The following is a 61,505-nucleotide window of genomic DNA, read 5'->3' on the forward strand; positions in this document are numbered from 1 at the left end:
AGGTTGTAATCCTAAAATAAACTATCACGGGGACTAACTTATGGGCTAGACTAGTGATTAAGCTATGAAAGAGGTTCAAGTCTTTGTCAACGAGAGGGAAAATTATTCTAGAACTCATTGATAGCCCTTAAACTAATTGACAAATCTATATTAGAAAATGGGGTTTTATTACGAAAATAAACAAAAATTGATAAGAAAAGTCTACGAATATCTATCGAAGAAGTTATGAGTAGAAACATAAGAAATGAACAAATAATGTGTCAAAAAGAATTAGACGTTTATTTATAATCTTGCTTTTAAGTTAAAGAGTCTTCCAGAAAATAGATCAAGTAAGGTTTTAAAAAGAGGAATCGGGACTTGAAGGTTTGCCCTCCGTGCCCAAAGGTGTAAGCCTCGAGGGAGTCCGAGGTACAGGCCTCAAGGCGGAAAACAAATAAAACTCATAATATTAATAATAAGCAAAACATAATTCCATACCAAATTTTAAACGTCACAAATTAGTAAAATTACTAGTTACAAGTCTAAAAACATATCAATCTACAAGTTACAGTGAGAGGCACACACTATCTTGTAGAGGAAAGCGTGAAACGGTGAGAGAGGCCGAGAGGAAGAATGAGAAGGAAAAAGAAAATAAGAGGTGTTGGTTCAGTGGTTCTTGAGAGAGGAAAGAGTGAAATCGTGAGATAGGCTGAGAGGGTCCGGAAAAATTGGTTGCTCGGAGGGAAAGAAAGGGTCAAACCACAATTTTAATTTAGGAGAAAGTACTAGCATTTTAGGTTTTAAAATATTAAAAGTACACATCGGGACCATGGAGCTTCGACTTTTAGTTCTTTAAAATAAAAGACTCATACTATAAAGAGAAGTACTACTACTGCCATAAAGCTTATAAAAAAAGCCTAAAGAAGCATTTATGTGCCTTGTCATGGGTCCAAGAGGTGCAGCGCGCAGCCTCGGGTGCGGATTTGGGCCGCCTCGAGGAGCGCCTCAAACGACTTTTAAAATCATAATATCAAGATTACATCTAATAAAGCCTAGCCCATAGTAATTTTACGTCTTTGTAATATGTGGCAATGCTTGGCCCATCTTGTGACCAACATGTATTTGTCTCTCATCAATAACACCATTATACTATCTCAACCTATTCTGCATCAGTAGGACAGTCATAGTGAGAATGTCGTGTCGCATATAACTTGATCATCCTCCCCAACCCTTCATAACAATGAAGAAATAAAAGAAGAGGCCATCTCAAAATGCAAGTTGGATTGTACAAATTTCAAACGAAAAATGTTTTTTCATTAGTCATCTTGTGAGAAAAGATTTATGGATATCCTACATATGATATGTTTGTGTTCCTGCCACGTATGACAATACTTATAAAAAATATGTAGATATGGTGAGGTTGGTAAAGGAAGATAAGAGGGACCAAGGAAATTAAGAGATTTGTAATTGCAAGAATGATCTTTGGATTCCTTAACCAACAATAATTAAATAGTTAAATAGTTATGAATGGTACAAGAATTGTTACTGAGCCACACACGGTCACACCACAACTCAATGAGAGGGCACCAACATAACTGCTTCTACACTAAATATCAATATCTCTAAAAGATTTTAAGACGTCTAAAGAACAGAAGCCACCAATAAAGAAAACCACTCACCCAACCATGTTGCAGCTAAAACCCGACTGTAGAGCAGTCATGCGATATAGATTATTCAGAACGATGGATGGATCAGATCCTCTCTTAAGCTGCAAAGTTTGAATGGACACAATTCAAGTCGATATAAATTTTAGAAACCCCTTCATGAATCTGCATAGTAACAACTCCCTTACCAATGAGAATTGATGGTAAAAATTTCAGAATATTACCTCAATGACTATCCGCATTCCAGACCGGTCACTCTCATCACGAATATCACTTATGCCTTCCAAAGTCTTAACAAAAAAGACGTGAATTTCAAGTTATGATGGGGCATAAAATTGTTAAGGAGAATACATGGGGATTGGAAGTCTCATAATAAATTCAGTTGGTTCAAATAAAGAGAAAGCATTTGTGTTAATTCTACCATGTGTTTATCTTTTATGTGTTTGTGTAAGACCCATGTAATAAAAATATATATATACAAATAGAAGACATTTAACATTCAACACTAGAACATGCTCAATTGGAATAATATGAATTTAAACTATACACCAGATCTGCACATCGGACTACAGCTTTACAAGTCACCAGCATTTAGTTGAGCGTTGAGCAAATATGTGATCACGTATAAGGCCCATTTACAAACTCATAACTTCATGCAGGCTCAACTTTGATATCTTGTAGGCTTAAAAACGTTGGTGGCAAGCTGCTCGTGAGCATACAATTTTGAAGTTTAGATCAAACCCATTTAACAAGCTTACACTTATGAATGCAGAACTCTATTGGGTTCAACAGTTTAAGCCCATACCCACGCTCTGTGTTCAATATCTTGCCTTGATAATCAACAAAGTTTATCTTCCCCATAAATTCCCAACACTAAGATCCTCCCTTTGTTGGGCGTCGCAATGCATTTTAAGTTATCAAGAATCTTCAACCATATTGAAGAAGTAACACATACCATGTTTCACAGTACAATGTTTCACATGCTGGTGACTTGTAAAGCTGTAGTCCGATGTGCAGATCTGGTGTATAGTTTAAATTCATATTACAGACTCAGATGGCGATGGTCGGCAAGAGGAATAGGACCAAAAGGCCTGTTAGATCTACCAGATTTGGTCAAATTGCATTTTCCTCTCTTTTATTGATTTTCCCAGAGGTTCTCTCTCTTGGTGGTCATTCAATCTGACATTGTATACATAACTCCTTGTATATAAAAGAAACTTAAGGTGGCGTTTGGTTAGCAGAATGTTTTTGGATGGAATGGAATATGTTAAGAAATTGGAATCTGTCTATTTGGTTCACCGAATGTAGCTTTGGAATTAGAACGAAATGTAGGTAAATGACCAAAATGTCCTTTTTTGAAAAAAAAAAATTAAAACTAAAAATACTTTAATAAAATAATTATTTAATATGTAAAACAACATAAAATACACAACCCAAATATAACCATAAGGCAATCAACGTTACTAAATCAACGATGGTCTACGGTGGTTCAGGTCGAGGGTAGTCCACGGTGGTTCAGATCGGTGGTGGTCCGTTGTGGTTTAGATGGCGGTGGTCGCCAGTGGTTCAGATCGATGGTGGTTCAGTTGAAGGTGGCCAGCGGTGGTTCAGATCGACGGTGGCGGTGGTGGTTCTAATCGGTGGTTGTTCAAATCGTTGGTGGTCGACGGTGTCCGACGGTAATTCTGATCGGTGGTGTGGTCCACGGTGGTTCAGATCGACGATGGCGGCGATGGTTCAGATTGGTGGTTGTTCAAATCAGTGGTTGTTCATATCGGTGATGGTCGGCGGTGGTTCAGATTGACAGTGGCCAGTGGTGATTCGGATCGGGAGTTGTTAGCGGTGGTTCAGATGGCGATGGTCGACAGTGGTTCAGATCAGTAGTGGTCCATGGTGGTTCAAATGGCAATGATCGGCGGTGGATCAGACCGGTGGTGGTTTAGATCGGCAGTTGTTGGCGGTGGTTCAGATCGGTGGTGGTTGGCGGTGGTTCAGATGGCGATGGTCGACAGTGGTTAAAAATGGCGGTGGTAGGCGGTGATTCAGATTGACAATGGTTGAAGGTGGTCAACGATGGTCATATTGGGTTTTATGAGATTAGGGTATATTGGGTTAAGGGCATATTTGATATTGTTGAGAAATTAGAGAAAGCTATGTAGAGAGAATTGCAAGAATCTTATTTACGAATTGAGACTAGACTATACAAAATGAGGATACCCAACTATTTATAGGTAACAGTCAAGATACGCCAAACAGAAAAATAAAACTAACTAATTCAATTAAAACCACATCTAACAAATCTCCACCTTGGCTTTGATTCTAGTACAAAAAATTTACTTCCAACTATCAATGTTTAGGAGATCAAAACAATGCCTAAATTTACTCAAAGAAATTGGTTTCGTCAGTGCATCAGTCTGATTGTCATCAGTCTTCACTTTCATCACTTTAATTCTCCTTTCCGAACGTATAAATTGATAACGAACATCTATATGTTTCGTTCTCTCAGGATGCACCTGGTCTTTTGCAAGACAAAGAGCACTCAGGCTGTCACAAAAAACTACAGTCTGATCTTGATGAATCTCTAATCAAACCTTTCAGCCAAATGCCTTCTTTTGCAGCCTCCATAAGAGCCATATATTCAACCTTTGTTGTAGACAAAGCAACAAATGGCTCTAACGCCGCTTTCCAGCTAAGGTATCGCCAACAGTGAACACATCCCGTTAATGACCTCCATGTGTCAAGATCAGCTACGTAATCAGAATCTGAAAATCCATCCACAATACAATCTGTTTTTACTCCATAAATGAGACCTACATCAGTTGTGCCTTTGAGGTAACAAAAAACACGTTTCACGGCAACCCAATGTTCTTTCCCCGGATTAGCCATGTAACATGAAACAACACTAACAACATAAGCTATGTCAGGTCTAGTGCAGACCATGACATACACAAGACTTCCTACAACATTAGAATAAGGAACTTTCCTCATATACTCCACCTCAGCCTCGGTTTGAGGTGCCAAAGCCACTGATAATCTGAAATTTGTCAATGAAGGTGTGCTCACAGGCTTTGCAGAAGCCATACCAAATCGAGAAAGTATCTTCAAAATGTAACTTTTCTGTGACGGAGTTCCGCCTGAAGAAGCAGGGGCCGCAGTAGCTGCCGACTCCATATTGTAGGGTGGATCTCGAAAGATATGAAAGCCGTACATACGACTTTCATCGAATACGAAAAGTTTACGTCTAGATTTATCTCGAATAATCTCCATACCGAGAATCTTTCGAGCAGCCCCCAAATCTTTCATGTCAAACTCAGAATAAGGGAGTCATTTAACTTCTTAATTTCAACCATATCATGAGCCGCTACTAACATATCGTCCACATAAAGTAGCAGATACACGTGATCCACCAGCACTTTTCTTATGATATATACAGCAATCATAAGGGCTTCTACTAAATCCATGACTCACCATAAAGTTGTCAAAACGTTTATATCACTGTCTCAGAGATTGCTTTAACCCATAAAGAGATTTGTTAGATTTCTTTACCTTGAGCTACAAAACCCTCCGGTTGACTCATATAGGTTTCCTCTTCAAACTCACCATGTAAGAAAGCCGTTTTGACGTCCAATTGTTCCAACTTCAAATTTGCCTTTGCTACTAGTGTCAACAACGCCCGAATGAATGTATAACGCACCAGCGGCGAGAAAATTTCATTACAATCAACCCCTTGCTCCTGGCTATAACCTCTAGCCACCAAACGTGCCTTGTATCTCACACTTTCAGCTCCTGGCAGCCCCGTTGTTTGCTTAAAAATCCACTTACAGGTCACAACTTTTCTGCCTTGAGGTAACTTTACCAAATTCCAAGTTCTATTCTTGTGAAGGGATTTCATCTCTTCACTCATGGCTGCTATTCACACATCAGCCTCCTTCGTAGTGATTGCTTCTTTGTAAGTAGATGGCTCAAAGAACTCTAATTCTTCAGCAACTTGCAAAGCATAGGCCACCATGTCATCGAAACCATATTGAATTGGCCTACCAACTTGTCTTCGGGGCTTACCTAATGCTATAGATCGAAATTTCTGCAGGTTGGTGCTGATTTTCAGGCACAACAGGTTTTGGTTGAGGCGAGTTACTGCACTGTCCAGCAGTATTCTCACCTTCATCGGGACCATTTAACTCGTACTCCACTTGTTCGGACATACTCTCGTCTTGAACACTTGGAGTAAATGAACACCTCACGTCAAGTAACATACTCTCCTCATCAAACACTATGTCACGACTGAGAATCACCTTTCTTTTATCAAGAGACCAAATTTTGTAGCCCTTTACTCCAATTTCGTATACCATAAACAGCCCCTCTTTGATCTTGGTTCCAATTTTCCTTCACTAACATGGTAGTATGAAGGACCACCAAATATTCTTAAGCCCATGTAATCAGTCGGCTTACCGAACCACACCTCAATAGGAGTTTTACAATCAATTGTCATTGTCGGGGATCTATTCAACAAGTAGCAAACCATGTTTAACACTCCTGCCCAAAAACTTCTACTCAACCCATCATTTGACAGCACACATCTCACTCTTTCCAGCAGCGTTTTATTCATCCTTTCAGTTACTCCATTCTGCTGTGGAGTGTGCCTAACCGTTCGATGCCTTGCAATTCCTTCATCTTTACAAAACCAATCAAACTCACTTGAACAAAACTCCAATCCGTTGTCTGCTCGCAGCCGCTTTATCTTCTTCCGAACTTGATTTACAATGAGAACTTTCCAATCTTTTAACTTCTCAAATGACTCACTCTTATGCTTCATGACAAATACCCAAGTCATCCTAGAGTAGTCGTCAATAATTGAGAGGAAGTAACGACCACCACCAAGTGAAGGAACTTGCAAGGGACCCCAACAATTAGTGTGTAGGTGATTTAAAGTCGACTTGGTTGTATGGACAACTTTTGAGAAACTCACTCTCCTTTGTTTTCCAAAGATGCAATGCTCACAAAAACCCAATTCAGCAACTCTATGACCTCCAAGAAGTCTTTTTTTGCTAAAATTTACCATGCCTTTCTCACTAATATGGCTAGCCTCATGTGCCACAGACGTGTCAAATCTGACTCATTCTCTACAGAATTAATGGTTGGCGTTGCTGATCCAACAATCGTGCTACCTTCCAGCACATACAAGGTACCTCTCTTGACTCCTTTCATCACTATTAATGCACCCTTAGTGACCCGAATTACTCCGCCCTCACCGGTGTACTTGAAGCCTTTTGAGTCGAACACTCCCAAAGAGATTAAATTTTTCTTCAATCCGGGTACATGACGAACATCTTTTGAGTTCTCACTGTCCCATCATGCAATTTAATGCTCACGGAGCCAATTCCAACAACATTGCAAGACATGTCATTTCCCATCAGACATTTCCGGTTGCAATCTAATTACAAATGTTAAACCAATCCTTATGTGGTGTCATGTGAAATGAACATGCGGAATCAAGAATCCATACCTCTAACAGACTTTTGCAATCAACCACCGAGAGCACCAAATCAGCCTCCGAAGCCGGATCATCTTTTGCTACAACAGTGGATCCTTTTGACATCAATTTTGGATACTCATTTTTCCAATGACCCGGTTCTTTACAATATGGCAGCTATCCCTTGGGTTTCCACTTGGACCTCTAGTCTTCGATCTTGATGGACCTCTAATTTTCCACTTCCCTTTTCCTTTCTCTCGGCTTTTATCTCTACCTCTGTCTTTATCGCCATTTACCACCGACAAGCCAACTGTTTGAATTTCGGAACTACTTCCTGAAGCTTTATGTCGCAACTCTCGTGAGTGCAAACTTGAACGAACTTCTTCCATCGTAATTGTGTCTCTACCAACAATGAACGAGTTGACAAAATTTTCATATGAAGTTCAACGAAACCTATAAGATGAGGGTGGCATCCTCATCTTCAATCTTGACTTCAACATTCTTCAAATCCATAATGGAGTTTAACTCGTCAAGATGTTCCTTCAAAGGCATTCCCTCCTTCATTCGCAATGAGAATAACCTTTGCTTTAACAACTTGTTCGTTAAAGACTTGGTCATGTAGAGACTCTCTAGTTTCAGCCATAAAGACGCAACAGTCTCCTCATCGGCAACTTCATAGATCACCTCATCTGCCAAGTACAACAAGATGGTAGAGTGAACCTTCTCATCTTGTTGTGCAAACTCAAATTCAACCATCCCTTCAGGCCTTTTTCACCAGCCAAGAGAATCCAGATGCCTTGTTGTTTTAGGAGAGCTCTCATCTTTACTCTCCATAAGCTGAAGTTGTTCTTTCCCGTGAACTTGTCTATCTTGATCATTTGTGGAGGCATTTTCTGAAAAACTTGAAAGAACTATGGTACAAGATTCAATGCTGAGCAATCAAGGACAAAGACCCAAACTAATCTTCAAAAGAGTCGACAATTTCTTAATTGGTTGTTAAAAATCGGCAATCCAAAAATTGATCACCAAGAAACGACCATTCAAGAAATCAAAAACATCAAGGTTGGCTGCTGGACACAAGTTAATGCCACCAATTGGAACATTTCAATGACGAAATTGATTGAAGAACCGATAAACTGTTGCAATTTAACTGTTAATGCCGATTTTCCTCAAATTGACAGATGAAATCGTCAATTCACACCATCAATTTCAAAATCGGGAAAACTCCACCTTGAAGCGAACACCAAAATAGACCCAATTGATTGCCCACAAAAAGAAGATCAACGAAAACAATGAAGCGATTCTAAGAAAAAAGGCGATTGAGGGGTTTAGTGATCAGCAATTAAAAGGAACCCTAGGCTCTAATACCAGTTCGTTGAGAAATTAGAGAAAGATATGTAGAGAGAATTGCAAGAATCTTATTTACGAATCGAGACTAGACTACACAAAATGAGGATACCCAAATATTTATAGGTAACAATCAAGATACGCCAAACAGAAAAATAAAACTAAATAATTCAATTGAAGCCACATCTAATGGATATTATGATAAAAGAGAATTTCATTCCATCAAAATACCATGTAATTGCTAAGGAATGTTAAATTCCTTTATTTGTGGAATTTGTAGGATTTTGAAGATTCCTTTTGTGAAAAAGAATGAACCAAACGAGGGAATGGAATTTGATCAATGGAATTCAACATTCCAATTCCATCATATTCCTTCAGAATCTGCAAACCAGACGCCCCCTAAGACATGAAACTCAAACTTGCTTGACACTCCAATGTTTGCATGAATGAATTCTAGGCTTCTAGCATTTGTGAAAAAATTTACTACATTTCAGCAACTATATTATCAATGTAGTAATTTACAATATCAATTTCATCACAGGTTAGAACGTTGATTTTCTTATTACATGTTGCAAGCATAACTGTAATTTATTTGTCTCGAAGAATGGCAGCTATATCCTTTCGCAGGGGTGTTCAAATCAAGAGCAGTTGACATGAAATATTACGAGTGGTGTAGGATGATCATTTGTACATAATAATGACTGTCGTGTTCTTCCCACATTTAACCTTAAATGTAGAAGATATGTAGCATTAATAGGCATAAAAATAAGTTTAAAGATATAAGAAACAGAGAGAAGAAGCTAGTTGCAGCTACATACAGAAAAGTTGAAGAATTTTACATAACGATCTTAGCCTAACAAAAAATGAAATAACTAACACCATCAGCGTACCGCGTACCTTGTTCTGAATTAGATCAGCAATTTTCATAACAAGAGAGGCTTTGTTGGTCTGATAAGGAATCTGTTTCATATATGAAATACTAATTAATAGCAATTTTAATACACTTCACTTACATGACATTAATTTCCATCATGTACAATCTGATAGAGTCATAGAGAGTGACCTCTTTTACTACAATTGCTGCACTCTTTGTTCTGGAATCAGATAACTCAATCTCTGTCTTTCCTCTGACTATAACACGTCCTCTTCCAGTTCGATAGGCCTCCAAGATGCTGAAGCAATAAGAATGTAAGATACTTATGGAGCAAGTTGAGTTCTGCAAATTCCTTATGGTGAGACACCAGTGGCATTCATGCATCTTGCAGACCAACATTTCTTACATGTCCGCTTAGGCGATAATACAGCTCATCAGAAAACATAAAAAAAAATCTGCTCATTTGTATAATGATAAATCATAATACATGCAATTCCTTAAGCACAAAAAAGAAGAGGTACCCAAGATTTCCCATTATGATTCCTCCTGTTGGAAAGTCAGGTCCAGGCATGTATTCCATCAATTCTTGCAGCTGTAACAAAATCAAGTAGTTCATAGAGTAAGGGTTAAGTGTTTGATACCTCGTAATAGATAAAATTGCTATTCATGTTTGAACACTACAAGAAGAAATTAATGGATTATATTGTAGAACGTTCCCTCGGTTTCAGGCTATCAGCATGCCAAAATCAGAAAATAACTAAGAAACCATAGAACCTGCTATTCATTCTCACTGAAGCCTTCACATATTTTCCTACCTTCTATTGATTTTCTTAAATCATCTTTCTCTACTATGTTACCTTAAGAAAAACGTTAAAAACAAAAATATAAACCATAGTCAATCATTTCTAGGGCAAAGGGTTGGGTAGAATAAACAGAATTTCCATAAGGATAATTCATAGGAGCTCATATAGGAGTTAGTCATGCTTATTCAATTCCCAAAAGAAGGTTACAGGAGACAGAAAGTATGAACAAAATAAATTATGCACATCCGGCAACATAATAACAAGGAACATTGAGAAAAATAATTTAGTTTCAAAAATTGAACAAATACCGTGGCATCTGGATTATGAATTAACACACAAAGAGCATCAACCAACTCCCCAAGATTATGTGGAGGAATATTGGTTGCCATCCCAACCTAGGAAAGGAAACACCAAAGTATGAATCAATAACTATTTGAACATATAACTTCATGTTAAAATGTAATATCTAGATATAATTCACCGCAATTCCTGAAGAACCATTAAGTAACAAGTTTGGGATCCGCGCAGGAAGCAATGATGGTTCTTTTAGAGAACTGTCAAAGTTCGGGACAAAATCAACCTGCCAAAAAATAACTTAGGAAATAAGACATGAAAGTACAATTATGTGCTTTTATAATATATAGTTATATTCAAGACTAGAAGATTGAATAATTCGTACCGTATCCTGATCCAAATCTGACAGAAGCATTGTTTCAGCAAGTGCCTGAAAAAGTGAAGCTAAAAGAATGAATACCTCTCTATTCTTATGACACATTAACATAAAAGCAAACAACACATATAGGCAGGTCTATAGCCCTAGGCATCAAATGGAAAATGAGATTTACCAATAGATAAGAAAGTAAAGGAAATCAATAACCAAATGCTCTAACCAAATATAAAAACAGAATATATTTATCACCATAACTTTTAAGTGCTGGTTCAGAACATAGACAGTTAAGCATCTAATATACACCATAAACAACTAAAATTAAAATCGGATACAAGATGACAAAGAAATAGGATGCATAAAACATACTTCCAATCTGCATTCTGTGTACCGCATCGCCGCAGGATTATCCCCATCCACTGAACCAAAATTACCATGACCACTAACTAGTGGACAACGCAACGAAAAATCCTGGAAAGAATGATGTGCTCAACAAGGTAGAAAGTAAACTACATATAAATATTTCTAGAGATGAAACTTCAAATCTGAAGTTGATAGAGGTTATAAAATGCCTTAACACACAGTTGCCAAAGGTGCTAAATTTCACTTGTGCCCATGGAGATATTTTTTATCAAGATTCATATATGATTACCTGTGCCATCCGGACCAGTGAATCATATACAGCAGTATCACCATGTGGGTGAAACTTGCCAAGCACCTGAGAGCGAGAGAGAGAGAGAGAGAGAGAGAGAGAGAGAGAGAGAGAGTAATCCAACTGTAAGTTGCATGATGAAAAGAGAAGAGAACAAGGCAGTAACAAAAAGAACAGGCTTTGAGCAATGAGTATAAAAAATGTAGTCGGGTCATAACCTCTCCAACAACTCTAGCACATTTCTTGTGAGGTTTACGTGATGAAAGACCCAATTCATGCAACGCGTATCTGCGATCACAGTAAAGATAAGACTACCCAGTTACACCAATAACAATATATACCACTTACAATGTTCCCAATATATTCAGTGAAGTAGAACCCAGATAGAGGTAAAAGGATCGTAGCAATTAGCACAACAGAACCACCATCCAATATAAAAGGCTAAGGAGTATAAAGCTGTTCATTACCAACCAATCAAATAAAATCGTAAAAAGATGCCTGGACTAATTCCTGTGAAGATTGATGTTTGCAAGTAGAACTAATAACCATATAACACAAAAGTTTCGGAACTCCATATCTTAGTCATTTAAAATTCGCTACAAAAGCTTGAAAGAGAACAACTTTTTGCATATTCCTTGTCCATTCGTAAAATGTATATCTAACAAAATCCAGGTGTCCTCGTCATTTTTCTCCTCATCTTCCTTCCCAACTTCATCAAACATCAACCATTGACACTTATCATATGGCACCCTCTCCAAAACTAAATGAATCTTCCTCTTTGCAATTTATAGAAAGAAACAGAAAAAATCATTATTTTCCAAAAGAATGCAAGTATTATCGCATTTCTTATCAGATACTAAGCAACCTTATTGTGTAAACGAATTCTTTTTTCCAAATAATTTTCTAATCATACGCAAACCATTTCACGTAAGTGAATGTATCAGCCAAACCCACATTCCCCAAGCATTCAAAAATGTTGACTAATAAATGGGGAATCCTAATTCAAAGCAAGAACTTCCTAAATCAGACCTTCGTTGTATATGATAAATCTAACTGCGAATCACTCACAATATACGGCGGTGAACAGGCTTCAGTCCATCACGAACATCTGGCAATGCTCGTCCAAGCAAAACCGACATAGCATAAGACATGTATGCTTCAGTAGCCTCTTTATGAAGCTCCGTGAGAACAATCCTTCCATTCCTTGCGTCACCATCACTGCTTGTAGCTACCGTCATTAAACCCCCATTTCCGCTTTCTCCCCCTTCCTCGACACCCTCGGTCGCAGAACTTTTGGAACTCACCGATGTCAGACGGGTAGGACGGTGAGTGGCCGAAAGAAACCGCAGGCCATCAACGCTGCATTTGTGCCTCGATAATCGGGCAGGATATATGGGTAAAGACAACTGGTTGTAACATCGGATAAATCGAAAGCCGGTGGCGAATGCCATTGAAGGATTGTTGGATATGGAGCAGGAAGGTTTCATGCCATCACAGAACGTATCCGCTCGTCGTCTCTATGGTACAGAGTTATCGCTATTTTTGTCTGTATACAGGTTTTGTGTTGGCATTTGGGAAAGAAAACCCTTAAACCCTAATAAAGGGTTCATGGCGCCAAGTTCTTGATTATGTTTGCTAAATTACACTTCTACCCCAAATGAATTGGCTTCATGACATTTAGGTCCCACCTTGTCCTAAAATTGACCCATAATCCGTTTTAGACGTTGTAAATTGTATCATTATAATTCTTGTTCCGAGACCTTTTCAACGATACCAAATTTACACTAACGCTTGGCTCCGGATAATAACTCAAAATTTCGTGGAAACCGTATGAACAAATCATTTCTTTCGAGCGAGAGCGTGCATGTTTTGATCCAAGGACGCATATCGTGTGGCCTTTTTTGAAAGAGGGTAATTTCGTCATTTCAGTTTCCAAATCTAGGCACATTGAGATCGATTAGGTTGACATATGTTAATACCTTCATGGCAGGTACGATATGTTAATATATATTAATTTATGTTAATGTTCGTTTTTCATGTTAAGGTATGTTGACGTTTATTGTTTTCCATGTTAAGGTATATTAAAGTTCTCATGTTAAAGTATGTAGATATGATGAGTCATGTTCATGGATAAGGTATGTCACGGTTCAGTACTTCCATGTTAGGTGTGTTAAGGTTGCTTGATGGATATTAAGATGCGTTAAGCTACATGTCTGCCTATATCGTTACTCTTGAAGTTTGGTTTAGTCGTTGAATATATCATTGTGTGATTTTTGGAGCGTTGATCAAGAGGGCGAACTCCTTTTATGGCAACCAGAGGGTTCATACAAAAAAGAGATCTATACAATCCCGATTATACTAAATTGTGTTTGGTTAGTCATAAACTTGTTTTTTGAATCGCTGCTTCAAGTAGTGATGGCAAAAAACCGGTCCCAAGATTTCTCATAACCGGCCATAACTGGTCCCAGAATAACCAGTCCCGTTCGAAAAAGTTGAGCCCGGTCAAGCTTTATTGTAACCGGTTATGGGTCGTTGATCCCGGTCCCGGTCATCAAAAATGATTTTTTTTATTTTTATCTTTTTAATGATATATATTTTTAATACATAATAAAATTTGTAATTTGGTCACTAAAATACACTTTGAAAATGCATTTTATTATAATTAAAATTATATTGTCTTACACAATATAGCGAGAAACTGATTATTGTGAACGTTTTTTTGCGTTTTTTGCAAATCGAGAACTTGATATATAAATCTCTCAAACCATACACTTATATATAGTGTTTATAAAGCAAAAATTACAAAATAAAAAAAGAGCCAAAAAAGGGCTAGTTTTTTTAAAAATAACGGCTACATTTAAAAAAATAACTACATTTTTTAAAAATCGGGCTGGGCCGAGCCATAACCGGTCCTGGTCCCACGAAACACCTCAAATCCATAATCGGTCCCAGATTTTGATCCTATAACTGGTCCTTACCGGTCCCGGGCCGGTTTGGCCATCACTAGCTTCAAGTAATGTTTCAATAAGTTTTGGCGATTATTTTCACGTTTTTATCGAATTATGCTCCTTGTATTGTTCCAATTAAACTATCAACATGTCATTTTAGGTCATTTTACAATATCAAATGACGTATCAACCAGTTTTTTTCAACATATGACTGGTTTATTAATTAACAGTTAACTTATCAATTAATCCGTCAAACATAACCTACAATAATATTAATATGGCCTGAAAACACGTGATAGAAAAGACATGGTTTTGACACCACTTGGAATTTAAAGTGTAATCTAGTCAAAATTGATGCATTTACATTGTTCTAACACCTGGTTAAACACAAAATATATTATCAGAAATATGCCTCATTCGTTTCATGCTTTGGCCACTTGTACACTTGGTTTGACTACTTGTACTATGACCAACATTCTATTGTTCTTATTCCCTCTTTTTAATGGCTTTGATTTGGCCGTTAAATATCGCGTCATCACGTTCTTTTTGGTCTTACAAACTAGTCATATATAACGCATCCTATTATTTATTCAATATTGATTCAATTTTTTTTATCAAATGCAGTCCTTCGACATATTATTATCTCTTTTTGTGATCCAAATCATCGTTTTATCACATGCTAACCGAGTAAGGGTTTATTGCGTCACTTATTTTGTTTGGATCATCTTATACCCGGTAAGTGAGGCCGTAGGGCTGTAAACGAACCAAACGTTCAGCGAACCGTTCGGCAGGAAGTTCGTTTTATTTTATAAATGAACGAAAATGAACAAATTTTTTTGTTCGTTTAGTTAAACGAACGAATATGAACAAGAGTCTCGTTTGTTTATTTATGTTCGTGAACGTTCGTTCATTTTACATTTGTTTATATTCGTTCGTTTATATATAATCTTTTATTTGTTTAGTTTGAATTCAAATAGTATTTATTTAAGTTTTAACTTTTTATGATTTATTTAAATTTAAATTTTATCATCATTTTGTCTTAATTGAAATTTTTACCTTTTCACTTTTCCCTCAAAACCCTAGCCTCCAGATGAAACCTTCAATAAATCGTGAAGGGTTGAAGAAGGTTGTGAACGTGAACCCTAAATCGGTCCATTTCTCCGCTCGTGTTCTCCCCAACAGGTACGGTTGTTTTGTTCTTTCCTGCGTTCGGTCTGCTCATTTTCCTCGTCCCATTAACTGGTTTCCTGATTTCCTGATTTCCTTTAACAAGGTCATAAAAAGTATATAATGTTTTACATACATTTAGTCTTTTGGTTTCTGTTTTATAAATTGCTTTTTTTTTTGTGGGCATTGCTTCTGGTTTCATTTTGATAAGGAAGACTCAATGAAGAACAATCTTCTCCCCTAACTCTTGTATTCTAGTATCTATTAGCATCAAATTTGTAGCAATTGCTCAAATTTATGTTAAAGAAGGTATGAACTAATGAAAAATCATTGATCATGTGTAATAAGAATTAGTGGTTCATGAGAAACAATATAATAACTCAAGGACTTTATGTTCGTTTAGGGTGCGTTTGGTGCGCAGACAGGACAGGACAGCTGTTCAGCGTTTGGTAAGACAGAACAGGATAGGATAGAACTGGTTAAAATGACCAATTTACCCTCAGTGAGCTGTTTAGTGTTTTTTCACCAAAATCAATCTTACTGCAKAATGTATTGTTTCCATATGATCTTGATCAGATATCCATATACACTACAAACAATCCCATTGCAATTTGAATTGCTAGAGCTTGATTAAACAACCGATTCATGCAAAGCAAACCCTAAATCGATTCAAACCTAGCAAACCCTAAATCGATTCAAACCTAACAAACCCTAAATCGATTCAAACATAGCGATGAGAAGGAGAAGGTTAGGGCAATCGTGTACCTGATGAAGGAGAAGGTATAGTGATGGAGGYCGTCGGACTGTGTGTATGGACTAGAACTCCCGTCGCCGATTGAGGGTCGGTGCGATGGAGGGTGTGCGATGGAGGCCGTCGGACTGTGTGTATGGACTAGAACTCCCGTCGCCGATTRAGGGTCGGTGCGATGGAGGATGTGCGATGGAGGCAGTCTAAGCATGGAGGGGAACCTAGAGTGCGATGGAGGGTGCGATGGAGGGTGCGACGGAGGGTGCGACGGAGGGTGCGATGGAGGGTGTCATCGCCGATTGAGGGTCGGTGCCATGGAGGCGATGGAGGCAGTATGAGCATGGAGGAGCGACAGGGAAGGACGCACAATGAGTGAGGAGGGTAGATTAGTAAAAAGAAGCTTGTTCCACTTAGTTCCATGGGGTAAGGGTGAACACCCGTGTCCCATCTGTGTCCAAGTTAGTTCTAGTTAGTTCCACTTAAAAACACACCAAACGTGGGACAAGTGTGTCCTGTCCTGTCCTGTCCCACCCTGTTTCACGTACCAAACACACCCTTAGGCATGTTCGTTTAGACCTATTCGTTTATGTTCGTTGGTTTACATTCGTTTAACATGTTAACAAAGAAACATAAACGAACACGAGCACATCTGATTTCTAAACGAACGAACACGAACACAAAGATTTTCGTTCGTTTACCGTTCGTGTTCGTTCGTTTGTCAATTAAGTTAAACGAACAAACATGAACAAACCTATGTTCGTGTTCGTTCGGTTTGTTTTACAATCCTAAGTGAGGGTGGTGTTAGCATCTACCGCGTATAATACACCTACCAATTATCTTTTATGTCATTTTGATGGTTAATAATCATCTGAGATAAATGAGGAAGATAACTCTTATCCGATAAACGTTTACCAATTAGTGTTGATAAACTACATCTAAAATTTTCATTAATACATCAAGTAGAGAATAATTTCTTTCTAAAGGTCAACATCTGAAATAATGACAATTTAAAATTTTACATCAACAATACATAAACTGAACCTTACACATAGTCTCGTTAGGGAAGGGTGTTACTAAGACCACATAACAATTGTGACATCCAAAGTACGGAAGATGTCTCAAAATAACTAAATCTGTTCTCTAACCAGCACTGAACTCTTCACAGTGTCATTAGTACTATTCCCCAACGACGACCTGTTGCACATGCCGACAAGAAAAAAAAAATGTTACACTTAACGTCTAGTGAATTCAAGCGATTTTATCATAATTATAAAACGGTAAAATTGAAAGACTGTTTATTTAAATCATAATTTTTCAAATAAAAGCGTCTTTTTCCATAAAAAAAAACATCATGTTTTTAAAACTCATCATTTTCGTGATGAAAACTCAATGATCCAAACACCCATTTTAACATGAAACCAAATCCAATACTCACACAAATAATAAATAAGGTTTAATATTCCAAATATTGAAAACAAGGATAAAACTCAATTATCAAAAATATCAAAACATGGATATGTTCCGGTATAACAAAATCATAAACCGTAGATACACTCCATACCTAAAACGACACCAAAAAATATAGATGATACACTATCTAAATGTAAGTATGTAACACCTTTCAGTGACGGGGGAGATCGTATCCATCGAATATGGTGAACACAAAATAAACCATACATCAACGTCACTGAGTTTCTCTCAAGGTCATTGAGCTCTGTATACTACTCCACTGAGTACCACTGCTAAACCCAAGTTTTGTATACGACTCCAATGAGTACCCTGGGCCTGAACATGATTCCTACTCGTCCTCTAGATAAGTTTCACCATAAAAGTCATTGGTCTCCATATACAGCTCTAACGAGCACCACCGCAAGACCTAGCTCCGCATATGACTCAACAGAGTACGATCACAAGCTACTGGTTCCATATACGACCCAATAGGGTACCACCACAAGCTCTAAAAAACATGTTTTGTTAACTCACTATAAATTATAGTGAGAACATCAAACCTTATCACGTAAAACAACAAACATCGACCCATTGGTCTTGGAGTCCGACTTTATGCAAGTTCACCTCCACAGTACAAAATGACATCGAAAACTCATAGGTCCCCGAGCCCGACTTTACATGAGTTTCTCTCTACAGTATCATGGTCCCGGATTCCAGCGGGTCATTCTCCGTAATATCGACACGACCACCATGCTTACTCGAGCACTAGTCTCAGTGTGAGAACATCAAAAACTTCTCATCCATCAAACGACTGACTCATACGCTTATGGATCCAAATGCATTACAATCTAATTACATAACTCCAACTGAATGACCAACTCACTCAAATATGTAATTCTCAAATAAATGTACAATATATGCAAATCGTGTCCAAAGCTCAACATTGAACAATTATCCCCAAAACTCATTTGAGCAAAAAATAAAGAATAAAATCCACACTTGCACTATTACTCAATAAAAGCCAACACAGGTCGATAAAAATGCATTTTTTAAAACAATTTATCAACTCAAATACACTGAAAGTGCATTACCATCAAATAAACCTCATTAATAAAATAAATTATCAAAAAAACACACTCATATGGTTTATTTTTTAAAATACTCAAATATACCAAATATATGCATTTTCAAGATTTATTGAACCAAATATGCAAATTTCATCAAATAATCAACACATTTGATAAATATCAAGGAAAACACTTTTTAAGACTCCAAATTTTACATTTTTTGGCATGTACAAAGTAGGTCTGTTCATCGGTTGACATCGATTGAATGTGAGGGGAACCGAACCGATTCAATCATCAATTGGATGTTGGATTTTGTCAACCGATCTGATCTGATTAACATTGGATAACCGATCCAATCCAATGGATGGTTGGATTGGTTCGGTTCCATCCATTGGATACTTTTATTGGATATCCATCGTATATCCAATAGATGGTCCGATGGAATTGGGTCCATCCAGTGTGTTAATTCAATCCAATTCTGTAACAACGATATAAATTAATTAATCACTTTTAATATGTGTTAAAACCAGCACAAGTGAAGTAAAAATTTCAAAGCCTCACATAAAACAAATTCCGATTTTAAGCAATTTGAAAATAAATTAATTAGATGAAAGTTAGATAATGATTGGATGGACAACTAGATCGTCATCGGATGATTAATTGGATGTTAATCGGTTCGGTTCAGTGCGATTTTGGTCAAGTCTAGATTGTCATCCGAGAATCGACCGATCCAAATTGCATGTTGAAATTTTCATTCCGATCCAATCCAATTACAATTGGATATCCAATTATGGTCGGTCGGATCTAACTGGATCTGAACCACCGCCGACCGCCGTTAATTTAGTAACGTCATGGTTATATTTGGGTTGTGTTTTTTATATTGTTTTGTATATTAAATAATTATCTTATTAAAGTATTCTTAGTTTTAAAAAAAATAAAATTTTCAAGAAAGGGCATTTTGATCATTTACCAATATTTTATTCCAATTCCAAGCTACATTATGTGAACCAAACAGACAGTTTCCTATTCCGTAACATGTTTCATTCCAATGTCTGTCAATCAAACATGTGGTCAAATCTGACAACATTATATTCCAATTCATTCAAAGTCAAATTCTTTCAACAGATTCCATTATATCCAAAAACATATGCGAACCAAACGTCACCTAAATGTCTTGTTAAAACAAGTCTACACCATTAAGCGATTAACAACAAAAACACGGGTGTTACAATATACATTTGAAAATTTAACTTCTAAATAACTTCCACCATGATGTTTAATAAAAAAAACAAAAGAAAACAACCCAAATAAATAATCTATAACATAAAAAACTGAAAATTAATAATCAATAAATAATATATTAATTATTTTTCTTTTGGTAAATGTTTATGTATACATAATATATATTTAAAATCATGTAACGAGAAAATGCCCGACTCCTCCATATTCATAACAGTTATCGGATCTCCTCTGTGTAGTTTGAACTGAGGTTTGATGATTCAAAACCACTAATCGCAACAACAAAATGTGGTTTGATAAAAATGCAAACCGCAAATTGCACTGCGAAAGTCTTAGCCACTTATTATGATGCAGTGTGAGCAGTTTGTGTGGCTTGGTCGTTTAGATGAATACCCTAAACGAGACATATGCATGCAAGAAAATTATTAGATGGATCCAATACACAAGATTATTAACTGGTGTGGTTATCTCGTACTGCATACATAGTGTTATTCTACAACTTTAACTAAACAAAAGAAATGGCCACTACTAGAAAATGAGTTTCAGCGACGCACCTTTAGAGACTACATGTTTTAGCAAGAAGTTATTATGACGACATGTCGTCGCTATAAACCGTTTGTGACGATAAATTTACTTTTAGCGACGACAAAACTCGTTATTAAAACCCTTGTTTCTTGTGGTGGGTTGCAAGATAGTAGGAATATAAATATGTACAGGAAGATGAAAATGTTTGCCAATTTTATGTCGCGATAAACAGTACATGAACTAGACTGGGGAGTTCTTCCCACGTTGGAGTGCATTATAGCACATTATGTCATGGTTAACGATTAAACATATATTTTAATATTTCATATAACCTGTTTGCAGATATTTTTATGATACTACGAAAAATTAATGATGAAATTCCCAATAGAAATTGTATGGCTGATACATATATTTCCAACATAATCCTAAATACGTAGTGACATACAAATACGAGGGAGATATTTTAATACGTTCTTTTACTTTGTAAAAGTTTGAACATTTCTAGAAAGTTCCATATGAACGTATACTATCATATTGATAACGGAATCACCTAAATCTTTGTGGTGTTATTTGTAATTTGTTTACTGTTTTCACAATGTTGTTTGTGATTATGTGTTTGTTAGGTATTTTGTTCAACAAATATTCAGATCCGAACTTGTTCCATGATTGGCTGTTGGGTTTGAGTTACATTCGCTTATATATGAGATCGTGACTTTTGTTTAATCACGCTCATGGATTGGTAGTGCTTGCTTGTTTACCGATTCATTTTTTTTTATAGAGATATGCATTATCTAGTATCAATTGTTCACAAAGTATGGCAAAAGAATATCTTTACTGCTAAATAATAACGTGAAGACGTAGGGAAGAAGAAAACGATGAAACACAATGGTCTCCTCAAGGCTATTTATGGTTAAGCTTCCGGAAGAAATTGCAAATCAGTTATTGTCAAAGTGCTTCAGATTAAGATTTGCACAAAGAATATAATGTTGAAAATCTTTCTCACTCTTGTATGGATATATAAAGTTGGTTAATTCAAAGCATAATCTTCCATTTAAACAACACTTAGGGGCCGTTTACTGAACACTTACTCGGGTAAGCATTTATCAAGTCACATTACCTTACCGGATGAATATGGTAAGGACTAAGAATCTTACCCGGTAAGAGCGAGACAAGGACCATGAGTCTTACCCGGTAAGTGAGGGCGACGACTTTTACCATGGTAAGTGCTTACCGGGTGAATTGTTGCATAGAAGGTCGTTTTGATGGACTAAAATCTTACCCGGTAAGTAAATATTAGTGTTAAATTTTACTGGTAAGCACTTACCGGGTAAGTGTCTGGTAAACGGACCCTTAATCATTAATTTTACAAAATAATGTTAGGAATAAACTACAAATTTGGTCCCTATGGTTTGTCAAAAGTAACACTTCCCGTCTTTGCAGTTTCAAAAGTACATAATGGTCATCATGGTTTGCAAAAACATTTGAATTTGGTCCCTCACTCTAATAGCTGCTAAAAGAGTTCGTTAAATGTGGGACATTTGTTTCTTTTATCGATTTATTTGTCTTTTACCCAATCAAAATCAGTTTTTGGTCCCTGTGGTTTTTTATTGGGTAAAAGACAAAAACATCGATAAGAGAACAGAAACGCCCATCACTTAACGGAACTTTTCGACAACCATTTGAGGGAGTGATCGAATCTGGACGTTCCTGCAAATCATGGTGGTTATTTTGTAATTCCAAACTACAAGGACAAAAAGTGTTATTTTTGACAAACCACATCCCCTTATTTTTTTAGAAAACTGTTGACCGGGTTTTTTTATACTTTAACTGGGTTTCACTGGGTTTGGACCGGACCGGTTTCTTAGCTTTACCAAAAGATCTAGAACGTTCTTTTAACCGGTAAAGGACCAACCATAAGTTTTAAATTTAGAAACAAAACGGGCTTTCGTTTCTAATCAATTTTTTGGGCCAGACCTTTTATAACCGGTCCTTTTTAGGATTTCTATTCGAGTAATCCACTTGTAGGTTCCAATTATGTTGCGATCCGATCTTATTCCAACCCGAGGCACATGATTCCCGATAATGCCTTCGTAAATGTTCTAGTTGGCTCGAAAGATCGAACCATTTGACCAAATCCAACCTTCCAGCATGAGACCAATTTTTGTTTTGTAAATCTAAGTATACGAAGATTGATGAACTCACAAAGAATAAAGAGAACAAAACAACCCTCATAATGTTCAATGCATCTATAATCCACTAGAAAGATTGAACAACATAAAGCTCGAAAGCACCGAAACAAAAAAAAAAACGCGAAATGATGACAGATTAGACGACTAAATCTTGTATTTAGCCGTGCGAAATGGGATACGAAATTGAGGTCGTTGTCGAGGAGGAGGACAATGACGATGAAGACGATGGTGACGTGATACACGCATGTACTTTCTCCAACTCGTTTCCATTCAAGAACGGCCCATCGAAAATTATGTCGATATTATCCTCGAAGCCAGTATCGTCAAACAAGTCGAGCATTTCGCCGGATTTATCAAGCGGAATGTGTGGGACCGGAAGGAGATTGTAATTCGAATCCAAGCACAAGCTCCACGGGTGTTCGTCCTCAACCGAAGGTGGGAAATCAAGGTTATGAATCTCGGGCAATGGTTCTTGTTTCTCGACTAATTCCAGTTGTTGTTCCTGTTGGAAATGTACGTCGTGATGCACCACTTCATTTTGCTCGTTTTCTGGTGATGCCACGAGTTCATTCGACTCGGGGTTAGCTTCGATTTGCGGCACACCGTTTTTCAAGCGGTCCGCATAGATGCTGATATCGAAATTGGTCACAGCTTTCGCACCTCGATACTCGATCGCAGCTAAGTCGTATGCTGCAGCTGCTTCCTCTTGAGTACCTTAAAAACACAAGTTAATCAATTATATTTACTGATAACTGTTAAAATATATGAAATCCCATCAGAATACGCATCACATCAAATATGATGGTTAAAAAATAAACATGCAAATGGTATATTCTTAATCATATAGTTACTTGGGAAAAGGGAGGGGCATGTGCACTGTTGCACTATATGCTTAAAAAAAATAAAGGCTATAAAGTTACTTATATATATATATATATATATATATATATATATTATATATATAAAGAGCCAACACCTTATGAATCTAACCATTAATATAAATTACACTAAAATTTAATTAAAATATTTATAAAAATAATAACAGTTTTTTACGATCGACATTTTATATTAAGAAACAATCGAGAAATGCATCGAATCAGATTGAACGGTTGCGATTGATTTATATGATTTATGTTAATGGTTGCGTTTGTAAATAAAACAACAGATAAATAATTATTTATATAAAATATTTAGTTATAATTAATTTTCTAATATTATATAAAAACATTGCACGGCTTTTTAGATTGTGAGATGGGATCTATTTGATCGGAAGGTATCAAAAGTCTGCTTTGTACGGCTACAAAGAATCCCACAAAAATGCAAATTGAAGATCTTGTTTGGCAATTATTTTTTGAGATAAAGTTAAACCATTTTAAATTTTATTGTTACATAAAAATCATCTTTAAGACTACTTTTTTACACTTGAAATTTCACAGCAAAATGTTATGAAGGTAAAAAAACCCCGAAAATTCACAACAAAAACATAATGAAGGTCACCTTCACAACGTTTTGCTGTGAAGTTTCAAGTGTAAAAATGTGTTCTCACGGATCTCACGAAAACAAACTGTTCTTACGTGATCACACGAAAACAAACTGTTCTCACGTGATCACACATCCTCTATTTGATCTGGGAATTATTGGATGTGAATATATATAGTTCATGAAAAAAGGGGACAAATTTACCCCTGGCTCTTTTACAGTTGCATAAATCAAATATAGATCTTTCACATTGAATGTGTTAAACCCTAACTACTTAACAATAACACCTTTAGTGGGTAGAAAATAAGATAATTAAAGTAAGCCATGTCACGTGCCACGTCATAATCACTCACACTATATATACACAGAATATTAATATTACTGTAATGACCCTTGAAGTTTAAAACCTTACAATTTGCCCCCTATATTATGCGTCTTTAGCTGCTCTAACCCTCTTACCATTTTTGGAAATAAAGTTGAAATAAAGGGTGTATTCTATACTTTTCCAAACTAAATGGTTTGTGGATGAACTTTTCTAGCTCCACCAGGACTCTAACCCACGTGATTAAAATATTATCAAAATACACTAAAAAATTTCTTTATTTTTATTTAATTTATTTTAAATTAGTGTAACAAGCTTTCAATTTTTAACATTTAATACACCAATTGAAAAAAAATATATTGTTAAATATAAACTAAGATGTCGTTTACGAAATGCTTACCCATGTAACCGTTTACCAAATCAATTTACTTTACCGGATGAATATGACAAAGACTAAGAATCTTACCCGGTAAGAACGAAAACAAGAATCGAGAGCCTTATCCAGTAAATGAAGACAACGACTCTTATCATGGTTACCACTTACCGGGATAAATTGTTGCATACGATGCGTTTTAGTGAATAAAATCTTACCCGGTAAGTAAGCGATATTGTTGAATTTTACCGGTAAGTGCTTATCAGGTAAATGTTTAGATAAACGACCCCTAAAACAAACTTTGTGGTATTTTGAGCTCAAAATATAAAAACGTGACTCACAATATATTTGTTGATATATATATATATATATATAGAGAGAGAGAGAGAGAGAGTCGGGATACCAACATGTTTTCGTGAGACACGTCAGACAACTTTTTACACTTGAAACTTCACAGAAAAAAACGTTGTAAAAGTCGTTTTTTTACCTTCACAACGTTTGGTTGTAAAGTTTCAAGTGTAAAAAAGTGGTCTCACGGGTCTCACGAAAACAATGTGGTCTCACGGGTCTCACGAAAACAGTGTGATCTCACGTAAACCCAAACCCTATACATATTATGCGAGTTACCTTAGAACTTTATAATTATGCCTTTGAGTTTTGATTGGGTAGTTGAGCACACTTATTTGGAAAGAATGTGTTGAAAGTAGACAATTGTGTTCTTAAAAGCAATTCCTAGATGTTGATGTAAATGACATCTTCCAAATATCTAATAAAACAAACCACCTCAAATCATTCCATCTCAATTCTAGTTGCATTTTGGCTTTTAATGTCTTCAAACAAGTAACGTTTATCGTTCTAAACACGTTATTTGTTAAGCAATTTAACCGTTAAATCGTTTTCTAGGTGGTTGTTACAGGACGAGGTGTCGGTTGTTAGGGTAAACGTTTCTGGACGTTTTAATTATTCTTCTCATTTCAGAACAAATGTTTTAGTGATTGATTGACGACCCTTGTCGGGGATTCTGATCCAACCCCTGACATGCCTAACTACGTGAAACATATAGATGAAAACTATAAACGTAAAAAACCAAAGAACATATAAACATTCATATACGCAAATATATTTAAAGAGCAGTAGTCAAAGATGATACGTACTGTAAGTCCCCAAGTACAAGTATTTATTTCCAAGAACTCGTCCAATTCGTGCCTCCCATCTTCCGTTATGATGATGCCTATAAAGTCATAAAAACCGTAGATTTCTACAATCATGTTTTTCTTCAACTAAACACACTCGGTTATGAAAACCATTTCATAATTTAATGCATAGTGTGCTGCTAAAGTCCAAAACAACCATCTCGTACAGCAAATAGAAGCTACCTTACGACTTCATCGTCTGACACATAAAACACAGACGTTATACAGTGCAACGGTTGATGTTTTCGGTTAAAGCCAACTACCATTCTTTTATTTCTTGTTGGAGTGAACAGTCAAAGTCAAAGTCAAGGGAATGTGGCTCACTATTACCTCATAGACAATGATAAGCATGATAGTGAAGTTGCATATGCAAAATCAAACTCATATTCCACATGTAACATACAAAGAATATGAACACCCCCACAAACTCATTCTACATGTTTTCTCTTACTTCCCCAACTATTTAGCATTAAATACTTAGAAACTACTGATAATTATTTTATCAGTAATCTATCAATAAACAGATAATAAAAGTTGTTTATAGTTTACTCCCATTCGGGACAGGTTTCTATGGTTTAATGAAACATCGTTTTATTTTCTGTTACTGTCTCTTAAAACTTTGACAAAACTGTTCATATTTTGCTGGTACATGTTTGTTTTTGGATTTTAAAAGATTATGTAAGCTGTCCAGACATAAAATGTCAAGCATGATAGCTATAAACAACGTTAGAAAGAGACAAATGACCGTTGTTTGAAAAAAAAAAAGGAAAAATACAAAACTAATTTATTAAAGTAAAAATGACTGTTTTACCCTTGCAACATTTTCCGTCTGTTCAAGTAGAATGGGTGTCTCTAGGATGTTACAGTACAAAGACGGGTTCCAGTGCGTTACCTTGCTACCCCTCGGTATTTCGAAACGCCTCTAGAAAAACCACTGCTTCTTCGCCTCAACGAAGCTAAATATTCATCCTTGGACAGTTTTTCCATTTCTTCGATCTCCTTTTTGTATGTATCCATCTACAATAAATACAAAAAAAACATCACACTTGTTTTATTCCCGCAATCACATCAACTCAAAAAAGCGTGACGAGCAAATGGGTGCTCGTACATGCTCAATCCATTTTAAAAACAAGTCAAATCTCGAGCCGAAAAAGTCAAATACAAAATCTTTTTCACGGGGTACCTGGAAATTAAGCGTCGTCTCGGGGCCCCAGTATTTAAGCGCAGCAAGATCATAAGTACGAGCCGCAGCCTCTTCACTATCGTAGGCCCCTACAAAATTACACCGGTCAAATGTTAAACCAACAACATTGTCTCCAAACCCACCAGTTATTCGTTTAACTTGACATATAATTTAATAAAAGTATTCAGTTAGATATCTGAAACGAACGTTTTTTATAGAGTTTAATAAAAACAAAAAGAAACCCGTTACCGAATCGAATTCTTTTTTTTATTTATAAAAAATAATATCAAATTTGAATTATTAAATATAAAAAAAGGTAATGAAATTGGAAGAGAGAGAGGACTTACCCAAATAAACTATAAAAGCAGAAACCACAGTGACAATCAAGAACAGGGGATCACACCAAACCAAACAACCAAAAAAACAGAGTCAGAACTCAAAATTAATTAATATATTAAATATAAATAATATTCATAAAAATTAAGATTGCAGATCTCTGTAATTTGATTTGATTTAATAATAATAATTAAATTAAATATTAAATATTAAAAATAATATCAGAGGGAGATGATATTCACTTTGTTTTCCTTTCTTGTTCTGGATGCTGTTCCATGTACTTTTGTCCCACAGATGTGCTTCAAATCTTCCTGTCCATCGATGCCTGTTAACGATTTCCATCAATTCCGTTCATATCTCCATGCATGCAACACATAATCTCCACACCAATTCGACATCATTTCATGCATGTAATCAAGAATCTGGGATTTGAAGCTTTTGCAGAAATTTTGAATCGAATTCGTTTGATTTTCTGGAAAGATTCCAAAGATTTTACCCTAAAAACTTCCGCCATGCATGTTCTTCAACAGCTGGAATTCAATTTGGGGAATTTCTGCAGAAATTGGTTTTCGAATAGAATTGATTTCGTTTCGCAAAGGTCCTGAACGAATTCGTCAAGAAAGAGGATTTTTCGAGTATACCCATGCATGTAACCCAGAATCCCTCTTCCCAATTTCAGAAACTAGCAGAAACCCAAAACCCTTTTAGCAAATGGGTATTATCTGGGATCGTAACACACAACTGATTTCCAAGAAAAAATGGATCTTTTCGAAGAAAAACAGAATCTTTGTGAAGAAAATTGCAAGTGAAATGAAGTGAAGTTACCTGGTGACACCTCTGTAAATGGAGCTTCTGCGGTTGGTTTCAGCAGCATTTTGATTGGAATTGAGATTGTTCTTGGTGTGGGGTCTAGAGGGTCTTTTGGGTTTAGGAATCTGGGGTTCTTCATTAATGCATGAAGATGAGGATGAACATGATGAAGTTGGTGACAGTCTTCTTCTCTTCATTTTCTCTCTCTCTAGATTTTATGGGGGGTTTTGGTTAGAGAGAGAGAGAGAGAGAGGGGGGTTTGTAATAAGAAGTTGGGTTGTGAGATGTGAGATGTGAGATGTGAGATGGAGGTAGATATATGGCTGAGCAACTAGGTGGGTTTGGCTAGAATCAGCCTACAAAAGTTAGCTTACCAAAACACAGATTTAGAGAAGAAAACTGATTGGGAATTTCTATTTTTTTGCTGGCATGCCCAATTACTTCATAATTTACTGTTTGTATTTAACTGAATCTGTAAATTACTGCTTATTGACTTCAGTTTTTTCTGTTAAAAAGACTCTCTCTGTCTTAATTACTACCTCAGTCATGATGTCATCTTTCAGTTTATGAGCTTTTTCATTAATCTTATTACAATATTTTTAACACATTTTCTAGAATCAAAAACTGAAAATATCTAAAATAAATATCAATATTCAATTCTTAAATATTCTTTTTTTTTTAAATTTTAATATTAATTATATTATTAAGATATTCTATAGTTTTATAATCCTAATAATGAAAAAAAACTGCGTATAAAATAATAAGATATAAGGGGGTGTTTGAGATTGTTTATAAAAACAACTAATTGATTTGTTTCTGTGTGATACTGGTAATAAACACTTTTGAGTGTTTGGATAAACAGTTTACACCGGTGTTAAACCGGTAATAAGAAGTTTTTGAAGAAATTAAACCATTCTAACTTATAATAAGTTGATAAGAACTTTTGTGGAAAAGTATAAGTTGTTTCAAATAAGCAATTCCAAATACCCACTAAATCTCATTAAATGAAAATGAATAAAAAATAATCTCTCTTTCCGTATTAAAATTTAGAAAATTCTCTAAAATTGAAGTTTTTCTCGCTTTTTTTATTTTAAAAAATAATATAAAAAATCTGTAAGAGTAAAATTAAGAACAAAATCTTTATTATATTTTAGAGAATATGTCAGATGACCAAGGTTATTTTGCAATCCCTATCTTAACCGTTTTGATTAATAACAAAACGGTTATTTTATTTTTATTTTTTGTTTTTTAATTAAAAATATTGAACTCGTATTTATTATAACCGTCGATCATGAAATCATAGTTAAGATTTTGGTTCTAAATTAAACCGCCGCTATGTTAGATATATTCTTAAACTTTAAATATAACATCAAGATAAATCTAATTATTAATTTTAAATAAAAAACAATTAGGTTGTTTTTTTAATAAAATATGTCTTATAATAATATAATTTAATGTAAATTTAGCTATTTATAGCTCTTATTTAAGTAATTAATTAAAAAAACAAATTGTTCTTAATAATTAAATGAAGGAATAAACCATTAAATTTATTTATTTTTCACCGTAACTAACCATGAGTTATAATTATGGTTAGATTTTAACCCAAATGAGGTTAATCAAGTGCACAACACTTGGCTCAAGTGTCAGCCATGCTACCAATCACCTTTCTTCTCTCTCTCCCTCCTACACTACACTGGAATCTCACTTTTCCCTCTTTTGTTTTCTTTTTTACATTTTCACCACCAAACTTTTATTCTTTTCTAAAAACACCCATAAAAAAATATTATCTATTAAGTTGTAATGGTTTAAGGTAAAATTAATAGTAAAATTCCAAAATTACCCATTAATAAAAAAACCCTTTTCCCCCTGTATCCTTCACGTCACTTGCCTTTTCCCTGTAACAGCCTTTTTCACCCCTTAAGGGTATATTTGTCAAAACGATAGATTTCTTTTCCATCTTATTTGAGGACACAAATGAAAAACTTCGGGGTTGTTTGTTTACCTTTTAATAAGTCAATTAAGAAGAAGTCTTTGAATCGTTAAGAGGTGAATCTTGTTTGACAGAAAAAAAAGTCGGTCTCTTAATGATTCTAAAACCATCTGAATGATTTTGTATCTTAGGCATCCCTTAACCATTCATCGCCCTAATTTTATTGTAAACAATTATCAAACAATTATATTTCATTTTGTACTATATCATGAGAGTCTCTTAATCATTCTGATCACTTAATCATTTTATATCAAATCATTCAACAACTGCCAAACGGTCCCTTCCTTTCTGTTCCTTTCCTTCTCTTTTCTTTTTTTCCTTTTTCTTCCAAATTCGACAACATCGTTATAGACAAAGTTTTTGACCCATCTAAACAAATTCAAGTATGTTTTTGAATATTAGTTTAAATATTTAACTGATAATAAACATGCAAGTATATCTGATATAAATATAGTTACTTCAGTGATAATAATGTAACTGATAAAAATTTCTACACTTTTTGATTTTATGGTCATTTCATTATATCCAATCAGGTAGTAATTACCTTAAAAGCACATATAAACACCACCAAAACACGTAAAAAAAGAAAACCAAGGGACCGATTTTGTACGTTTTGAAACATGAATGGTCGGTTTGAAGAAAGGGTGAAAGTTGAAGGTGCGATTGGTTGAAAATTTGAAAAAGAAATGCACATTTGTCAGTTAGAGTGGTGGGGGTGACTGTGGAAGCACCTAATAAAAACAAGTAAGAAATAAAGGGCGTGGGAGACACGTGTGATGAATGCGACTAAACCCCTTGAACTTTGTAGTAATTACAAATCAGACCCTCCAACAGGTGGTGAAGCTTGATTTGATTCCGTGGGCATTAAAATGAGTCCAAGAATCACCAAAAGCCTTTGTTGATGTACTTATATACTTGACTTTTTGTGCATGTATTCAGGGCCGTCCATGCCACTTGGTAAAGGCCCAACCCAAAAAATACTGAATTAAATCATAAGGGTGGTGTTTGATTGGTTTGAGCTTGATTTCAAAGGTCAAAAGTACCAGAAGGTTTCAGGTTCAAATCCAAGGAGGAATAAAAATTCCCTTGTGGACACGGAAGTTCAAATGCGATGAATCCGGGCTATCTGCAAAACAAGTGGTCAAAAGTATCACAAGGTTCTAGGTTCAAATCCAGGTTAATCAAAAAACAAATACTGAATTATTACTCTAAAAAAATTACTGTAGGGTAAGGTTCAAGGAAAACTCCTGAAAAATTAAAATTGAGAAACATTCTAGTAATTATTTATCTGTACAATATGTACCGGTACATATAAGTAATTGAAGATATCTCTTTGTTTCTATTCATGTGTGCATATTATGCACATGTATATATCGGACAAATTATTTGTATGCCCATGTGCATAATGTGAAAATGAATGGTTCTTAGAGTGTTCCATTGATTTTCATGTTTTTACGGTTTTCTCTATAATCTTACCTTATTACTCCATTTGTCCCGAAATCAATTTGCCCATATTGTTTATACGAAAATAAGTGTTTAGGGGGTGTTTGGGATTGCTTATTTGAAACAACTTATGCTTTTCTATAAAAGCACTTATCAACTTATTATAAGTCAGAAGACTTTAACTTTTTCAAAAACTCTTTATTACCGGTTTGACACCGGTATAAGTTATTTATCCAAACATTCAAAAGTGCTTATTAACGGTGTGACACCGGAATAAGTCAATAAATTGTTTTTTATTTACTAATGGTAAGATTGTAATTTAATTGATTAAAAAAATATAATAATTACACATGTTCAAAACTGTATGTCTTTTTATTGCAGATATTTATTTTGGAATAGAATGAGTTTTCATTTAAATGTATATAAAAATTGATTTTGTTAAAGGTTATATGATGATGAAGGAACATTCAGGCCGAAATGGAATATGTGGTTTAATTCAATGCAATGTTAAAAATTCTATCTGAGATTGATATGTTACGAATTCTCTTGAAATAGGGGGTTAATGGCTTTTTTTGTTGAGTTCTTCTGATATGAATAGTTTTTTAGAGGTTATTTTTTATTTATGTCAGGAAAACTCAGTCATTTGGCTGGAAAGTTTTTTGCTTTTATTTAGCTGTGTCGACTATAATGTTATGGAGTATGTATCTCCAGAAGTTATGCAACGTAGCATCCTTTTGCCACATAACGTTACACATCTGAAGTTGGTTAACCATGTTCTAAAAAAATTGAAATAACTGATGTATTTAGGTTTCTGCACAACTATGATGGACATGTTCTTTGAGTTAGCTGATGACGATGATGTTACTGGGTTTATGGATTTTGCTATCGAGTCAAGAAGACCGGCTACAATTTACGTGTTGGTGGAAAAATTCTGTTAGTGGTGGCATTTGATCGGGAAGAGGAAGCCATGTCGGAGGAAGTTCCAACCCAGGCCCAATCAGTAATGCTCAAAATCAATTTGTTGATCACAATCAACCTATGAATGTGTCTCACAATGAGGTTTCGTATGAGTCTGGGTAAGACTCTCCATCATTCTTGTTATTCTTATCCGGTAAGATTCTTGGTCTTTGTCATGTTCATCCGATGAGGAAATTTATCTGGTAAGTACTTACCAAGTAAGCATTTAGTAAAAGACCCCTAAATCTGAAAGGATAGAATGTATGGAAACCTGTCCACTACCCATCTAACTTCTTTGAAACCAGTTATTGCTGACTTCAAGTTATTGAAGAAAAATGAATGCAAAGGCAAAGATCATACTGCAAAAAGCAAATTTTTATTTCATTTCTTTCTTCTTCTGGTATAGTGATTGTAAGAATATTGCTATGTACAGTTACAGGAACTTGAGTTGATTATTACGTTTCATTGCGTCTATCGACTGGTCAAAACTCTCGAGCATCCGTTTCTAGTCAGCACCCACAGTCGGTCTTCTTATTCCCTGCACAAAAGAATGAGTTTCAGGCTTGATTTCGGTCATCTAGAATTGAAGAGACAGAACCAACAATTTCGTTCAACTCGCCTTTGATTATGCAAAAATACTAAAAATGTTGCACAGACGGGCCGGTGATCTGAAAACCGCGAATCCCAACGTGTATACGACTTCTGATGGATCCCCTCCCCGTACCACAGTATTCTGTCACACCTGCAATTTTTACGTTCTCATTAATGACAGGTTAGACCTTGGGCCTCCTCCCTGTAGGTCGTTGGATCGAGTATGCTTAGGGCCATTAAGGATTTTCATGACTGTTATCTCTGGGCCCATGGGATCCGGACACCCACAGTTACCAGAAAAACAAGAATATCCTAGAAACCGGCCTAGAAACCCGCCAATCTTTCATTTCGGGGAAAAAGGGAAAACACGAAGAAGATCATGACATTAATGAGATGATGAAAAAGATGAATGCTTCGAATTTTGCAATCTAAAGATTTCTTTGACCAATAGTCAAAGCATGCATCTTTGTTTAAATGAACTCGTGACCTCTAAATCCTAACATCTGGGCTCATTACCATGCTGGAGTTCTCCTCTTGCTCTTCGATTTTATGGTCTCTCCAGCATACGAATCCGAGTTGTATGAGTATTTGTACGTTGGCGGAAAGGAGATCCTCCCCTCTTTCCAACCGTCGAATACTCTCCCACCTTCCCTTTCGATCTTAAGCTATCCAAACGACCCAAAACAGAAAAAAACATTAAAAACAAGAGCACACCCGTTCATGTCAAGATTTAAATTCGGTTACCAGAGGGTCATTGGCCCAACAGTATCTGGTAAATCTAATCTCCTTAGAGACCAGGGGTTCAAGCCCCACTGGTGAATAGTGTGTGTATATATAGGGTGGGTTCAAGCGAGAAGGCATTCCACTTACAAGAACTGCAAGAAGGGTCAAATCACATGTGATTTACGACACGAGCAAAAGGGTCGCTTTGATCTCCCATTGCAGGGGCTAGCTTTCATGTGACCTTGGTCGTGTTGACTAGTTGCTCTCGGCTTTCTGGACGTGTTGTAAATCACAAGTAATTTGTCCCTTCTCGCACTTCTCGTATGATGACCACCTTCCATATATATATATATGGAGGTTCAAGTAAAATTGCTAAATTTTGTGAACCCATATGAATAAATCTATAATGTCGGTCCAAACATGCATCACCAAATAGTTTTCTTTTTAAAAAAATTCAATGAATCACATATAAGCCTTCCATTGTTACCTTCTCACGATATTTAGCCTTCTTATTTATCCTATCCCCCACACATATATATAGGGGGAGAGAGAGACAAAGAATCGTGTGAGAAAAAGAGTTAAGTTGAGAACCGAAAGAAATGATCTCCACCCTTGATCACTTTTAATCTCATGCCCATCCATAAATTGTGATTTAGAAGGGAATTGATCTGGTGTTGATCTTCAACGAGGATTGATCCAAGGGTGGATATGCACACCAGATCAATTCCCGTATCAAGCGCAATTCATGGGGTGGGGGTAAGATTAAAAGTGATCAAGGATCCAGATCCGTTCTTACACTTCTCATCTTAACTCCTATCCTCACACGATCCTCGTCTATATATATATATACACTTCAAACAGAAAAGAGATTCAAGATTGTTGATGTTGTTGCACTACTTTATTTTCTACTAGAAACAAGATCCAACAATGAAGAATGCATATATATATATATGCAAGTACCTGATCCTTATTAAGAAGGGGATCCCAATTATTCTGCTCTAAAAATTTCTTGGTTTCATGGTAACTAAGAGCTATCCGATAGTTTAAATCCCCTAACCAAATGATGCGGCTGCAAAAAGCATCATCAGACGAGATTATGATCGGATCTTGATATAATCCGGTTTCAAGTATGATTAAGGAAATGATTGTAAAGCAAGGTGCTTACTCGTGCTCTAAAATCTTGTCAGGCACATTCGGGTTGGGGGTTCTGCAGATCTTTGGAAACTGTGTGCTTTTAAGTATCTCTATAACGTCTAGATTCCTACGAAGCTCGTCCCCTTCTTTCTCTCCTGACGCCAAGTGACTGCACACAAAGCAAAAGCTCGTTTGCTTGAAGGTCATGCTCACCGAGATACAACCCTGTAAACAACCTCATTACCAACCTACTGTGAAAAAAAGTAACGAAAAGAACCCTACTTTCAAGTGATATATAAATATATACAAAGAGTGACATACCAGGTGATGATATATATAGTGACGGATACAAGATTTTTTGGTGATGGGGGCGAATCTTTAGGAGAAATTTCTCGGCAAGGGGCCAGGAACCAAAAGTTTTGGTTAATTTTTTAGGGTAAACAATCTTGTTTTCCTGTAGGTTTGACTGGGGGCGGTTGACCCCCTACTTTGGCTGTGGGTCCACAACAGTATAGATATATGTGTGTGTGTGTGGAGAGAGAGAGTCAGAATCATTATAAGAAATTTCATTTTTGTGAGAAGATGAGAAAAGGTAAAAATATCTTTGATATGGTCTGAACTCTGAAGGTTACAACCTTGTTATGGGAAGGTGTTTGTTCTCACCGAAACTAAACCCAATATATAGGGTTCGGTTCAAACGAGAACAAGATCAAGAATAAGAAAACACGAGAACAAGATCAAAAATAAGAAACCACGAGAATACCTATATCACATGTGATTTCAGTGTAAAATCACATGTGAATATAAAACACGGTGAACGCAAGGGTGTGCGGACGACTTGGCCCGCGACCTAAGATAGCCCATAATCACAGGTCATTTCAATATAAAATTATAGGCATACTTGTGTTTTCTTATATGAACCTCCCCCCTCTATATATAAGTGTGTGCGTATAAATGTGCTGACATACCCTTTGGGCAGAGGACAGGAGTGTGCATATCCCACCTCTCAGACTCTAATATCGGGTGGGATATACTGCTTTTGTTTGGTTTGGCTTATATCAGGTATTGACATACCTTATTCCCGAGATAACCCAAAATCCCTCGGCTTATGCAAGAAGTTCTCAAGTGGCCTATGTGTGGAATGAGCTCCTTTTTCACCCAAATCGTGACAAAGATTCCGACCATTTGCTTGCTCTTTATAAGACTGTATCTCAAATGTTGGTTCTTGCCAGTTGGCGCAGGAGTGCTAACATCGGCAGCCACGGCATTCGTGGTAAGGGTATCATCCTCTTCTGACGAAGAGGGATCGTCGAAATTGTTTGACTTTGACTTTTGACATGTAAAACATGACTCTCTACCGTAGCTTTTCCTTTCAGACTCGACAATGCTGCAGTTGCAACTCTTAAACCTTCTTCGACTCTCTGATCGGAAGGCTCTGCTGGCCGCTCTAAGGGATGTTCTTTGCAAGAACAGCGAGCCGCTGCCACTATGCTTCCTCTCAAAAGAACTGGAATTTGTATTTGTTCTATTTGGTGGATAATAATCGGTATTAGATGATTTGTTGAGAGACTGACTGATCAACGATAGCCATTTTGCGGCAGAACCGTTATCCTCAATGACCAAGACATTTCCGGCATTAAGAGGGACTATTTCCTGAAAACTGATCAAATAAAATAATCTTTAACATCAGGCTGGTTTCAGTGAGAACAAAAAGTGAAAGTATCATCACTCAGTGAAGATTTGTCGTGAGAACTGTGAAGATACCTTTATATTGTGTGAAGGTTACAACATTCAAATAATATGATCTAACATTGCAATACGCAATATTGAAGTTATAATCTTTACACATTATAAGGGTATCTTCACGTGTACTCATGTTTTAACAAAAGTGAAAACTTATCACATGACCCTGACGCGTATAAAGACATGTGTCATTATATCTCGACTATTTTGAGCAGGAATTTAGAACAAATAAGTCAATATCGGCAAAGGTAGATCGATTTTCAAAGAGATAGAACGCACCCAAGAATGTATATATCGGATTGACAATGGACTTGAAGAAGGTTATCAAGATTAAGATCACTAGTAGGAGATTTCCCCCCTACGTTCCATGTTGCCGTGAACACGCTGAGGAAAAAAGGCAAAAGAAATCAAGACAATATGAGAAAGAAACCCTCAGAAGCATCTAGTTCTCAAAATTAAGCATATTTGTCTCTCTTTCTTTTTTGCATTGCTATCATTTACTCGTCTCTAGCTTTCAAATTTTAGCATGTTTATATTTCTCCCTTTCGTGCGCTCTTCACTAGCCGCTTGTATTCATGGAAACAATCCTCTACTCTTTCGGGTAGAGGTCATCAGGTCACATATGCGTACATCTTACCTCCCCAGACCCCACCTCCAAGTGAAACATAATGAGTTCATTTGGTTCAGTGATGAATCCGTGAGGAACCCCTGGTGCACGAAGGCTCCCTACGCTTCAAGAATGAACAATGGTGGGGACCCTGGTGCACCAGGGATCCTTGGGCCAACATTTTGCAAAGAGGCGGTTTCCCTCTCTCAGACCTTAACAAAGTGATCTTACCATATGCTCAAAAACAAATAACGGAAGGCAAAATAATGTCACGATTACACACCTGAGAGACTGCACATCATGACTAACAGCCATTGAATTTCCTAGCAAATTGGAGCAATCCAATGCACCAATCCTTCTACCAACTGGAATTTCTGCACAATTGAGGGAGTAACTTCAAGATTTATTCAACTCAAATCAAGGGTTCATTTGAAACCCGTGATCGATATTCGAAACCCATGTGAATGAAGAGTATATATAAAGATCACATGGATATAAAGATGATAAAAGTTACTAAAGTAATGATCTTCTTTAAGGCATCAAATGGGGCATTGGGCTGAATAACTTTCTATGTTGCTTACTGGGGTTGAAAAGCAAGAACTTGAACATATTCTCACTTTTTCTTTTCATCTACTTGTCATATTCCCCATTATCTTATCTACAAAAAAATCAAATTCTGGTCTCTAATTTGCAGGTCTTGAGGTGAGACTTTGACCACAGCTTAAATGTCACACAACTTTTAAACCAGAAAAAGAATTCATAAAATATATGTATATAAAAAAAAGCAGAAGTTGGATGCTGAAAAAATACACAACCTGTGGGATCAAAAGAATTTTTCAATGCTTTCCCTTCATCTCCATTATTTAGCCTCATTGACAGCATTTTATGAATGAAGGACTGTAAATCATCATCATCATGAATCAAGCAAAGTAAGAACACAATTAGAGAGGATTAATGGGGGGGAAATGGATTAAACTAGTGAATCAAATCAAAGCCCATTATGCAAACCTTTTTAATTTCATCAGTTTTTCCAGACATTTTTCATATAAGTATGATCCAGAATCCAGAATCACAATTGCTCAACTGAAATCGTCAAAGAACACTCCCATAATCCATATCAGATTCACTTCAAAATTCAACGAAAATTAAGAACACAATCTTCAAATAAAGAAATCAAACAACCATCAGATTCATATTCAAAAGGGGAAAAAAAAAAAAAAAAAACAGAAACCCCTCTTGGATTTGAAAACCCCAGAAACCATGTTTCCTGATTTATGGAAACGAAAAGTTGGTTCCAATAGGGAGACATTGAAAACCCCACATGGGTTTTCTAAAAAAGAAGTCAACTCAGTGGCTGCAATTGTATGTGGGGTTTAATGTGTGGATATGAAGAAACAGAGGGGAGATAGGGAGAGAGGGGACCTGAAAAACATTCTGTACTTTCCAACTTCTGAATTTTTTTCTCCTTAAATCATTCTGCTTCTGTTGATGCATTAAAGAAGATGTTCAAATTTGAAGGGAAGTCGTTCTCAATTGGAAGAATGCGTCAAATTTGGGCATATATATCCCTCCCAAGTTGATTGTTCTTTGGTTTCGTAGCACCACCATGTGTCGAAAAATGATGGGGTGATTTCTGATTCAGGCCCTCGTTATCTGTTTTTATCTCACATGGACCCTTAGATTTTGCCATATGTCATTTTATGTCGTTTTTTTTTATTAATCTAGATATCCAACCCGCTATGCAAGCTGGCTCTCAAGACGACCACCTGCTTTGCAGATAGCCCAGAGTCACCATATTTGAACCTCCGTGGTCACACGGGGATTTTTATCCCTCCTTGGATTTGAATCTGGGATCTCCTGATACTTTTAACCTCTGGAGCCAAGCTCAAACCAATCAGACACTACCCTTGTCGTTTCGTTATCTTATTATATTCAACAGGTATGCTAAACTAGATTTTTGAGATTTAGGAGATATATCTGCTAAAAAAGAGATAGGGGGTGGGTTCGTTTTAGGTTAGAAATTGGAAGACAAGTGAGTGCGCCATGTGTCACATACATTCATGGTTATTCATCAAGGTGAACATCCATGAACTATCATTCATCATGGATGGTGTATCAATTTATCATGGATCATGAATATTATATCGGTCATTATAAATAGTTCATGGATGTTCACCTTTATTGTTTACTATGATTGTGGACACCCGATGACATGTGTCACACTCTTCTTTGTCTCCCAGTTCATAACTGAAAGTATGTTGCAATGAACTGTTCTCATGAGAGAGAAAGATGGTGAAAATCTCCATATATGAAGAAAATATCTAAAACTCATTATTTAATTATTTCTCACGTATATAAGACATTAAATGAAATAGTTATGAGAGATAAATTATATTTTATTAGATTATATTATTAAAATATTTAATACATTTAATAAAATATAATTTCTCTCACAAATATTTAAATTTAATGTCTTATATATATGTGAAAATTAATTAAATAATGAGTTTTGAATATTTCAATAATATAATTAATGTTGACATTTTTTCTTGATTAACCTGGATATCTAACCCGTTACGCGAACCGACTAATCCCAGGGCGACCATTTGCTTTGCAGATTGCCTGAAGTCACGCATTTGAATCTCTGTGACCACAAGTGGATTTTTATTCGTCATTGGATTTGAACCTGTAACCTCCTGGTACTTTTGACCTTTGGAACCAAGCTCAAACCAATCAAACACCACCTTTGTGGTTTAAACAGAGTACCTGTTGGAGCTGAATCTAATCTTTTATAACGATTTTGACTTCTGATTTTATATTTTAGAAAAATAATAAAATATATTTGTTGTAGATACTCTAAGATTATACGTTACATGTTCAAAGTAATCTGGATGGTCAGACCCGATTTGCTAACCGTATACGAAACCATAACCTAATAGATATGAAAGACGTATGGCTCATAATCTCACGTAAAGTCGTCATCTCATGAGACTGAATAAGGGCCATGTAAATTATACTCAAATAAACATTTAAATCGTTAATGTTTAAAGGAGTTCGCCAGTTAGACAATAATGGATGTGCATTGTTTAAGTATTATTAGTTTTGTCTATAAAAAGGAGTCAACTTTGGTGAATATCAACGTACACTATGTTACATGCATACAATACACATACACGGTATATATTACATATTGTGTTATATGTACATATGTATGATAACGCAACATAATACTGTATCACATGACACCTCTCAATAAGTTTATATATCTTTTGACATATTTTTTGTTAACTGTACGTGTCCGAACCATCTTTTGCATGCTTTAATTTATCTCAAAGGCACTGGAGATTGGAGAACAGCCAAAAAAATCTCTATTAATCTTACAAGACTCAAATAGGCGTCCAGTACCCCAAATGCATCCTTACATCAATTCAAAAACGTATTTCTTTAAAAAAAAATATTATAAATAAATTTATAGTATTTAATATTAAACAGATATTTTATTTAAAAAAAAAGGAAAAAGATAAAAAAAAATGAGTAACCGGAAATAGGTGAAAAGCAAAAACTAGTTGGGGGTTCAATTCACAAGAAATCCGTCAAAGCAACGTGCACCAAACCTTTTGTATCTACTCCTCCATTAATGTTAATATTATTATATTATATTATAAATGGGTTTTTATTAATTAATTATTTTAAAATTATTTATTTCATATAATACTATTTGCACTTATTATATGATAAAGATATTTTAATAAGATTGTCTAGATGTTTTTTTGTCATGTTTATAATATTAGAAAAAAAATTATTAACCTGTATATCCGACCCGTTATCACGCTATGTGAGTCATCGTATTTAAACCTCTGTGACTATAAGGGGTTTTTTATTCCTCTTTGGATTTGAACCTAGGACCTTATGATATTTTTAACCTTTGGAGCCAAGCTCAAATCAATCAGACACCACTCTTGTGGTTATATTAACAAATATTTAGAGACAATACATAACAGATTCGGTGTACCGAATTAGTGTTTGATCTTCAATTATGATTGAGTCAATGGTGGAGATCCATTCTTACCCTTCTCACCATAACTTTCATCTTCATCGGAACCCAACTCTCTATCTCTCTCTCTCTCTCTCTATATATATGATGAGAACCACAAAAATGTTGCAAACTTGTGATAACTGATCTCAAAATGGTTTTTTACATAATTTTTTTTTCATCAAAACTATGATTTATATATATATGCTTGTATTCACATTGTAAAAAATTTCATGTTAAACTTTTTTTTTGGTTCACGTTGTGAAACAAAAGATACACAATAAAATGTTTCATATCGTGAAATAAATACATGTCAATATAATACATTAAAAAATAAATATATGTGAAACAATAACTCAAACCATAACCTTATGGGTCGTTTACCAAAATGCTTACCCGAGTAAGCACTTGCCAAGTTACATTATCTTACTGGATGAATATGACAAGAACCAAGAATCTTACCCGTTAAGAGCTAGGCAAGGACTGAAAGTCTTTATCCGGTAAGTGAGGACAATGACTCTTACCATAGTCATCTTTTACCGGGTAAATTGTTGCATATAAAGCCGTTTTTGTTGACTAAAATCTTGCCCGGTAAGTAAATGATAGTGTTGAATTTTACCGCTAAGTGCTTACCCGATAAGTGTTTAGTAAACTGCTCCTTAGTTTAACAACAAAATCATGTGAAACAATACATTGATATTAGTTCTCATGGGTTTGTAAGAGCATCTCCAAAATAAGAAAAGTGAGGGAGAGCGTGAAATTCTTTAAATTTGAAAAAATAATTAACTGACAGAGAAACAATAATTTATTATATTTCACCAATAAAAAACTTTCAAATTAAATGTTAACGTTAAATAAATAATTTTTTATTAAATATATAAAATATTTTTATAATATAATTAATGTAATAACTTTTAAAATAAAAAAGTTGTTGTTGAAGTTAAAATATTTTTTTCTTATAAATATTTTTGAAATATCAATTTGAGGATGATAGGCAACGGAAAGTTCTTGTAAGAACTAATATTAGAGAAAGTTCTTATAAGAACCTTGTATTATTTGAGTTTTTATATAAAAACCTTAGGTGCCGTTTGGATTGCAGAATTTGACGGATTTTAAAGGAATTGGAATGTTCAATTTCTTTGACCAAATTACAATTCTTTTGTTTGGTTCACATATTGAAATGGATGAGATTTTTTGAATTCCATGAATTAATGAATTCATTATTTATTGATATAAGTGAAGTAATTGAATTTCATTGTTTGTATCCAATTTAACCAACACCGTTCACCTTCTGCCCCAACCAGGATCATACTACTACTGTCACGGTCACTCCCCCCCCCCCCCNCCCCACCATTACGTCGTCACAAACACCACCAACAACCCACCCCTCACCAACCGACCACCATACAACCACTGTTGTCACCACAACTACCACTCTGTCGCCCACCCCACTGACCACCATGCCATTATTGTCGTTGTGAGAGCTACCACCCCAACCCCACCTAAACTGACCACGTGGGTCCGGAGGGGTAGGGTTTAGAGGGGGTACGGTTTTGGGTTGGGAGGGTGGTAGTGGGCAAGGGTGGGGAGGTGGGCAGGGTGGGCAGCGAAGGCAGAGACGAAACACAAATGGACTGGATCCGCAAAAGTGGAGGGCCCAAATATTTTTATACTTAAAACTTTAGTGGACTGGAAATCTTTCACTTTATCGGAAAAAAAGCCCGGGCCCAAGGCCCCTATGGCCATTCGCCCCTGGGCGAGGGGACAGGGGAGAGGTGGTATCTATAATGACGACAATAGTGGCATGGTGGTCAGAGGGCAGAGGTGGCATGGATGCGACTGACAAAATAAATATACTTGTATGGATAAATTTATCATAATAATATTAGATAACGTATTTTGTCGGGGTTTAATTTCAGACGATGTTGTGAATTCATGTAGTGGATTGCATCAATTTCTTATACAAGAAGCAATTATGTTGCTCAAATGTGTGTTACAATCTACTCAGAACTTTATTTACTCGGTTGGCCAACTTTTTAATCAAAATATAATAAACCATACAACTTAATATTATATGATGGTATATGTATTTACTATTTTTTTTTTCTTTTATACTTTTTTCTGATTTATGTTATTTATCTAAAAAAATTTGTTGTTTATTAGGACTTCGATACCTTTTCAAATAAGGTGACTTCTCAAGACGTAAAATCTGAACTTGAATGTCATTTAGAGGAGAAACTCATGTCTCGTGTGAACAATCTAAACATTTTGGACTATTGGAGAACTCGTGATATTAGTTATCCAACTCTTGCTCAGATAGCTAGAGACATCTTAGCTATCCCAATCTCAATAGTGGCATCTGAATCTACTTTTAACATTGACGGTAGGGTCCTTGATGTTTATAGAAGTTCATTGAAGTATTCTACAGTTAAGGCTATTATTTATCTAAGAGATTGGGTATATGGAGAAGGTTTGTTATAACTTATTATTTGTATATTTCGGCTTATCGTATAGAACCATGTATTTGTTATAACTAAACTAATAATTTAATTTATTTATGTAGCACAACTGGAATCGCATCTTGAGACGCTATGTGGATCAATCATGACAGAGAAGATAGATGATCAAGAGGAAAGTAATATCGAGAGTGAACTTGGGGTTAGTGAAAGTGCAAGTCGAGTTACTTAGAATTTAAAAAAAATCAATTTATTTTGAATAATATATTTGTTGTGCTTGTGTTTTATTCAAACTTTGAACAAATTGTTTGTATTTGTCGTTGTGTTGTGTTTTATTCAAAAAAATTAAATAGCCTAGTCCTTTTATTTTATGTAAAATTTGAAAATTAAATGGGTCAACCCAGGTTTAACCTATTTATTTAACAGGTTGGTTGAAAAAATCATAAACATGTCAACCCGCTGTCAATCCAATTAGGTAACATGTCGGGTTAGGTTGAAAAATCTCACTCATCAAATAAATAGGGGAATTCTCACCCCCACCCAGAAAGACGTGTTTTCCATTTTTTAAATAAAAAGTCAAATGAACTTGACTTAAGACGAAGGAACCGAGTGCCAAAAAAACCCAACGTTATGAAAGTTCCTGGAACGTGTAAAATAAGAAAAATGACATAGAAAATAACATTGCTTAACGAGCTTCTTTGTCAAATTGAAGCCCATTTAATTAAATGGGTTGAAATTTTCAATCAGTTTAATAAATTGGTTAAACTCGAACCCAACCCAACCTGACTCATTGCCAGCCCTAAAAATAAGTCATTGGAATAAAAAAAAAGTTATAAAAATGATATGATTTTGATATCATATCATGAATAAAACTGTTTTCCAGATAAAGAAAGAACCCAATTCTGTATGTTTTCGACCAACCATTTTGACATTAATATTCTATGCTATTACTGTTACTTATTCCATCATATTTCCAACATTTCATAATCCTTTTAATAGGAAATCTGATACCTTGTGAAATTGATCGTAAATTTACCGTAACCACCGACAAGATTATATGAAACTATTGTGCAAAAGTATAGACGTTTATAACTCTCAAAACGATACGGTTTTTGAAGTTTTTGTGAAAACTGTAAGAATATATATACTATATTATAAAGCATTTGACAAAAAAACTTAAAAACCATTTTTTATACATGAAGTATTGTTTATTGATGCATATTACTTAAAATTCAAGATTACAAGTAAATTATGCATAAGTACAACTTATTAAACTTCGTGTTTGAATTCGTGTAACTAATTACGGATAAACATAATCAAATAGAGGATAAAAATCTCATTCTAAGTATAAAAAATCCAAAACATAATTAAGATAATCATTAAGTTTCAACATAATACTTAATTATTATCTTAAATAAATTATTTTATTAAACTGAAAATAAATTAGTTCATTTTTAAATTTCAGTTAAATTATAATAAAAAAATGAATTAAAAAAATTACATAAAAACAAGAACATTTAAATAGTTAATTTGATATTAATATTGTTTATTTTTTTAAAATTTTATAATATCTTCAAATTTATATTTCATTAAAAAATAAAAACATTTTTTTTTCAAATCCACATAAAGTCGCATTATAACATCGATAGACTCAAAATATAAAACGAAACATTAAAATTAAGATGTATTTCGCTGTATTACACGAGTACTCTTCTAGTATATTATATACTCATTTCGAATTTAAGTTTATAAATATTTAATTTTTTATTGAAAAAAATAACTTTATCCAATTATAAAGCCAAATAGAGCATATACCCATATTGCCACATTGAGTTGGGTTACTCTTGCACTTAAAAAAGGCAAGAGGTCAAAAAAAACATGTGTGCTTTATTTTGAGTTGTAATTTATTTATATAGGGTTAGGTTTATGTGAGATCACTTTTTTACACTTGAAAATTTATAGCAAAATTTTGTGAAGGTAACATTCACAATGTTTTTGCTGTGAAGGTAAAAAAAGTCGAACATTCACAGCAAAAACACTGGGAATGTTACCTTCATAGTGTATTGCTGTGAAGTTTCAAGTGTAAAAAAATGGTATCACAAGTCTCACGAAAACAGACTAGTCTCATTTGATCACAAGTATATTTATATAGTTATGATGTTTAGTATTTATTGATTAAATATAGAATTTAAGTCTAGTATTTCATAAGAAATGACATCATTCATGAGGTATGAAACCATTGTATCCTCTTTATGTTTATTTTTAGGTAAATTACATTAATACCCTTTATATTAGTTAGGCATGGGAATGCGTTCCGACTCGTCGGGGAACCTGGTCCTCCCGTCCCGATCGGGGACGGGGATTCCCCTCAGGGATAGAGACGGGGACGGGTATCGTACTCCCCGCCTCGTCCCGTCTCGTACCCGTTATATATATATATATACACACACACACATATGTATATATATACACACACACATGTATATTATTTATTTCAACTAAACCGGTAATTCATAATTTTATATTTCCTAACTAGGTTTGTAATCTAAAATTAATTTTTTTTGGATGTTGATATGTAATATTTTGGATGTCAAGTCAAAATACAATTACTCGATAAATTTTGTATATTACTCGATATGGTTTTATATTACTCAAATATCTTTTGGTAAATATGACTTTAAGTTTTTCTTTGTTAAATTGATTTTTTTTTGTTTTAGGTTATTAATTCTTATATGATGTTGTGGACCTTGTGGTTTTTTGTATTAAAATTAAATTCATTTTGGTTTTAGGTTTATTGAAAATGTTTGATATTTAAACATGTATGATCTCTCACATATTTAATTAAAAATAACTCATAAACGGAAAAAAAAATCCCCGTTTCCCCGTCGGGGATGTGATTATATTCCTCGATGTGGATGGAGACGAGGACGTGGATAGAGATAAATAATCGGGGATGGAGACGAGGACGTGAATAGATACAAGTAATTGGGGATTGAGACAGAGACATTACCATGCCTAATATTAGGGTTGTATCACATTAACTCTGGTTCTTATTGTGTTTTTCCACGGGCCTCCAACCCCAATTAAAATCGTTACTCTAACCCAAAAAATCTATTGAAATCAATCAAAAAAACCAAAAAAATTGTTCGAAATCGATAAAAACACTAAAAAATATCCCTCGAAATTAACCAAAAAACTTTAAAAATCTCTCGAAACGTTGTAATTAGGTTAACAACACATCGGACGATTTTGCAGGTCTTTAGTCTACCTTAAAGGTAACCCCACTGAACAAAAATCATGGACCCGCCACTGTTTGTGGGTAGCCGGAAGTCGCTGCATTTGAATCTCCGTGGCCACAAGGGGAATTTTATTCCTCCTTGAATCTGAATCTGAGACCTCCAAACACTTTTGACTTTTAAAGACCAAATTCAAACCAATCAGACACCACCCTTATGGTTAAGTTGGTATATTATCGTACATGGTGGTGGGACTTATGACCATATCGTATTGGAAAAAAAATACAGTTTGTGCGATAGTTATAACAAAGTAATAAAGCATTTTAACATCGATATTCATGACTTCTATTTGTTTATGGTTCATGAATGTATACGTACATGCATGCACTTAATTAATGTATCTATATACTTAATACATTGGTAAGTCAATTACTATTTTATTAACCGAATTAGGGGGTCGTTTACAAATGCTTGTCCGAGTAAGCACTTACCAAGTCACATTATTTTACCTGATGAATATGCCAAAGACCAAAAACTTACTCGGTAAGAGCGAGACAAAGACCAAAAACTTACTCGGTAAGCGAGAGCTACCACCCTTACCACGGTAAGCATTTACCGGATAAATTATTGCATACAATGTTGTTTTAGGGAACTAAAATATTACTCGGTAAGTAAATCTTAGTGTTAAATATTACCGGTGAGTATTTACCGGGTAAGTGTTTCGTAAACGACCCCTAATATTTTCATAAAAAGACAATGTAAGAGAGTGTATAATTCAGATAAAGAAATAAAGATGAGAATAACAGATTCTCTAAATTTAACCTCGAATAAAAATTTAGTCTTGTGAAAAAATTGGTCCATTATATTATACTAGAAAGGTACTCGTACAATGCATCGAGATATATTTCGATTTTAATGTTTCATTTTATTTCGTTTCTGTAGATTTTAATACGGTTTTTATATGATTTTGAGAAAATGATAATGTTTTTATTTTTGAATAAAATATAAATTTGAAGATATTATAAAATTTCGATATTAATATCAAATTAATTATTAAGAAGTTCTTGTTTTTGTGTAATTTCTTTAATTCAATTTTTTATTATAATTTATTTTTGATTTAATGATATATTTTTTTATAAAAATAATAATTAAGTATTGTGTTAGAACTCAATACTTATTCTAATTATATTTTAGATTTTTTATATTTAAAATGAAATGTTTATCTATCTGCAGTTAGTTACACGAATTCAATCATAAAGCTTTAATAAGTTATACTTACGCATAATTTATTTGTAATCTTGAATTTTAAGTAATATGCATCAATAAACGGTACTTCATACATAAAAAATGATTTTTAAGAGTTGTTGTCAAATACTTTCAAATGTATTTGTTTAATATACTGTTAATATTTAAGATATTGTATCATACATATTTGTTTAATCTGACATTACGATCTGAGATAGTTATAACATAAAGCTTTTGAAAATGTTAAAAGTTATAGGTAGGTTTTGTTTAACGAACTAGTTAATAAGTTAGCTTATATTTACCAAACAATATCACTATTATAACATGTAATTTAAAATTTAAGATATTTAAATTAATTAATATACTTGATTTTTTTTAATAAGTTGTTTTTAATAGCTTTTATTAGAAAATTTTATAATAAAATACATTTTTGGTGCTCGTGCTTTTTCATTTATCTCGGTTTTCTCCTTACAGTTTTAAATTTTAAGCATAGTCATTGTGATTTGTAAAAATGTTTGGAATTGGTCACTTCTACTAACGACTGTTAACTTTTAGCCGTTAAACGAGAGGCATTTTTAGTTTTTTTAAAGTTCTCTTATTTTCCTTTGAAACTATTATATGTGTACACCAAAGACGGATCCATTTTTTTGAAATGGTCGCGCCAACTAGCTGTTATGATATAAAATAAAAATTAACCAAAAAGTACAATTTTATCATACATACATACGGTTAACGTTAAAAATATGTTATTTTTATCGTGTTAACATTAAAAAATATATTCAATATTGGGCTTCTTTTAAGACCTTTCTAAATGTGTAATTTGTAGAAAATGTGAACTTTTTAATGCATTTTAAGTAATTTTCATCTACTTTGTTTCTCCGAGGGCAATTCCAAGTAGGGGTGTTCATGGGTTAGGTTGATCGGGTTAAGACATTTGAACAATCCAATCTAATCCTTAAGGTTTGAAAATTTTCAACCCAACCCATACTAAACCAAAATGCAACTCAACCTAACACAAACCGTATGGATTGGTGGGTTGATACTTTGCTACATCAAAATATTATCATAACCTTGAATATGTTGTTTTATCTAGTTTACTCATAATTTCTTTTTCATTATCAATCATTTGGTATAATTTATCCATACTTCTTAAATTTTAAGTATATCACATTCAATTAATATTCTCAATACGTATTATATATAGGGTTGGGTTCACGTGAGACCAAGATGTTTTAGTGAGACACGTGAGACAACATTTTTACACTTGAAACTTCACAGTAAAATGCTATCAAGATAAAAAAAGAAGCTGAACCTTCACAGCAAAAACAATGTGAATGTTACCTTTACATTTTTTTGTTGTAAACTTTCAAGTGTAAAAATATTGTGTCATGTATCTCACAAAAACAGTCTTGTCTCACATGATCATAAGTTTCTCTTTCTATGTGTGTGTGTGTATATATATATATATATGTGTGTGTGTGTGTGTGTGTGTGTGTTCACGGTTATTAAACATGTATACAAAGTAGTTAGTCATATTGAGATGGAGAATAGATTGAAAATATATGTATATGAAGAGGGTACACGATGTTTTAATTGTCTAATGTACATATTAATAAAGGCTTAACAATAATATAAAAGAATATGGGTTCATCGGGTTGAGTTGGGTTGGGTCCAAATAAAAGCAATCTAATATCAACTCAATAACTACGTTTGAAGATTTTACAACTCAATTAAACATCAGGTTGCTTTGGGTTGAGTTGTTTCCCATTGGGTTGATCAGGTTTTTAAACACTCCTAATTCCAACTATATGCCATGTTCATTTTCAAACGAGATACACATCATGGTTGGAGTTGAAGCGATTTTTGGTGTTAATGTCCTCACTAGTTTGGTGTTTTTCCCCGTTAGGGTTGTAGATGGCCTCAACGTAGAGATCACGAAGTCTCCCGCACCCCTTCACCGAAGTCTCTAACGCCCCTTGACATGTTTCATCTTCATCTTCAAAAGTTCTGCCGAGCTTGGTCGCTGGTTCCCCTTCCTCATTCATTTTGTCTTTCATCCCTTGCCATGAGGTTGAACGATTCTGTTCCCGATTGCACATCTCAGGCTGACCGTACCAAATATTGTCCACTTTATCCATACACCTAGACTCATGGTTTTAAAAGGTGTTTATAGAAGAGGTATCAAGCCTTTTATAAGGCAATCTTTGTTCCTCCCCAACCGATGTGGGATCTCAAAGTCCACTCCCCTTGGGAGCCCAATGTCCTCCTTGATATACCTGGTTCCCGACTCTGATACCATCTGTAACATCTCAAGCTAATGGTTCCAGATGTTGTTAGTTCTGTCTACATACATCTAGACTCACGGTTTTAAAATGCTTCTAATAGAGAAGGTATCAAGCCCCTTATAAGGTAATCTTTGTTTCCTTCCTCAACCGATATGAGATGTTACACCCCTATCCTTGCAACTCCAACCCCCCAAAATCTCAAACTCCAACTCCTCCGATGAACCCTCCTCCTTTTATCTCTCTATAAATCAAAACCCCGTTTCCTTGATGGGATCTTTATGTTATGTGTGTGTTCTATAAGGTGTAGGTAAATGGAAGTTTTCTAATAGAGATATTTCCATTGTTGTTAGAGTCAAAACGAACCCAAATCGGCTGCCTCGTTTCAGTGATATTGAAACATTAACATGTGGGAAGTGGAGTTTGAGGTGAGAAGTGGTGGGTTACGGACTTACGGTGGTGGTGTGGCTGAGGAAGATGTTGGTCGAGTAAGTGGTGGTGTACACAAGGAAAAAGATATAGGGACACCACGAGGGAAGAGAGGGGTGGGCGTTCATGAGGAAAAACAATGGTCGAGAGAAAATAAGAACAAACTAATTACGTAAATATATATATATATTATTAAAATAAAACAAAGAAAATAAGAAAAGGCTAAAATATCCTCACTCAATGACTAAAAGTTGCCCGTTATTATTAGGAGAGCCAATTCCTGTAATTTTTAAACTATAAGGACCAAAAGTGATAAAACACGAAAGAATAGAGGCAAAAATGTAATTTAGTAAATGTTTTATAATATTAGAAAGTCGTATTATATAAATGTTATATCGTGCGGGTATTTGGGGAGTCAAACAACACGCTTTGCCGTCCGGAAGCATGTTTCGTAAGTTGTGGAAATTTCGTGCTATTTTATATTTGTCCAAGCAAAAAGTGGACAATTCATTTTATTAATATTTTTATTTAATAAAATAATATTTTTTCTATTTTTATTTTTATATATTTTTCTGCGACGTTTTCTTAATGAATATTTTAAACATTTAATTAAATGCTTATTTTTTTAGTTACACGTTAACAATATATTACATGCGACAGATTAAACGATGTATATGGTATTAGTTTATAACGTTGGACAATGAGGTCTAAAAATATCTCAATCGGATATTTGAAAATTAATTTATTAAATATATATATATGAGATCTCTTATTATATCAATATTATTTTATGGTATATTTTATTTTTTTGGGAATTAATTAATTAAAATTAATGTTTATTTTATCTTTTTGGGAATTAATTTTCAATTAAATAAATAGAAAGAATCTTAAATCAATAAAATAGTACATTTTTTTTTTATTATGATGATCAAATCAAATCACATTAGTGTTTTACAATATTTTTTAATCTTTGAGATTCTCTTTTTTATTATGATGATCAAATCAAAACATATTGGAAAATTAATTAAGGTAACCATTTTTATCGGTTGGTTTCATCTTTTAGTCATTTCTTTAAAAGGTTTATAAAAAATTTAAAATATAATTAGGATAATTATTAGTTATAACAAAATACTTAATTATTATCTTTATAAAAATTGTGTTATTAAACGATAAATAAATTAGTTCGTTATTAAATCTAAATTAAATCATAAATAAAATATTGAATTAAAGAAATTACACAAAAAACCATAACTTAATTAGTAATTTGATAGTAATATTGATATTTTTTTTTCAATTTTTTATGATATATTTAAACTTATATTTTATTCAAAAATAAAATATTATCGCTTTCTCAAAACCACTAAAAACCATATCATATCGACATAAATAAATAATAAAATGAAACATTAAAATTGAGATATATCTCGGTATATTATCTGAGCCTCCTTCTAGTATCTTATAATGTGTTTAAATAAGTGAAAGAGTTTGGTTTTATATTCGGAATGCTTTTGAGAAATTTGGATTCAATGGAATGATTTACAATTCGAATTAAATTTATAAAAATAACTAAAAGTATTTTTAATTATTTGATTTTTTATAAAACAAGTGTTTTAGTTATAGTTTAAATCCTTCAAAAATGTCAACTACCACCGTGAGATTTCTAAGGGGCCGTTTACTAAACGCTTATCTGATAGGTGTTTACCGGTCAATTTTCCTCACTGGACGAACATGGCAAAACCCAAGAATCTTACGTGGTAAGAGCGATGATAAGTAGAGAGAGTCTTACCCGGTAAGTGAGGGTGACGACTCTTACCCGGGTAAGCGCTTACCATATATATTGTTGCACACGATACCATTTTGATATACTACAATCTTACCTAAAAATAAATTATAATGTTGACTCTTAACGGTAAGCACTTACCATGTAAGCATTTAGGTAAACAGCCCCTAAATAACATGTTTGCGAGATTTCATTGAAACTCAAAATTTCAATTATGGACTTTTCTTTAAACCAAATGCAAATCAAATTTCAAATCCTGCAAACCAAACAGTCCATTAGACGAGGTTTAATTTTATTGAATGTTTTTTAGGTATTTGGAATCTTTGTTGTATTTGGTTTGTAAAATTTGGGATGAAATTGAATTTCCTTCTTTATAAATCCAGATTATAAATAATTATAAAAATAATTAAATTAATTTTTATTAATTGATTATTATAAAAATGAATGTTTTTAACATATTTTAAAACATTAATACAAATAAATCATATGAAATCACATGAAATACCAACTACTTGAATTGAGATTTACAAATCCAATGTTTCCAATTCCAAGACCTACTACACTCCCATAAACCAAACGGGCCTTTAATTATTTGATTTGTTTTCCGTAATTAGAGATGACAACGGGGTCGGGGTATCAGAGATCGCAATCCCCATCCCATCCCCGTCGGGAATAAGATTTCATCCCCATTCCCATCAAGGAACAGGGATCCCATTGGAGGATCGGAGATTTCCCCCATCTATACAATTTATTTTTTTACGATGTTTTTATATATAATTGTATAAAAGTGCCAATTTTACGTTTTAACGACATATAATGCTAAAATATTAATTACCCAAATCTTAATTGTTGCATTTGCATAAGAGTAACATAAAAAATGTAGTTTAAACACAAATATATCAGTTAGAATACTTAAGAATTAAAGTTTCATATAATCACGTCGATGTATCAATAAAAGTTTCCCACGAACAACCAAATCAATAATGTAATTTTTTTTACAAATTTTCGTTATTGAAGATCAATCATATTTATATATTATATATGTCTCATTGGGTTTCTCAGTGTATTATTATACTTGGGGTATGTATATATAAGGAAATGTTCAAACGAGAATATTTTCATTTTACGAGAATGTGAGAACACCTTTTTACCATACACAATCACATGTGATACTATTATTCCATTACATATGATACACAAGTGATACAAAATCAGAGACGCAGATGATTTTCGATGCGATCTTAGTTGCGGGTCAAATCGCCCTTACACCACTAAGCGCACTCACAAGTATTATCACATGTGATAAGGGTGTTTTTGATATGATACTATAATCTATCAAGACCATCACATGTGATGTTAAATCATAGACGCAAAACAACCTTTGGCGCGACCTAAGTCATAGAACACGTCGTCTACACATCACAGGAGCCCCTCACGCGTATTATCATATGTGATAACGATGTTCTCACGTTCTCGCATTCTCGTAAAATGGAAGTGTTTTCATTTGAACCTCTACCTGTATATTATATTATATTTTATATATATATATATATATATATATATATATATATATATATATAGCCTATAAAATGAATTAGTTATGTGCCCGCTGCAACGTAGCAGTATGTAAAATTTTCTTCGGAAATAAAAGATTAATACTGATTAAAAATCTAAATTTTATGTGTGAACAAAACAAAATTACAACTAATAAAGAACCGTGCATCTAATATTTAATTAAACCAAGAACAACTCAGTTATTTTCTTTCATGATATTCGAAAATGTTATTATATAACCAGATATTACTTGGTAAATCCTAACGTTTTACAAACCAGCTTTTTTAATTCATCTTCTCAGATACGTTGTCTTTTTTTCTAATTCTATTAGCAATTCAATTTACGTATCAGATATCCATTTAAAACAAATGAATAAGAATCTACGGTTTTTTGTATACTAACCACCCTCACAAAATGTTAATCGTCAAATAAAAACAAGGTTTTTAAAGTGGAATATATAAAAACGTCTTCTTGTAATAGATGTTAACACGTGATCTATAATGGCTTCACTTCGTTTGTCACACTCCATGGAGACCGTCGTAAAGCACTTGGCCATAGTGATAAAGAGCCAAAAGAAGCATGGTGAAATTATTGGAATATACATCGGGTCATTCCAGCAGAAGTTTTGTTGAGCTTTTCCATTACCGTGTAAGATTACATTCCATCAAAACGGTATCGTATGCAACAATATATACCTGGTAAGTGCTAACCGCATAAAAGCCGTCACCTTCACTTAATGGGTCATACTTGTCGTCCTTGCCATTGCTCTTACCGGGTAAGATTCTCGGTTCTCGTATTGTTCATTCAGTAAGGTAAGGTAAGTAACTCATATTTATCTCAGTAAATTATTTTTGTTATAAGTACTACATACCTAATTATCCGAATGTGACTATAAATCCCTAAATGAGTCACAAAATTAAAAGTATTATCAAAACAAATCAAAGCAAACATTGATGTGGATTATAAACATTAAAGTATACTATAATATGATTGAGTTCATGTAAGACCAGTCTGTTCCGTGAGACCACTTTTTTACACCTTGAAACTTCACAGTAAAACTCTGTGAAGGTAAAAAAAAAAGTCGAATTTTCACAGCAAAAACATTGTGAAGGTTATCTTCACAACGTTTTGTTGTGACTGTAAAGTTTCAAATATAAAAAATTGTCTCACTGGTCTCACAAAAACATGTCGATCTCACGTGATTACAAGTCCACTGTAATATATGAAATATTTCTTTTCTTGTCTTAGATTAGTTGGGCTTCTCCAATCATTTAGTGGGCCCTATAATCATTTTGAGAGATATTCATTGAATTAATGCATTTTGGGTTATATTCACTAACTTAATATCTTGAAAATGAATTTATTGTTACAATTAAAATAATATGAATCTTTTTTCCAAAATCACTTCTACGTCTTCATTGATCGTATCAAACATACTCGATGTATTTTATTGTAATTTGTAAATTAAAAGGGTATTCGTGCGATGCAATGAGATACATCTTGATTTTAATATTTCATTTTATTTTTTATCTCAGTCGATGTTATAATATGGTCTTATGAGATTTTAAAAAGACGATGATGTTTTTATTTTTGAATAAAATATATATTTGAAGATATCATAAAAATTTGACAAAAATATATCGATATTAGTATTAAATTAACTATTTAAAATTCATATTTTTTGTTTAATTTTTTAATTCAATTTTTTTGTAATTTAATTTAGGTTCAATGACGAAGTAATTTATATTTGGTTTAATAATATATTTTTCTTATAAAGATAATAATTAATTATTTTGTTAGAACTCGATAATTATCATAATTATATTAAAGATTTTTTATATTTTAAAATGAGATGTTTATCCTTTATTTGATTATGTTTATTTGCCAATTAGTTACACGAATTCAAACATTGAGCTTTAATAAGTTATACTTAATGCATAATTTACTTGTAATCTTGAATTTTAAGTAATATGCATCAATATACAGTATTTCATGCATAAAAAGTAGTTTTCAAGAGTTTTTGTCAAATGTTTTATAATATAGTATAGATAGGTTTGATTAATATGATATACGCAAACATTTCCTCCGATCCAGAAAGAAAGAAAATTTCCGTTAAAACCTCGAATAACAAAAAAAAATTAAAATTGTTATCAAATTATTTAAACACTTGTAATTAATCATAACTATTTCAAATCGTAATAAAGAGTTTAAACCTATCAAATTACATGTTGTAAGTTTGGCGTAGGTGGGCCAATTTGATATGGGCTCCATTCTATGGGCCTTGGCTTTTATGCTCAATATTAATGGTTTAGGACCTAGTTTTGCTATGCTTTTTGAAAGAGGATTCACCCTTTTATTTTATTTTTATAAATAATTATTTAATATTATTATAAATATCGTCAAAAAAGATGTGAAGATAAAGATAGATATAGTTATATTGAGATAGGTTGTGCCTGATTGGTTTGAGTTTGGACTTCAAAGGTTAAAAATACCTGGAGGTCACATATTCAAATCCAAGGAAGAATAAAAATCATCTTATGGCCATGGAGGTTTAAATGCGGTAACTCTAGACTACCTGCAAAGCAGATGGCCGTCCTGGAATTAGTCAGCTCGCATTATACAGACGGACCTTCTTTTAATAACCTGTGAAATTGTAATAATCTTGAAAACTAGTGCATCATGTATTATTTCATATGATTTTTTTATCTAAGACTAGTAATTAGAATATCGATCAACAATGTTTAGTTCTTTAGCGCAATCGTAGTCTTTAAGCAACTCCAACCATCTTCTTTGACACATATTTAGTTCTTTATGGTTAGAGACGTATTTCAAACTCTTATGGTTGGTGTAAAGCGTACACTTTGTGCCATATTAGTAGTGATGCCACAACTTCAACGCAAAAATTGTCTCTACCGATTCTAAGTCATGGGTTGGGTAGTTCCTCTCGTGATGCTTGAGTTTTTTTTTAACTTGAATATCCAACCCGCTATGCAAGCTGACTAATCCCAGAGCGACCCTGCTTTGCAGATAGACCGGAATCACCGCATTTGAACGTCCGTGGCCACAAGGAGATCTTTATTCCTCCTTCGATTTGAACATGGGGACTCCTCATACTTTGGAGCCAAGCTCAAACCAATCAGGCACCACTGTTGTAGTTATGATGCTTGAGTTTCCTAGAAGCATAAGCAATCATCTTCCCTTGTGCATTAGAACGCAACCTTTTTAGAGGCATCACTATAAGCCATGCAGTCCTCGGTCCCTTCGGGTAAAGATAAGAGCGGTGTCTTGCACAACTTTCTTTGCAAAGTTTTGGATGCCAAGTCTAAAGCGTCAGTCCACAAAAACTTTGTATATTTCTTTGTCAACGCGGTCAATTGTGAAGCTATATTGGAAAAGCCTTAGATAAATCTACGACAGTAAGCGATAAATCCAAAGAAGTTTCGGATTTCAGTCGAGCTATTAGGTGGCTCCCAGTTCATCATGGCTTCGATCTTAGATGGGTCGACCTTCACCCCATCACTAGTCACCACGTGACCTAAAAATTAGACCTCATGCAACCAGAAATCTCACTTGGATAACTTAGCATAAAGCTTCTCTTCTTTCAGCATTTCCAATACTTCATGGACTTGGCATTCATGGTCCTCCTCATCATTAAAATTGACAAGGATGTTATCAATGAACGCGATGATGGATTTGTCTAAAATGAGACAACAAACAGGGTTCATCAAGTATATAAAAAACATCTGGCACACTAGTTAGACCAAACGGCATTACAAGAAATTCATAGTGGACATACCGCGTCTTAATGCATATTTGACATGATATATAATTGGAGTACGTATGTAACACCAGGGGGGGGGGGAAATAAGGTAATCGAATTTTTTAATTTTTCGTATTTATATTTATTTCATCCCAAGAATAATAGAATCAAGTATTTTGGAAGTTTGGATGAGTTCGGGTATCAAGCTAGGGAAGGAAAAAGGCTTAAAGTTGTAAAAATTGAGAAAAACATTCGGCGCATATCGTGCTACTGTGCCCCGCGATAGTGCCAGGGGCACGATATCATGTCAGGATCGTCCTAAACAAGCTGGACTCTCGGTACACTTCGCGCGACAGTGACTGGCGATTGTACCTGTGGCACTATCTCCTAGAAGGGTCGCCAATTTTGCCTCAACAGCTTTAAAACCAGATTTTCAGCATTTATTCTTCATTTACTCCTCTCGTCTACCTCTATTATCCCCATATTTTCTACTAGGGTCTCATCTAGGTCAAAATCGATTTTCCTTCAAGTATTTTAGGGTTTCCAAGTGACGGTTTCAAGGTAGGGTCAAGATCAAGTCCATCACCTAAACTTTCAAGGGTTTTGCCATTTTCTAGGTTTTCTCTTAAAGCCTAGTGGGTGAGTATAAAATGCTTTGTAAAACTAGAATATCTAAATGTTTAGTTTACTTGCATTTCTAGTATTATTTCATGTATTGATCCATAAATTGGTGATTTGGTCATTTTACATCATTTTAGGGTTTTGGTGCATAAAAATGAAAATTACCCGTTAATCCCAATTAATTGTTATAAATGTTCTCAGCTAACAAACTGTGGCTTATCATATTTTGTTCGTACTCACTAGGCTTTTTGGTCTAACACTTGCTTGTGTCGATATGTATCTCAGGTTTTAGTGTTGTGGCAACTGTTTGATTGACTTGTAGAGGGAGTTTGAGGAGCATTTTAGGAGATTAAGCAATTATTCGGTCTTTTTGTTGGTTTGAGATGACACCCGATTGTAATCTAGTTCTTTAAGAATTAGAGTAGGAGGTTGTTAACCTCAATCCATTTACTTACAACTTGTAATTTAACTGGTGTATGTTGTTCTCCTTTTTGGACAAACTCGTATTTTGATATTTATATACCGCAATTTCTTCTTTGTTGGAAATTTATGTTATCCCATTTTTGGGGTGTTACAACGTATGTGGTGAATGATGGTATGTTTTTATGTACATGTTTACGGGTATATGTTTACATTTATAGAACTATTATGAGATGCATGATATTATTTTTTTGGTTTTTAAAAACTTTTAGCATGCTATTTTGGAGTCGGTTTCATGTGGCACATTATAGTGTCGATATTTGGCTGTGGGGTCGGATGGATACGTCACATCTAGGGTTGGCATGATCATGAAATTGGAGCCGCACGGGTGTGAGCCATGCAGCTCAGGGAAAACAACGATAGGACGGAAAACAACGATAGGATGGACCTACTCGGTGAGACAATTCAGGAGAATTAATGCACGACCCCAAAATGGGTGTTGGATGGTTGTAAGCTGCGCAGCCCAGATAATGCTGGTGACATGGTGGACTCACTTGGTGAGGCAATTCAAGACAATTAATTGGTGTTACTTGTTTTTACAGTAAAACGGATATTGTATTGGTGTTATTTGGTTACGCATGATATGAAGTGTGTATTTATGTATACGTAAACCATGAACTCACTTAAGCTTTTAGCTAACTATTAGTATGCATCTTACGAGCCGGTGGTTCATGTTTGGAAAAAGGGAAAGGCAAGACATGAACCTATGTTCCTTTATGTTATATTCCTTTTTATGTATTGCTAGTTGTTGACCTATTAATGTTATGTATTTGGAGTTTACGTAACATATAGCCCAGTATGGGACAGGCTAATGTTGGAGACTTGTACTGTTTTAAGTTAAGACTTCTGACGTGGTTGTGATTTCGGTATTAAAAATATAACTTTTGAAATCCATCTATATCCGAGGTTTATTTTTTGGTTATCACTACAATGAAATTGAGTTTATAAGATGTTGAAAATGTTTAAGCATCATAATAAAATACTTTGTAGGATTTAAGTTTATACAACTAGACTATAAAAGACTTTATCTAAAAATGTTACAATAGATTCATAGGTTATTTTTGGACGTTTTAACAAGTTTTTATGCCACTTTTAAAATAAATTGTTATATTAGTTATTTTAGAGGACAATTTTGAAAAGTGTCCTATAAACCTATATTTTCAAAGGACGCTTGTTTTAATTTTTCAAATAGTGTCGCATAAAATAATTAATATCAGACTTTTTTTTTTAAAGCATCATAAAAAAAAACTTGTTAATATGTTCCAAAACGTCCTATAAATCTGTTATAACACTTTTAGATAAGACATTTTTCTATATGGTCCTATAAACTTAACTCTTATAAAACATTTTATTAGGATATATAGAAATTTTAAACGTCATATAAAATTAATACTGTATATTTATTCTAGGCGTCATATATATAAATGGGTTCTTCTATTTGAAGCAACATTCTCATAAACGTATTTCTAACGACATATTTTCATAAACTTTGGATTTTGTAAGTTTCACAACTCGTATAAAATCATTGATTTATAAAGTATAACATTTTAAAACACATAAATCGAACATATACATATCATGTAACTCTAGAACATAAGAATATGAAATAAAACTCAAATATATTATATTTATACTATATTATAAAACATTGGGAAAAGTACAATAAAAACCAATGAACTTTCTTGTTTGGAATGATTAAGTCCTTGAACTTTTTTTTGGAACAAATAAGTCCTTGAACATTCCAAAACATGTTAAATAAGTCCTTGGACAATTTTTTGGAATAAATAAGTCATTGGACATTCCAAAATATGTTAAATAAGTCCTTGAACATTCCAAAAAATGTTAAATAAGTCCTTGGACAATTTTTGAAACAAATAAGTCATTGAACAATCCAAAACATGTTAAATAACTTCTTGAACTTTTATAAAACATGTTGGATACATTCTTATGACTTGTA

At 34.4% G+C, this 61,505-nt stretch overlaps 3 protein-coding genes across 3 annotated transcripts in view; all 3 read right to left on the minus strand.

The window, feature by feature from the left end:
• LOC112511045 (DNA gyrase subunit A, chloroplastic/mitochondrial) overlaps positions 1 to 13,014 on the minus strand; it is a 24,013-nt gene extending 10,999 nt beyond the window's left edge. The window contains exons 1-12 of the mRNA XM_025116419.1: positions 12,525 to 13,014; positions 11,675 to 11,744; positions 11,457 to 11,522; positions 11,174 to 11,275; positions 10,817 to 10,861; positions 10,619 to 10,717; positions 10,446 to 10,532; positions 9,856 to 9,926; positions 9,524 to 9,632; positions 9,358 to 9,420; positions 1,868 to 1,933; positions 1,659 to 1,747 (exon numbers count right to left, since the gene is read on the minus strand). Of these exons, the coding sequence (XP_024972187.1) occupies positions 1,659 to 1,747; positions 1,868 to 1,933; positions 9,358 to 9,420; positions 9,524 to 9,632; positions 9,856 to 9,926; positions 10,446 to 10,532; positions 10,619 to 10,717; positions 10,817 to 10,861; positions 11,174 to 11,275; positions 11,457 to 11,522; positions 11,675 to 11,744; positions 12,525 to 12,943 (1,286 nt within the window). The 5' untranslated portion in view covers positions 12,944 to 13,014. The remainder of the gene's footprint in view (positions 1 to 1,658; positions 1,748 to 1,867; positions 1,934 to 9,357; positions 9,421 to 9,523; positions 9,633 to 9,855; positions 9,927 to 10,445; positions 10,533 to 10,618; positions 10,718 to 10,816; positions 10,862 to 11,173; positions 11,276 to 11,456; positions 11,523 to 11,674; positions 11,745 to 12,524) is intronic.
• Positions 13,015 to 22,829: 9,815 nt separating this feature from the next.
• Positions 22,830 to 28,705, minus strand: LOC112522412 (ethylene-responsive transcription factor WRI1-like). The gene is made up of 7 exons (XM_025131514.1): positions 28,500 to 28,705; positions 27,917 to 27,999; positions 27,686 to 27,694; positions 27,339 to 27,427; positions 27,048 to 27,172; positions 26,117 to 26,193; positions 22,830 to 23,502 (listed from the first exon to the last, which is right to left on the minus strand). The coding sequence occupies exons 1-7, from the start codon at positions 28,679 to 28,681 to the stop codon at positions 22,946 to 22,948; spliced, it is 1,122 nt and encodes a 373-aa protein (XP_024987282.1). The 5' UTR covers positions 28,682 to 28,705; the 3' UTR covers positions 22,830 to 22,945.
• A 4,526-nt stretch (positions 28,706 to 33,231) lies between these two features.
• LOC112522404 (type I inositol polyphosphate 5-phosphatase 10-like) lies at positions 33,232 to 39,156 on the minus strand. The gene is made up of 11 exons (XM_025131504.1): positions 39,095 to 39,156; positions 38,681 to 38,755; positions 38,488 to 38,569; positions 37,956 to 38,046; positions 37,345 to 37,449; positions 36,397 to 36,982; positions 35,354 to 35,547; positions 35,149 to 35,257; positions 33,982 to 34,130; positions 33,494 to 33,616; positions 33,232 to 33,412 (listed from the first exon to the last, which is right to left on the minus strand). The coding sequence occupies exons 2-11, from the start codon at positions 38,708 to 38,710 to the stop codon at positions 33,406 to 33,408; spliced, it is 1,476 nt and encodes a 491-aa protein (XP_024987272.1). The 5' UTR covers positions 38,711 to 38,755; positions 39,095 to 39,156; the 3' UTR covers positions 33,232 to 33,405.
• Positions 39,157 to 61,505: the final 22,349 nt, after the last annotated feature.

This window comes from Cynara cardunculus, assembly GCF_001531365.2.
Source record: "Cynara cardunculus var. scolymus isolate 2C chromosome LG 1, CcrdV1, whole genome shotgun sequence".
NCBI lineage: Eukaryota > Viridiplantae > Streptophyta > Magnoliopsida > Asterales > Asteraceae > Cynara > Cynara cardunculus.

Bases quoted from the DNA above. Each gene is read 5' to 3' on its own strand.
- LOC112522412 (XM_025131514.1), bottom strand. From the start codon at position 28,681: ATGAAGAGAAGAAGACTGTCACCAACTTCATCATGTTCATCCTCATCT. The intron at 27,173-27,338 runs GTACCCCGTGAA...TATTTATTGTAG, and splicing joins AGACGACGCTTAATTTCCAG to ATGGATACATACAAAAAGGA. The intron at 23,503-26,116 runs GTACGTATCATC...TGTGTTTTTAAG, and splicing joins CTTGTACTTGGGGACTTACA to GTACTCAAGAGGAAGCAGCT.
- LOC112522404 (XM_025131504.1), bottom strand. From the start codon at position 38,710: ATGTCTGGAAAAACTGATGAAATTAAAAAG. The intron at 35,258-35,353 runs GTAAGCACCTTG...TGCTTTTTGCAG, and splicing joins GACAAGATTTTAGAGCACGA to CCGCATCATTTGGTTAGGGG. The intron at 34,131-35,148 runs GTACTTGCATAT...TCGTTTGGATAG, and splicing joins CCCTTCTTAATAAGGATCAG to CTTAAGATCGAAAGGGAAGG.